Genomic DNA, 72,089 nt, shown 5'->3' on the forward strand with positions numbered 1-72,089 from the left:
TAGGGTTTACCTGATTCACCTGATTCACACCTGTTTCTTCACAAAATTGATGACCTCAGTGATTGAATGCCACACTGCTATTTTTTTGAACACACCCCTTTCAACTAATTCAACTAATTGCCCAATTGCACAGCCTTAAGAGCGTGCATATCATGAATGCTGGGTCTCATTTGTTTTCTGAGAATCTACTGAACCTACTGGTAACTTGTTTGCCACGTAGCAATAAAAAAATATACGAAAAACCTTGATTATTCTGGTTAGTCACATTGTACTGCTATTATTTTGAACAATACTGTATATATATATATATATATATATATATATATATATATATATATATATATATGTACTCCAGCCTACAGTAACTGGGTCAAAAGTAATCCATTTAAAACTCACAGAAAAGTGATTCACTCTTTCTTTGTCACGTAACATTTCCTTATTTTGACTCGCTATGATATGCGAACCCAGCAAAATTTCACTTATTTTGTCTCCTTTACAATAAATCCTTTTTCACAGAAGGACAGGGTGAGTATGAGACAGAGAGACAGATTGTTCAGAACGATACGGCCCTCAGACTGCAGCTGAGAAATGGTGCGTTTATGTTTATGGAGTGTGCGTGAATATATTCCAGACTTTATTAAATTGTGAACTCAGTGGGAAGGAGAGAGGACCGAATAGCACTTTGGAACAAAAGGCCTCAAGTTTCATGTTATGTCTTGGTTACAAATGACACAGCTTAACCCGGGATAGGAGACAAAGGCATAAATTGAATCTGGCCCCAAACCACAGACTCCTTAAGTGAAGGAAGGACATATCTGCAACACTTCTCTGACACCGTGAAGTGATACTCTTTTATATTGTTATGGTTAGACTGACGCCCCGAGCCAAGAAATGGCAGAAAATGGATTTCCACCCTTCGACTTTTCCAGCTTTATCCAAAAGATTTCTCAACCATGAGGAGATCATTCCTGAGTCATCCGAGCTTCAGTGATTCTGCAACAGGCGCGTGAATGTTTTGGAATGTGCATCATAATGAAAAGGCATCAATATCCCGAGTTCGTGGTTGCAGTTTAACGTTGTTTTCCGTGCCAAGAAAAGAGCCATCAAGCACAGATGACTCCTTCTGCTTCTTTTGTTATTCAACTCATTAATAATTCTGTTATACCTCTGATCTCCTATTGATATTAAATATATTCCCAGATGTTTTTCTTGTCAGTTCTACCACTCCTGTCTTGAACATCTTTGCTATTGTTTAACTTATGAGCAGGAAAACCTGCAGCCTTTAATAGGCTAAAGAAAACACAGGTTTGACATCAATCACTGCAGTGCGGCTACACGACAAAGCAACACCTACAAATTGGCTTTGAATTGCTAAATAGTGAAATCAGTGTTTCAGGGCAGGGCGGCATTTTTTTATTTTATTTTTTTTCTGCTGGAATGAATCACTTGAATATGACATTCATCTTTTTGATGAGTTTTGCTTTGATTAATGAGTGTCTGAGAGTGGAAAGTCCCTATCAAGCATCGGGAAGAGGGCAGGCATTTAGTAAGCAGCGCTCATCAGAAATCAAAAGTCTTCCCGAGAACAGCTTGCATGATTTTTTTTTTTCTTCCCTTTATGCAGAAGTTGTCAGCATGCCACCCAAAAGCTCTTTCTCATTCTTGACTGACAAGATGTCACATTTTGGTTTGTCTACTTTTTTTTTTTTGTAAATGGCAACAACAAAGTAAAATTATTGTAAAAATGATAAATTATTGCAACTTTTTATGTTCACATTTATATAAATGTGTATTATAATTATTATTACTATTATGATTACATATAAGAAATGTGAAGCAAAATTTAGGACAAAAAAAAAATGTTAAAAAAAAAAAAAAAATTTGTCATACTGTCAATGAAAGAAAACATCCATTTGTGCTTCCTAAAATCTATTTCTGAATTATATGTTGGATTTTTTTAGTTTACAATGGATGTGCAGTTACTAATTTTTTTTTTTTTTTTTTTTTTACATTTTCAGCTTGGTCTTAGAACTGTATTCAGTCCCCAGATGAGGGACTTCCTAAATACCATCAGAGATTTCACTTCACGACTAAGATGTAAGATGCCTCGATAATCCTGACAGGCGTTGTGAAACGCTGCAGTATGAATGATAAAGATCGGAATTTCATTGTTTGTTATTGTTTTAGCTGATTCATCCTGAAATTGACTGTTCCCCGTCCAGGGCCAAGCGCTGTCATGCAAACCTCTGCTCTAATAATTTCAGAACATGTGGTAGGATGAAATTTGCTCAGCAACACCTGTAGGTACTTCCCCAGACTATAAAACACAAGAATGCTACTCTACCTTCACGTCGAGTGTTTGAGTGATGGCACACAATGTGAGTTTTTTACAGGACAGAGATTAGTGTATATCTGCTCAAGGCTGCTTTATCGGCGCTCGGGTGAAGCTTCTTTGAGCTTGAAGTTCCCTGATGGACAGATAAAGCCCTCAGCAGCACAAAGAGCCTGAATGATATCTGTCTCCACGGGATCTGCTGAAGTCCTGCTCAATTTGACATTCAATTCAATCCTTTTGTGCTGAGGCTACATGGATCATTTTTGTTGCTCATGCCTTTGCAAATGATGCATTTAACAGTAAATCTGTATCTGTTTTGCTATTGTGAATTTCATAAAGTTCACATTGATGAAATATAACACAGATAACATTAAATAGATATTTTTCGTCATGTTAGAAAGTATTTTCAACTTAAAGCCCAGGGCGTCTCTACTTAACCGTCGGTCTCATAGGATTTTGGCTAGAAGAGATACATCTACAGCTGAAAGTGATGCAAAATCTCAGCCTATATTGTTGCAAAGTCCTTTGATCCAAAATCTCTTAAAATCTTGCCGGATGGACAGGAAAAAAGGAAACGTAAGACCAGAAGTGTACTAGATTTTGCAAGACTTGAGTCAATTCCAGCTGTCGTTTAATGCCTTCTAGCCACAACTAAGATAAAAGTAAGATATTTTTGATGAAATCTGAGAGCTTTCTGACTCTGACATGTGACAAGGTCCAGAAATTTAGTAAGGACATTGTTAAAATAGTCCATGTGACATCAGTGGTTCAACCATGTTATGAAGCTATGATAATACTTTTGTGTGCAAAGAAAACAAAACTTTATTTAACAATTTCTTCTCTCCCGTGACATTCTTTGCCATGCATCTCATAGCTTCATAAAATTACAGTTAAGCCACTGATGTCTTTACTACCTTTCTGAACCGTGAACGTGTCAGTTGCTTTGCTGTCTATGGACGGTCAGAAAGCTCTCGGATTTTATCTAAATATCTTAATCTGTGTTTCGGAGTAAAATGAAGATCTTACAGGTTTGGAATGACGTTAGGGTGAGTAATTAATTACAGGATTTTCATTTTGGGGTGAGGCACAAAGAAACACAAGCTAAATACAAAATGTTCACACTAACTTAAATTTTAATTTGAAATATTAGATATTTTGTCCCGTCTGTTTACCATCCTCTGTGTTTACATGAATTTTGCATCATAGCATTCTGAAATATTTTGACAAAGCTGCGTCCCTATAGCATGCATTTCAAAAGATGTGTTTAGAAAATTACTACTACTTTTTTATATGCTACTTACTTCTTTTATCGACTTTCCCCCTCACCTCTAAATAACTGTGCTTTTGATGTGTCCCTGTCTTTTTTTTTTTTTTTTTTTTTTGCTTGCCCATGTCAGAAATTGCGCACAATGAAGTTTTTACATATTTAGTTTGACATAGACAAACACTTCAAATTCTATTTAAGTTCATTTTGTTTAACACTATTATTTGTTTCAATAGACCTGCTTAAATTGATTGTTTGGAAAAGTTCACTGAACAAACTATTTTTGAAACTTTTTTGGAATGTTAAAAGTTAAAGATTAATAAATTATATTTTACAAGAAAATACTATTTCAGTCTTCTACACCAAATTTCATAGTTAGTTCATTGTGTGACTTGCTGTTTCTTTGTAATTCTTTGTGAAATTTACTAGCAATTTCTGAGTGAAAATAGTTTCAAATGAAATCTTACACTATTTTTTTTTTTCGTGCACAGACCACAACCACTGTAAGGGTGGTCTGTCATGTTTCTGTCTGTCTGCTAAAATTTAGAGTCTGTTTTCTCTCTCAAACTGTCTCTCTCTCAACCACCCCGCTCACACACTCAGTCAACTCTATAACCTGTTCAGTCTTCTCTGTAACCCAATCCAGCATTTAAAACAAAAAGGTAGACACTCTTCAACAAGGAAAGGTCCTTTATCGCCTTCCCAAGAGGTTTTGAATATCAGCCCGTTCAGATAGCATCTCTCCCTGGCTATTCGAGTGTGTCATGGCCTCTTTCATTTGATCTTTATTTACATCTGCCATTGTGTGGCCTAAGCCATTAAACGAGAAGCCGTTCTGAATGGATGAGAAGTTCAGGATAATGCCTCCGCACTCCATTCAGTTTCCTTCATTAGCAAGCTGTCCGTCCGTAGTGACGGATGAGAGAAAAAGTAAAAAGACGAAGGGGGGTAAAAAGACAAATGGAGACCCAAAAGAGATTCACTGTAATGCAAGCGAATGCTTCACCTCATAGGATTCCATTCAAATCAAGACTTGAAAGCAAAGTCAAGCTCGGTTTCTTACAGACACAAAGAGACAAAGAGAGATAGCAAGTCTCCATATGGTGATGCATGATGGGGCCAGTTCACTAAATGATTACTAACCACCTTAGTCATTCACTAACCACCTTAATCCAGAAGAAAATCCAGGTTCAGGATTTACTTTGAAACAGTTTTCGCTCAGAAATGACATAATAAATTATTACAAAGAAACTGCAAGAAACACACTGAAATAAACTTGACATTTTATAGTACAAAGTACAACATGTTTTGTCTTTTCTTATAAAATGTACTCCAATAACATTTATTTACTAGTTTTTATTTACTGCATTGCAATATATGCATTCTTATATTATACTCTTATAGCTATTCAGAATCATTCTTATTTCAGAACAAATGTGATGCCTTGCCATTCAAATTAGGTTTATTTACAAAAGTGGTCATTAAATGTGATTAAGCAATCTTGCCTTTCTGTCCAAGAGAGATCTTATGTGTATTTTTCAGTTTATTATGAGTAATTCATTATGTGATGATGCATATGTGAAATAACAATGTCAAATGTATTTAAATGGCATCATCAAAAATAACATAGACTATAAATACCAGTTTTTGTGTTTTTAAAAGATGTCTCTCATGCTCAACAAGGCTACATTTATTTGATCAGAAATACGGTACAGTGAAAAATACTGTGGGATTCTATTACGGTTTAAAATATTGTATAAAACCTATTTTAAAATGTAATTTAATAATGCAATACAAAGCTGCATTTTAAACACCATAACTTTAATCTTCAGTCTCACATGACCCTTCATAAATCATTCTAAAATGCTGATTTGCAGCTCAAGAAACATTTGTTGCTATTATTATTATTTTCAATGTTTTCGCTTTTTAATTTTTTTGTGGAAATTGTGATTTTTTTTCAGAGTTCTGTGATGAATAGACACTTCACTGAACAATTGTTATCTGAAATAGAAATGTAATATTACAAATGTCAGCATATTAGAATGATATCTGAAGGATCAAAAGACTGAAGTAATGATGCTAAGAATTCAGCTTTGCATCACAGAAATAACTTACATTGTAAAACATACTGAACTAGAAAAAAGTTATTTAAAAATGCAATGATATTTGACAATGTTGTACTGTTGTACTGTATTTTTGATCAAATAAATGCAACCTGAGAGCATTTTTATTTTATATATACTTTTAACCGGTAGTGTAAGTGTTCCAAAGTGCATTATAACAATAATACAAAACCTAAAATAATCAAAGCAAGTGTGCAATATAGCCTCATTTGAATAATTCCTTTACTGAATTGAGTTCTAAAGCAATGCAAATACTCCATGCAAATAAATACTATCAGCAGGCACAATTCATTCTCAGTGAATTCCCCTCTGTGTGTGTGTTAGCTTGTCTGTTTTAATGCGTTCATGTGTGTGTATGTGTGTGTGTGTGTGAGCACACGCTCATGCTGGCCTTTCTACAAATTGCGCATGGTGTGGGAGTTTCCCTCCTGTAGTGATGTGTCAATCATAGTGTGTGTTTGTGTGCCTCTATTTGTGTGTGTGTGTGTGTGTGTGTGTGTGTGTGTGTGTGTGTGTTTTCTCTCAGTGCAGTTCCTCTGTCAGCCTCCTGATGTTGGTTGTTGTGTTAGTGATCATTCATGGCTAATCCTGCTTCTTTCCCTCCCAGGTTGCTGTGTGATGTTGGTTAAAGGTAAAGCAGGCTAGTGGGGAGACGCATGAGAGATTTTAGGCCTCCAGGGCAAAGACAAACAAGAGTTCACAAGTTTAGATGTTCATATAATCTAAAGGATGAGGGTAGACAGGAGTGTCTGCAAAGAACTCAATCCTGAGACTCAATTCAAAGTTTCCCCCTCTCGGTGTCATTTTGGAAACAAAGTGAAAACTTTGAGTGAAGGAAGAACTGTTGAAAGAAGAGATATACAACTGTTTGTATATTATGGTTTGCATGCTTTTGTGAGGTCAACTCAAACTAAGTTTGATCTGTATGGCTACTGGGTTTAGGAGAATATAGTAGTTTGTTGTGTGTGTATTACTGTTGTTGAGCTTAAAGGTCCAAAAAGTATTGCATAACCATTATTGCATTTTCTTCATAACATAGAAGAAAACATAGCGGGTGCATAAACCATTACTGTACAGATTCAGTGCATTGGAACATGTAAGGTTCATTCAGGTGAGTTTCTGCATCGCTGAAGGGACTGGTGGTGTTTTGTGTGTGGAGTTAGCTGTGAGCGAGGGGTGGGGATGTCAAGCCCCCTAGTTTCATTGCAGACGGCACATTCCAGGCTCAGCTTTGATAAGACACAGGGCAGTAGAAGACAAGGAGTCAGTCAGCAGTGGGGTCCACAGCAGGCCAATGATTAATCCGGCCCCAATCAGTAGCAGACTCCAAACTCTCATAAGAGAGACCAGAACCAGCCCTGACTCACAGACACATGCATTACAGAATCTAGGGTATGTGGGAAAGCGTTTTCACCTGCTAAAAACATCCAAATCATCATGCTTACTCATGCAAATCTTCAAAACTGCCAATTTATGATACATTTATGTGCAAAAACTCAAACTGGACATGATTTTTAACCCTATAAAGCCTTATTTCTAAAGCCTACTTAAGAAAAATACACAGTATGTTAAAAATGCAAACTTTCATTTTTAACAGCACTAATTATAAGACATATTTTTTGGTACTGAAAATGCCTTTTTTGTAACTAGTTTGCTTTCATACAGATCTCATTGATTTACATTAAACACTTTAATAATTTCTTCTTGCTTTTCACACATATAAATATCGACATCTTAACTAAATTGCATATTTTTGTTCAATTTGGGCATCTGGATAGAACTGAGATAGAGTCTGAGCTTCATATTCTCCTATACCATAATATGGGCCTGATGAATCAAATATGATACTCAACACATGCAAACTTAAAATAATAATAATAATTGTCTTAAGGTTAAAAAAATAAATAGTATGTTAAATGTTAAAATGTCAGGCTTTAGAGGAACACTTTTGTTAAGATAATGCATCATACTGTCCTCAATATGGACCCAGGTTTGGAGATAGAAGGCAGCTGCAAGATCACATACATCTCAAGTTGTGTTTCTCCGGTCCCTTTGGTCCCCTTGATCCCGCCTGCCCTGGTTCCTCCACTGCTGAGTTTTGATTAGTTATTCATCAGTTTCATTAAAAGGAAACCTAACCTGCGCATTCGTTCTTACAGTGATGGATTCCGTAAAACAAGTCTGTGAAGCCCTGAGACTCCACATGAGTTCCTGGTACCATTTAGCATTTTGCAAACACAGGAAGGAGTGTTGTAGGGGTCACTGTGTGTGTGCTATTCAGTACGAACCTGCACTTCAATCCAATTCTATAAATCTTTCTGTTTTTTTTTCTTTTGAGGTAGAGTTGTTAAGGGTCACTGGTTGGTTTGAACTTCTAAGGGGTTTTTATTTGGTTTGGGCTCTTTCTCACCTTGACCTCTTCACCCTGTTCAAATGCTCTCGACCGCCAATACCACACCATCCAAGCCGTCAAGTGTTGAAAGAAAGGCAGGTAAGCAAGTAGGCAATCAAAGTCCAGTAGTCTGCTGTCCACAGCCAGCCTAAAGCTTCCCAGCATTCTTGACTGTGTCAACACATTAGTAATGTGGTAACACGCTAACACAAGCTTTGTGATGTCCCTGTTGTTCAAGCATTCCCATGAAGAAATAAAAAAAGAAAAGTCCTACAACACAATCACATCATTCCTTCTGCTGTGAAGATTTGAGAATATTTAATTGTTTTAGTTGAAAGAACTGCTTTATCAGGTATCTGGAGTGTGATTGGTGTAGTTGTACTAGAATATTAATCAGTTGTTTCATGCAGTGTAGATGTTGTACTGCAAAGATCCACATGACTTTATTAACAGAAATCAGGACTTAAACTGGTCTGTATGCAGTTATGTAATAGCAATATGGTCATTTTATAAAAGCAATGCCCCCCAACCCATATGTCTATATCTTATATATCCTATGTATGTATGTGTATATCTTCTTTCTTTGCTAATGTCTCCTCTGCTAAAATGACATACTACCATAACAAAATTAACAATTCAACTCTTGCATGCTTTCTAAAACATTTTCCTCACTTCTTTGTCCTCATCCTCCCCGTCTTGCTTCATCTCTAATAGCTGACGACTTTGCAACGTTTTTCATTAATACAATTAAACACATTAGTTCACAATTTTCCACACCACAATCAGTCAAGCTCATATCACCAGCAAACTTACACTCATTTACATCCTTCTCTTCACTCTCTGAGGCAGAAGTCTCAAAACTCATCCTTTCTAATCACCCTACTACTTGCCTGATTGATCCTATTCCATCTCATCTCCTTCAAGCCATTTCTCCTGCAGTTGTACCTGCACTCACTCACATCATCAACACTTCCCTCCACACTGGTGTTTTTCCCTCATCAATTAGACAGGCATGTATAACTCCACTACTTAAGAAACCCAACCATAAGCCCATCTCTTTTAGAGAACTACAGACTAGTTTTCCTTCTTCCTTTCATTGCAAAAACATTTGAACGAGCTGTGTTCAAACAAGTCTACATTTCTCACACACAACAATCTCCTTGACAGCAAACAATCTGGCTTCAGAAGTGGACATTCAACTGAGATGGCCTTCCTCTCAGTTGTTGAAGCTCTAAGACTGGCAAGATCAGAATCCAAATCTTCAGTAGTTATCCTGCTTGATCTGTCCGCTGCTTTTGACATGGTTAACCAACAGATCCTCCTATCAACCCTACTGGCAAATGGCATCTCAGGAACCACACTTCAATGGTTTGAGTCTTACCTATCAGATAGGTCCTTCAAAGTATCTTGAAGAGGTGAGGTCTCCAAGTCTCAACATCTAACTACTGGGGTGCCTCAGGGCTCAGTTCTTGGATCACTTCTCTTCTCTGTCTACATGGCATCATTAGGTTCTGTCATTTAGAAACATGGTTTTTCATACCACTGCTATGCTGATGACACTCAACTCTACCTCTCATTCAATCCTGATGATCCAATGGTAGCTATTCACATCTCAGCTTGTCTAACACACATTTCTTCCTGGATGATGGACCATCACCTTCAACTGAACCTTGCCAAGACAGGCCAAGACCCATCGTTTCATCACAATTTCACCATCAAGTTAGGCACATCAATCATAGCTCCTTCAAAAACAGCTAGAAGACTTGGAGTCATGATTGATGATCAGCTGACTTTCTCAGACCACATTGCGAAAACTGTCAGATCCTGCAGATTTGCTTTATTCAACATCAAGAAGATCAAGCCCTTTCTTTTGGAACATGCTGCACAACTCCTTGTTCAAGCTCTTGTTCTGTCCAGGCTGGACTATTGCAATGCCCTCTTGGCAGGTCTTCCAGCCAATTCTATCAAACCTTTACAATTAATTCAGAACGCAGCAGCAAGATACATTTTTAATGAGCCAAAAAGAATACACCTCACACGTCAATTTGCTCGCATAAAATTCAAGGCATTGATGTTTGCCTACAAAACTACCACTGGCTCTGCACCCATTTACCTAAATTTGTTACTTCCGACTTATGTGTCCTCTCGAAGCATTCTGCAAGTGAACGTAGCTTGATTGTGCCATCCCAAAGAAGCACAAAGTCACTTTTACGGACTTTTAAATTAAATGTTCCCTCCTAGTGGAATGACCTCCCCAACTCAATCCGGACAGCTGAGTCCTTAGCCATCTTCAAGAATCGGCTTAAAACACATCTCTTCTTTATTTGACCCTCTAACTTTAACACTCACTATTCTAATTCTATTCTTAAAAAAATCTAACTACCTTTCTAATCTTTTTGTATTCTATTTTCTTTTCATTTATTATGCAATTGTATATGTGTATGTGTGTGTATGTGTAAAGACCTCTAACTAGCTTGCTCTATTCTTTTTTAATTTTTTTTAATCTGTTTTCTTTTTATTTATTATATTATTTAAAATCCCATGCTACGTGTACTGTGTTAACCTAACTGAGACTCGTTATAGCACTTATATATCATTGCTCTTTTTGTTGTTTTTTAATGCTTCAACTGTCTTCATCTGTAAGTCGCTTTGGATAAAAGCGTCTGCTAAATGAATAAATGTAAATAAAATGTAATATATATATAGTGGTGGCCAAAATTATTAGAACACTCGTATTTTTAACAGCTAAAAAAGGGTTTAGAGTCGGTTATTGCTTTTGCTGTAGTGTGTCATTAGGAAATGTCAGTTTACATTTTCAAACATTCTTTTTAAAATTAATTGTAATAATCCAATGATATTTTCGACCAAACAATATTTTCTATCCCCTAAACCTACCCCTTACAGAAAACCTGTTTGCATTGTTAAAATTTCAGATAAACATAATTTACTATTTTTTATAATTTTTGCCCCCCCCTCGTTGGTCCCCACAATGTAAAGAAATTAAGGTTTTACTATCCTTGTGGGGACATTTGGACACACACACAAAATATATAGAGAGAGAGAGAGAGAGAGAGAGTTATTAGGATCGGACAATATTTGGCCAAGATACAACTTTTTGAATATCTGGTGCAAAAAAATCTAAATACTGACAAAATCGCCTTTGAATTTGTCCAAATGAATTTTTAGCAATGCAGATTACTAATCAAAAATTTAATCTGTATATATTTACTGTAGGAAATTTACCAAATATCTTCATGGAACATTTCTTAATATCCTAATGATTTTTGGCATAAAATGTTTTGCCATACAATGTTTGTTTGGCTATTTCTAGAAATAGACTTAAGACTAAGGTTTCATGGTCCAGGGTCACATATATAGAGCAACAAAAATAGCATTGATCAAAATCAGTGAAGTTATTCAATGTTCACTTTGATGTTTGCTTATTCTTAATGCTGTGACAGAACTAATATGATTTCTGTTAACAACTGTGAGTTATACACTGTAAAATTGGTTTTGGATTTACTTTAGAAAAAAATGTTACTCAGAAATTGCTGGTGAAATACACAAATAACCACACAGAAATGTATATAAAAAATAAAATAATATCATATAAAATATACATTTGATACTGTATATTTCATAAAATACATTAAGAAGGACATGTAAATATGCTGAATAGTAGACTACAAAAACAATTGCAAAGAAGCAGCAAGTAAATTTGGATGAAAAACTGAAATAGTGTTTTATTTTATTATTATAAAACATACTCAAATAATCTTTATATAGAATTTAGAACAATTTTCTTTGTAATAGGAATGACATCGTAGTAAAAAGATCATGATGGTTGTATTAGTCAAGCACTGTACTGTCTACATGCATTTTAAACATTTGTTTTCAGTCAGTCAGTCAAAAAAAAAAAAAAAAAAAAAAAAAAACAGACCAACATAACATGATTGTAGCACGGCTTCATCCAGCACGAGTTGCTCAGTCTTAAAGTGATGGATGCATTACGTATATTTTAAACCTTCAAATATTCACTTTTCACTGTGTCATCCTCAGACAGACAGATGAAGAGCGTAGCTGGATTGTGTTCGGTGTGGGCCGCGGTGGTACTCCCTGCTGTTGGGTGCAGCATGTAGAACAGTGGGGGGCTGTGCTGTGTTTGTTTAAAACTCACAGGAGCCCCATTAAGCCCTGATTCCACTCATTTAGGGCTTCCACAGGAACAGGGAGCCGAGCCCCTGGGAAGCGGCACGTTGCAAGGGACACCAATTATGCGGCGGAGGACACAGGCCCGCCTGTTCCTGCTCAGGCCAGCTGTCACGTCGCAGGATGACCCTCTCTGTCAAACCCATTCAGCGGAGAGCATGGAAAGCCAGCCTAATTGGTGTTGGGCAAACAGATTTTGTCACAAAGTTGCAAAGGAAGCTAAGTAGCTGAACGTTCACATTGTCCAACCCCTGACCTGCAGATCGGGGCCGTTCCATTATGTTCCTTTCCGTTGATTAATCATCTATGAGCCCTGACTCGTCCTTGTGAGCTTGAGAAATCCAGGGCAGCAATTAAAATCAATATTCTAGCAATAAGCGGCAGCATAAATAAGAAGCGAGCTCTTTTCTCCCTGTGGAGTGATATGATATATAGAGAGAGCTGGTAGGGGTCTTTGGGGGCTCGTTCGATTTGTCTCCTGGTTTGTTTCAGGGGGGTCTGTCATTATCCATGTTAAAACGAGGATTTTTTGAGAGATTCACTTGACGTCATTAGCTCTGGAGAAGAGCCACAATGGCTGATTGCTTGTCTTGGCTTATGAAAACACATGTTGGATCAACGTTTAGGTGAAAAGTCCGGCTGGTTTGGTGCTTGTTTAACATTAGTTTAGTTTAACTCCCTATTTCCACCTTCAGGCTTTCTTCTTTACCATCGAATCACCCGAAGTATCCTTAATCATTATTCTATTGTAGTACAGTACTGTAAACATTTCAGATAATATTTTACTCTTTTATTTTATTTTATTTGTTGTAGTTTTTCAGAAACAACTATCTGGTCTTTGTTCGTAATTTTTAGCATGAACAATTTTTACAAAACCAGGCCATCCGCAGAGCTTTGACTTCAAAAGGGGACTTTAAACGTTTAATAAAACAAACAACGCACTGTGTGTTTAAAAAGCAGGATTAGGATGATGAATGGAGAAAGAGCGCAGTGATTGGGAACCCTGTAATAAAAGCTCATTGTGAAAAGCGAAAAACCTCATGTTGGGGTGGTTTTGTCATTCAAGATGATATTGCTACCTGATACGAGCAGCTCGTTTTTCTGATTAATTACACGTTAGCCGGGAGGTGACGTCAATAATTCGTAGTGGGGTAAAAAAATAATCTGGGCCCGGCCACCCGCAGAACTAGAGCAGAAATAACACTGGCTGCAAATGTGTACATATCTGCAAATTAATGACCTTTATTTTGCTCTGTCTTTTCAGGCCATTGATGACAGATGAACACACTCAATGTTAATTAATTCAATTCTAAGAGAAAGATAGAGAAATAGAAAGATATAGAAATTCATTTGGATAGACAAAATGTTAATTTGACTTTACTGTATTGTGTGTGTGTGTGTGTGTGTGTGTGTGTGTGTGTGTGTGTGTGTATATATATATATATATATATATATATATATAATATGTTGTAATATATAAGCTGTTTTTAAGTTTAAAAGAAAAATTATAAAATAAGTGAAAAAATAAATTTAACATTTTTTTAATATAAATAAATGTGAATTTATAGATTATTATTAACAATAATACAAAGAAAAGTAATATGTACATATACTAAAATATAAACATAAAATATAAAATATTTAATATTTATTACCTACATAAAAAAAGAGCATTAATGTATTCCAAGCAACGCACACATATAAATAGATAAATGTTTGATGTGATATCATACAGCTGGGTCCTCCGCCATCAACAGAGTCCAGACTCAAGTTCTGTGATGACCCCGGAATATGTTTTTGACAAAACAAACAAAGGAATTCTCCCCCAAAGCATCTCTGCGCTGTTTGGAGAGGCGGAGGGGGGTCAAGAGGCTTTTGCCATCAGTGGGAAAGTACTGATTAATTTTGAAGAATTTCTGTGAGAAAAAACGCCCCGCGCACAGTTCACTAATTACAGCCCTGCACAACGCACAACAAAGAGCCGTCTCATATCGCAAGACAATGAGGAGCCCCGAGAGAGCGAGGGAGAGTGAGAAAGAGAGAAACTAATGAGATGAATCACCTGTCAGTAGAAGAGGATTCGGGCCCCTGGTGGCCCCCGGGAGGAAGGACATGCATGAGGGCCCAAACGCTGCTCCTCACCAGACGATCTCCACCCCCCGTCTCATGACAGACAGAAAAACGCCCGGCTCTCAAATGATCGCGCTGACGACAGTCTCACTGGGATTTATTTCATGTGCTCAGTGAGTACACAAGGTCAGCGAGTAGTGACCTGATTGTGTTCGAGTGAAGAGAAACAAACTGTCTGAATATTTCAGATGAAACATATCCACCGTATTTTTGCAGTGTGGAAGTAAGCTATTTACACTCAATGCGTGAGACTTCTGATAAGAATACCAAGTGAATTAAACAGATACAAACCAGTGTGTTTATGATTGTGATAATAAATTCAAATAATATGATAACAACTAGCAGTTTGTAATATCAATCAAAATAAATAGCCAGAAGGGAATGACACCAGAAGTTTCACACGTGTAAGTTACAAATTACTGCACCACTTTTATCTTGCAAATAAAATGCAAGACAATATGACATCAATTGACCTTATTTGTTTCATATTACATATTCCCGGTCTTATTAAAGATATTAGATATACAAATATTGCACAATATATTCTACAGTAAATAAAATAAAATAAAGTATTTTTTAATATGTAGCATATATATATATATATATATATATATATATATATATATATATATATATATATATATATATATATATATATATATATATATATATTAGCATATATTTATTTATTTTTTTTATTTTTTTTCCGGATGAGGCCACCTATCATGTGTATGTGGATTTGAATGCTAATGGGGAAAATAAAACAATAGCCAAAATGCAAAAGGCATTTTTCAAATAAAATTTTGCCAATAGTAAATGAAGTAATTTAATCCTGGTTAATGTGATAATTGATGTGAAAAACAAGCATTACCATTGTGATTCATTGAGAGCAATCCTGACCTTTATCTTCATGTCCCAGTCAATACTAAACCCACTGGAAACTCAAAAGTTACAAAGCTCTCACTTCTTTCTGATTAGAAAAAAAAAAAAAAAAACTCTTTTCATGTTCCAGCAGACTGCTGATGGATAAACTCAACCTGCATCTTTACTCTGAAAAATGTCGTCAAAATCGAACTCATTTACTATTTATTTTAAAAACAAAAACTACCACTAAAAGGTTTGGGGGAAACGATTTTTATGTATGTATTTGTCTTTTCTTTTCTTTTCAAAAATGCTTTCACTTAAAATTGACAGTGAAGACACTATTACAGAAGATTAATGCTGTTCTTTTGAACATTCTATTTATCAACAATGTTCCACAGTTTCAGAAAAATATTAATCAGCACAACAGTTTTCAGCATTGATAATAAAAACACTTCTCAGTAATTCAGCATTTCTGTATGATTTCTGAAGGATTGTGTGGTGCTGAAGACTGGAGTAATGATGCTGAAAATTCTGCTTTGACTTCATAAATATATATTCAATTATAAGAATATTGTAATAATATTTCACAATATTACCATTTTGTACTGTATTTTTGATCAAACAAATGCAGCCTTGGTAGACAAGAGACACTTAGCAGCCCCAAACCTTTGAACAGTAGTTGAATTCTGGTCATCTTTGGAGATGTTTCTCTTTCCATTAACGGATCTTGAATACTTGACTTTCATGAAGCACATCTCAGATGTTTCTCAGAATAGCTGTCCACAGGCTCATATGTAATCCTATAAAAACAGTTCTCCACTACACGCATGTGAACGGTCGTAAAGACAGTGAGGGGATCACAAAACGCTCTCTGTGTGTTTGACAGATTGAGCAGGGAGGCCAATTGTGGTCAGATGTACTGAGAAGGGAGACGAAAGTTTGCGGTGTCTGCGCGGTTTCGCGAAAAAAAGGGCAAATGACACTCAAAGAGCTGTGACAGTTAGGATTATATTAGAGGTCAACCTTTATTTTGGTTTCGCATGTTTGTTCCTCCACAAAAGCCTGAGGCGAAGTGAAATAATATTTAAGGAGACAAAGGTTGTTCTGTGTCGAGAATAGAGGGCCACCAAATTTCTGTTGACATGGCCCTTTATTAAGTGTGTGGTTGCTGAGGAGAGCAATCTGAGGAACGTTTGGCCTCTCACAAAATCTATCCCGACCGTTGAGAAACGTTCTGCGCAACAGTGACCGCCATGCTGCGGCACGCACCTTATTTTCTGCTTGTCACTTGTGAAAGAAAACAAGTGCTGACTGGCAGCCTCCAGGCGTGGAAAACATGACCCTTAGTTACGGCTTTTACCGAAAGCTGACCCAAGAGTGCAATATTTTTAAAAGGCTAGAGACTGGTCAACTAAAAGCGAGCAGAAGTGGCGTCCTAGACAGTCATGCACTGCTGGAGTCTCCAGTGATGGAGTCAGCACTTCTTTTGCCTAAGAATAGCTGTCGGCTGCTGCGGTGAGTTCACAGAGCCTGGAAGAAGCGGCTACAGACAGATTGTATGATTCATTTCAACATGCTGGGTCAGTTCCAGGGTCATCCTGCACTGATCAAAGGTTACGGCAAAAGAGGAAAGCAGGTTAAACACTTGTTGATCTTTAATGTTCCAATGTCAGATTATTATTTAAAATTTGTGGACGGTAAAAAAAAAAAGAAAGTCTTTTTTCAAGTCAGATGTGCTAAAACACTAGTCACATTTAAATCTGGTTAGCTGTGCATTTATTGGATGAGCACTGTGCAATGTCTGAACTGATTGCACTATATTTTCACTTTTTTGAAACTTGAACTTGAAATTAGCTGTTTTCTATTTAAATATACTTTAAAATTTCTGAGATGCAAAGCTGAATTTTTTGCATCATTACTGCAGTCTTCAGTGTCACATGATCCCTCAGAAATCATTATTATATTCTGATTTACTGCTCAAGAAATTTGTGCTGCTTAATATTTTTGTGAAACCATGATACATTATTTTCAGCACTTGTAAATAATAATAATAATTATTATTATTATTATTATTATTGAATCCTATTTTTGAATAATATTAAAAATATTTTTATATTAATGATGATTCCTTATGAATTTGTATCCTGTTTATGCATTACCTGACCAGTTAAATTAAAAGTTGTCTTTATATGCATTTGTGTTCTGTTGTTCTGTAATAGGCAATTTCATTTTAATTATCTTTCTTTTTCTTTTCTTCATTGCCGTTGTTCTGTGAAAAAGCAAAAACACACAAAAAAATTATATATAAAAAATTATGATGATGATGATTATATAAAATATATATATCCTATCTTTTCTTTTTTTTCTGGGAGAAAAAATAATGTTAGTTTCTATGCTATAGAAAGAAAATATGTTAGACTTGTTAGCAAGTATTTTTCAGAGCTGTTTTTCTTTCATTTAGAGAGTAAGAAACAGAAAAACACAGATTTCGTGTGGTGCTGTGAAGTCATTTTAATGTGTACATATTTTCAGCAACTTTAAAACATTTGTATGCCTTATCACCTCTTGAATCAGCCCTCCTACTCACCCTATCACCAAAAATGTGTGCAAAAAAAAAGGGTTTTGAGTAACAGTAAGACCCAAAACAGCAGCGCTGCATTAAACATCATCGGACAGACTCCTGTGTGTGAACGCTCCGTCTGGCCCGAGTAATTCAAGCTTGGAGAGGACACCCATCTACAAAAATATGGCCTGCTATTATTCAGCCTTAAGGAAGGAATAATAAAAAGGGGAAAAGAAAGACAATCCGTCAGCCATCTAAATCAGCTGACATCCCCAGGTCTCCCCGCGCTGCAGTGCTGCTTCTGATAACATCAGTGAGAAGTTAAACAAAAGGCATTTTTCCCTCAAACTGGCCATCTTTCAGCTTGACTACTGCTGTAAACATCATTCCAGAACACAACATTATGAGACATCTTACCCTACATTCCTGATCCTCCTTTTTAAAGGGAGAGCGAAGACTCAGAGCTTTGCCAAAAGAAGACTCCTAAGAGCTTGGAGACGCACGGAGGGGGAGAGTTACAGCGTTGAAAAAAAATGTACCACCGTCCCGACAGCGAGTTTTGCTCAAGAGCTCTCGCTTTCACCTTCGAGTCTGTTATTGACACATCGAGAATTAGAATAAATTCTCTCTAGTGGCTCATGCAGACTGTCTAATGAGCTCGCCGTCATCCGCAGAAGTAATTTCTCCCAGAACAAGGTTTCATACCAGAAGTTTTGGAAATCCATTTGGAAAAGGAATAGTTCCATTGACCTTAATACCTTTCCGAACATTCTCTTTGAGCATTCCTTCACTCCCTTCGGTTCTAATTGATTTCATAAAAGCGGTAATATGTAAAAGCGAGGAGGGGCTCTGTTGATATAACCTTGAATCTAAATGATCCTTGAATCCCCATGTTGTCTGAGAAACTCTTCACTGTCTTTAAACGCCTCATAACTTCCCCATGACACATTTTCTGGACCGCGTCTTCAACTTCCACAGTGCAATTTCCTCTTTGTCTCGTGTCCTATGGCAAATTATCAACTGTAACCTCTGCGTCAAAAGCCAACTCCTTGGTGCTGCATTTAGCACGCGTCGGACACCTAGTAGTTCAGGACCGTCTATGCACACACGCATGGGCCTGTTTAATGTGTTTCAAGACCCATATTCTTCTCTAAAAGCTCTTTTCTTTATTATTCAATCAGTCAGAGTCAATGTGAAGATTGACTTGCATCAAATTGAGCAAGGCTCCAAATATGGATCTTTAACTCTTCAGTGCTTACTAATAAACGATACACAAGTCTAGGTTTCCATAAATTAATTAATTATTTAGAATTAATTAATGAGATATTATGATTTGCATATAATTAAATCCTAATACACAGTCTTATACTTAAGTCTCATGTCTGCTTGGGATGCAATAATGATTCATTTTATTGCACTATTCTGCTGATTAATTGGGTCTGGTTGAAAAAAATAAAGAAATAAAGAAATGACAACAGTTCTTGAATATTTTTAACAAGAATAATTATCTGACATTTTCCTTTTTAAAATATGGGAATAAATCACAGCTGGGAACACTATTTATCATGGCACTGAATGTGAGTGTTTAGCATCCCAGTTGCTACATTCTCTCTCTCTCTCTCTCTCACTGTCTGTCTCGGTGTCTATAGATTTCAGTGTTATGTATCTGGAGATTATGCCAATGAAGAGTTTATGCTTGTAAAGATGCAACAGTTGTCTGGAAATATACTTTTTAAAGACCTACAAAAATTTGAATATTTAAATTACAGTGTTGTTGTTTTTTTCATGTATCTGTGAAATTGCTCCATAGTTTTCCATTGTTTTCAATACAAAACACACAGCAAAGAATGAATGAATGAATGAATTCTCTAACTGAGTGGTTTTCTCTTTGTTTTCCACTACAAATACCTCAACATTCTTAAATTAAGATATATTAACTTAAGTGCAATGACTTATTTAGTCCTGTTTTCTGAAAAATGCATCAATAAGAAGTGAGTTTATTCGGAAAAACAGAAAATATACCTGTCAAAATTGAGGAAGTAAGTCTTTTTTTTTTTTTTTGATGCATTACGGCTTGACAGTTAAGTTGTTTTCATTGACACATTACACTGAAAGGAGTCTTTTGACCCACACATTTGAAATCACCTTGCAACTGTCTACAGCAGCAGGTACTGTGGGTTGCATATAATGCAACATTGAATTTCTAGCACTGCAATATTGTCCATAATACATCCAAACATACAAAAACAACAATAACATATATTCATTTTCCATATATAGTCCTCTTTTTTTATTATTATTAACAGAGGTCAAATAAATTCATCAAGACATATTTACAGAGAAAGGCAATAAATATTTTATAATAGTAATAAAATTATTATTTTTTGCATACATTTATTTAATCGTACGAGTGGCATGATTGTTAGTAACGTCTGACAGACGATGAGTGTATAGACGAGTGTATACTACAGCTACACCCATATGGAGAGTCGACCTCACCAACAGTCTGCAGAAGTGATTCCCTCCTTCTCAAACCTTCTAGAACTGAGAGAAAGCGTTCTAGTACACAAAGAACATGACTGATTGTCAGGCGGACCGATTTCATTGGCTGAGTGACCTGGAAGTAGTCAAAACCCATCACTTGTCGAGTGTCCGGGACTTTAAGAGCAATGCATCATACCTGGTTTTGCATTAAGTATAGCTTACATTTAGGGAGCCCGCATGATCTGCATGTACGCATGATCCAAATGTAGAGCATTGGAGCGATTCCCCAAACCTTTTTCCAGTCCCTTCATATCCAGGCTCGCGTCTGTTAGTTCTCACACACACTATCACCACAGCTAAAGCTGATATCTGGCTAGTCAAAGCACGTCGATCTAAGCTGAATCAAAGAATATCGAAGCATTCTGCGCATTGGGCCCGAGAGAAGGCCTGCTGTCCATCCCACAGAGAGGCTCTTCAAAATATTGCACTCAAAGCTTCACGTTTACTAATGGAGGCCTGCAAAGGTCACATGAGTCTGTTATCGCTCTGTCGTTATGTCTCCATGACAGCCCATTCCAGTGGAAAATATTGGATCCTTGTTGTTGGGGGGCAACACAAATGAAAATAAAAGGTTTCCCAGGTGGTGCAGTATGCTCTTATCGCTATTCCAGAGTTTAAACGTGTCAAACCAGGAGACGCTAGTTCCTTACAGGTCATCCTTAGTTATCCAGTATAAATAAAATAACAGACACCAATTACGTTTAAAAAAGACCCACGCTGAACAGCTGGGAGAAACTTGACGCTTCTGAAATATAAAAATAAAACATCTTTGAACTTAAGTTTCTTGTCTCTTTTCTGTCGCCATTGTTTATTTGTGTCCTCTTCCTTCTCCTGTTTCGGATTAGATTAAAGGTGTTTGTCAGGTAAGAAGCACGGGGAGCGACTCAGTCCGTTTTGGGGTTGGGTTTTAAACGCCGCGCCCTACGTGTCCGTTTCGTTACCGTCGTGAAACGGAACTCCTCCAGAGGGTCCACTTTTCCTTTGGGGTGGCGCTTCATGAAATGCACTTCCTGTTGTGTTTGCGTGGTCTTGGAGCCTTTTTTGGGTCGACCCTTTCGGTTGAAACCCAAATACCAGCCTTTGTACTTGGCCGACACCAGCGCCGTGTAGTTGTTCTCCAAATATTCCTCCACAAAGACGCACTCTTGGTTATTCCCATTGGGCTGAGGAGAAAAGAAAGGATGACGTGTCAGAAAAATGGTCCACTTGTTGAACAACCCCTCAGCTGATGGTCTAATGGTCTGATCTGATTTTATTTACAACCTGTCAGTCAATATTTGTAAAACATAAACCCTAAAACATAGTTTTCTCAAAGTTCATGACTGCTCACAGATTTAAAAATAACAATACTATGTATTATATACAACATATTTCAGAATCTGTTAGCAACACAGCCAAGTTGTATTTTCCCTTAAAAAATAAATAAATAATCTCAATGATAGAAAATATAGAAAAGGCCCTCTTTTTTAATATACCATTTATTATAATTTCACACTTTAGTTTTAAAGTTTTATTAAAAACTGATCTGCAGTTTACACATCTATACTATAAAACTATTGTATGACAAGACGCCTACTCGTCTTGCAAAGCATAATGTTTTTAAAAGAATGACCAGTTTTTGCCAACAAGACACAATAATTGGGCCCTTCAGCTTAGGGTCAGTTCAAAATAAGCCAGTGAAGCACGTAATGTCCTATTCATGGCAAATGTAGGGGGTGTTGGTCTTTCCACTAAGATTTGTTTGTGGTATGGCAGTTACAAGGACTTGGAAAAACGGACAATTTTAACTTCAAACAGCCAGCCTGAATATTTCATTTTTGTTTGAATAGATGGTATTAAAAGATGTGTTGACTGGCTCCATTATATAACCATCATGTAGGTTACAGTAGCAGTGGTTTGGGTCCCAACTACAAACTCATGTATTAAGTTGACATTCACTAAACATGCAATACATGAGTTAATCATATTCAGAACTGCAATTATAAACAAGCTCATGTGTAAATCAAAAGCATACACACAGGAGCCAAAAACTATTTTGTTACATACATATCGTAGTTTAATGGGCCTAAACCTGTTTTTTATGCCTGTTTGTAAGACAAACAGATATTTTTAGTTCCGATGTGTGATAGTAAACATACCTTTCCAATAATTTTGCCGTTCTTGTTCATGCAGATGTAGTATCCACTCTCTTTCCCTTTTATTCGAATGTGACTGCCGAATGTTTCCGTCTCCACAACAAGTAAAGCTGAGGGTAAAAATAAACACAGTTTACTTTTGAGTTCATGAAGGCAATATGATTCTCATAGAATTCAATACATTTTGTTAGAAATAAACTCCAGAAACATACGTTTCCGTGTGAATTTGTTAAGAACACACCTGATTCATAGTTAGAAAATTGTTCATTTAATTAAATAAATAAAAGCATTGCCTTATGTAAAATATATATTTTATTTTAAGACCATTTAGATTTTTATTTAATTGTATTTCACAAATTCTCTTTAATTTTTTAAAGTCAAAAACATATATATTAAAACATGTTAATTTATTTATTATTAGTTTGTTTTTGTTTTTTTAATAATTGCAGTGCAAATATTAGTCACTTTTTTTTACTAGTTACTATTTTATTAGTTACTAGTTATTTAATGCAGCGGTATGACCAAAAAAAAAAAAAAAAAAAAAAAAAAACTACTTACATGTATAAATGTATATAGTATACTATACTTTTTTGATTCAAAACTACATTTGGCATGTGAACTATTTAAAAAAAACAACTGTGAGAGAAACGTAATGATTCGTCATACACTACAGCTCCCTCACAACTCCTAAAAAACTCTCTCAACTCTCTCTCTCTTTCTCTCTGTAACCACCTTTGTTAAGGGTCCCTCTCTTGGGGGGGAAGCAATCTGCCAAACTCCTTGAAGCAGTTCAGATCCCCAGGGATTGGGTTTCCACTTGCCTTTAGTTCGTGCTCACTCAATCAAAAAGTTAGGATGATCCATTTGTTGAACACACTGGGCTATTCAAAGGTGCTCAAAGCAGAGAGGCTTAGAGAGCAACACCAAAACTGTCCCCTTCCAAAACAGCCCCGGGCAACATGAGAGGAACGACTAATCCAGGCAGGGCACTTGAGATCAAATGAGGGTGGGAAAGATCCCACTCCTCAGTGGCACAGACCGCTTTAACAAGTGCATGACTTTTTGAAAGATATGCCTGAAAAATACAGCAACTATTCCTGTATTTAAATGAACTCTGTACCTAAAAACCGAATGCTTAAAGCAGTCAGCTCACCATCTGTGCATCTCTCACGCCATCTGATTTCTTACTGGTGCATCTTATTAATATTAAAGCACAGATGTCAACCGGACACATTGACCTTCAGTAATGTGAATGTTTTATTATCCCAAACGGGTGAAACTGAAGACATTTTTGAGATGTTTCTGGGAAGGCGAGTGTTTGCTGATAAATGAGCCATACGAGTGCAAGACCTGATCCAGCAGTGTGTTCAGGGTCGTTTTCATGTTGCTTTTGCTTTACTCAAGGAAACTAGCTGTGTTTAAGTCGATGTGAAAGACTGTTCGCCACCCATTTATTTCTGAAACATGACGCATTACAAAGTGAAACTGGATATTCAGTTTTTATTCCTGCTGGATAAAATCCCGTCTGTCCAACACTCTCTACAGATCAGGTTGCAGACGGCAATTCACATTGACTTTAAACATACTTCGAACATACACTACTCATCAACAGTCTGGTGTCAGCAAGATTTTACTCTTATGCAAAACAAGACTTTATTTGATGAAAAATATAGTAAAGATAGTAATATTGTAAAACATTATTACAATTTAAAATAACTGTTCTCTATTTAAATGTTTCACGATAGATAGATAGATAGATAGATAGATAGATAGATAGATAGATAGATAGATAGATAGATAGATAGATAGATAGATAGATAGATAGATAGATAGATAGATAGATAGATAGATAGATAGATAGATAGATAGATAGATAGATAGATTTTTAGATAGATTTTTTCTTGGTTCAAACCCCCATGATCCTGCAAAGCATAAGCGATATGGAAAATGGATGGATGGATGTTTTAATGAATTATCATCCTTTATTCAAAACCAGGTATGACACAAGCACATTTTGCATTCTCAGCATTGCCACAAGGGATGCTATAGCGAACACAAGCATAAAATGTCTGCTTCTATGGTAACGACTGTCATTTTCCGACATCATGCAGTTTAATGGCACAGATATTTAAAGATGATAAGATTTATGACAATTCTGAACCCAACCCTGATCACCAAAACACCACAAAACATGAATATAAGCACAAACTGCTGACCAAATGTACAGTGAATCAAAGTAATAGTTCACCCAAAAATGAAATCTATGATTTATGATCAATCACTCACCCTAATGTTGCTTAAAACCTCTAAGATTCATTCACAAATCAGACAAAAATAGTTCTCTTAATAACTCTGAATGAATGTGCAAGGTCAATATCAGGACGCGGAGGAGATAAATAGTTAAAAGGTCTTTTTTTTTTCTTTGCAAACAAAAAGTATTCTCATAGCTTTGTAAAATTACGGTTGAACCACTGATGTCAAATGGACTATTTTACCGATGTCCTTGCTACATTTCTGAACCTGTCTATGGGAGGGTCAGAGAGCTCTCGGAATTCATCAAAAATATTTTAATTTGTGTTTTGAAGATGAACAAAGGTCTCACATTTTTGGAACAACATGAGCGTGATAAATTAATGACAGAATTTTCATTTTAGGGTGAACTATCCCTTTAAGCACAAACATAAGACTAAAACTCCACACAAACAGAAACGGAGCACTAGGAATCCAAAGGATAATACGACTACATAAGAAACAGGATTATGTAGGTATAGGAATCCCGCACTAGAGCTTTATGGAGTCGTGTCTGTTGTGGAATCTTTATGCTGAACGGCTCTGACTGACACAAACGAGCACAAGCCTGAAATATAAACATGCTTGTATCAGTCGGCAAAGTTAAGTGCAGCATTCAGTGTGTTTATCTTCACTCTGAGTCTCTGTTCTTACACTCGTACCGCTGGGGCACGCTGCCCATCAGTTCTGTGCTTTTTATTTTGTTTATACTTTAATACATTTTGATTAATAACAGCTCAGGTTGGATGTTAAAGAGAAGAAGTTCATCTTAGATATGATATTAGCAGACCTAGATGGAATTCGCTGAGGAAATGAGGTATTTAAACATGGCAACATGAGTTCAACTGAGCTAATGGAGAGTACTAAACACTTTATGTTGGTGGAATGCATTCATTTAATTAGCCTAATTATTTAGTCAATTAAAAAGCAAGAGGCAGCTTGAATGATGCTATATATACATAATTATCAGAAAACTGATTAAAGCATGCTCTCAATCAGAGATTGCAACAAATAAAGCCATTTAGGAAGAATTTAAAATATGCAACGGCAGAATATTTTTGAGTTAAAGCAATAGTTCTTCCAAAAATAAACAGTCTTTAATCATTTATCCACCCTCATGTCATTCCGAACCTGTATGACTTTATTTCCTCATGTTGAATTTCTGATGAACATCCTGCAACTCTTTTTAATATAATGAAAGTGAATTCAAGCACTGAAATGACAAAAAAGAACCATACAAATATTATAAAAGTTTTATAAAAGTGGTCCAGTTTACTTGACAGTGTGAAAAAGACACTGACTGAGACTGTTTTTACTGAATATCTGTTCTTGAGAGTTCACTGAGTGAATTAGAAAAAAATATCCCACCCCATATATATTGATGTAAACATCATAAACATAAACACTGTAAACATGTTTATGCATATACAGTAAATATTGTTTTCAGAATATGGCTGCAATCTGAATATTGACCTTAAACATAATTTGATGTGCATGAAAAAGTCAATGATGTTGCAACAGCAGTTAACTTTATTGTCATTGAATAATGGCTTATTGTGCTTAGTTGTATACCCAACAATTTGTTTTGTTTTTTTGCATCTTTATTAAGAGTTATTGCAAGTGCATGGAAAAGAGTAACCAGTGCAGTCCTTATAACGCCTCCATTTGTGTTTAATAAAAGAAACAAAGTCATACAGGTTTGGAATGACATGAGGGTGAGCAAATGATCCCAGAAATGTAATTTTTGGTTGAACTATCTCTGTAAATCATTGTGCCTTATGTGTTCAAAAGCAGACTACAAACAGGTAACAGGTTCTTCTGCGTGGTTTATTCAGAGCACAGGAACACTCCCGTACCGTACTTGCCCCCATCGTCTCCATTGGCGTTGATCTTCTTGCCCAGGATCTGCACATGTTTCCCAGTGGTTCTGCTGTAGAGCTGATATATCCGCACCTGCTTCCGACTCACATCATCTCTGGTGTGGTTCTCGATGTAGAACCGGAAGTCGGCAGAACTCTGTTGAGATTCCTAGAACCAGTAAGAACAAAATGTGTGTTGATCTGTGTCTTGATTCAGTTTTAAAACTGCATGCCTCTTCTGCTGTGGGTACAATCCTGTTCCCGGTCAAAAATGACCCGCCTTATAAAAACTGCTTTTACATCTTTCTTTCTGCTATATTATCAACCGGTACTGGGGCTTAATCTTTTTTTTTTTTTTTTTACTCATCTTCTTTCAATTTGCACAAGTTTTGTATTTCTTTTTGGAACTGATTGGTTGTAGGCCTCATTCATCTGAGATGCATTTCCTAAAAGCGTCGTAAGCTTAAGTTGATGGTAGAACCATAATCACCAATGGAGCTATGGCCAACTTAGGAAAAGGAGCCCTGGTCTTATGCATTTCAGATTCTGAATGAAACAAAAAAGCATTATTTGTGGATAATTTGGGAAATGCTAATAGCTCAATCAGTTACAAAAAGAAAAACAAAACCTGTGCTAATTGAAAGAAAACAGGTTAATAAAATGTTTAAATCCAATTGCATAATAAATTGTAGTAAATTATTTTGTAGACCGGTCATTTTTGATTGGGAACACTACAAGTGTTTAACAAAGGGAAAAAAAATAACAAAAATGATCACATCTTTTGGGAAGTTACAATACACTTATGTGAGCGTAAATTTGTAAAAATGTACATTTATCAGTAAATTTTAGTCCAATGCTACAACATAAACTAGCATTTTCGGCGAAAAGAAAATCCTCTGTGCGTCAAACAACATTAGTAACTGAGTTTACTTTCATCGTGTGAAACAAGAGGTTGGGATTTCATAAATTGAGAATTGACTGGAAAGTGTCTATTACATGCCAGAACAGTGGTAGTCGTTTCAGAGGAAAAACTTTTTTTCATGCTGATGAAAAATTATGACAACACTTTTTTTTTAAGGAAAAACATGCTGCCATGAAACAGTCACAATAAGAGCCAGGAATGTGTACTGTGTATAACGTAAACAGGGTCAAATTTTGATATCATGTTGAATCAACACTTTACAGCAGAAATTGAATTTGATTTATATTTTAAAAAGGTTTGCATAGTTGATTTTCTTATTAACTCCAGCGAAACCGCTTTGAAACAACCCGTATTGTACAAAGTCCTATATAAATAAATGTGACTTGACTCAATTCCAAGCAATAAAAGAATTCAATGAAAGTTCAGATCACAGTGATTCCTGCATGTTTTGGTGCCCGTCTCTCTCTCTCTCTCTCTCACACTAAATAAAACATCTGAATACACTGAGCCTGGAGCTACACAGAGAAGTCAAGTTTTCAATTTCCACAAGCAAGTCTCCAGCAATTATCCACCTGAAAGATCTAACTCTGTCATCAAACAAATATCTGCCTAAGGTAAGAATCACACTCATAAATCAAACATACACACCTGTAAGTATGGGAAGTACTTGTACACAACTGAAGACTGCTGCACTGGTACACACACACAAACACACAAAGCACTAACATCATAAAATACAATATAGCTTGCCATGGCATCTCCTGTCGCTCACATTCACAATCACCCGAGGCTTTATATGAAAATCACCAATCCACTTCTCATCCAATATCCTCATATCTTTCCTCCTCCTCCTCTTCTGATTTCAATTCTTATGTGAGGAAAACATATACCTCTAAAAACCCTGGAATCTCTGTCCCAGCCAAGACTGCTCTCACGGGCTGAAACGAGGGGTAATTATCCTGTAATGAGCTTTTATGTGGCTTCTCTCAGGTGGTTAATTACGCTCACATTACATGCTTCCACTCCATGTTATTTTAACCTCGGCTAATTAATGACATTTAGGGAGCATGAGGGGAAAAGCGCAGCTTACGGTACAAAAAAAAAAAAAAAAAAACCGGGGTTGAGAAAGAAACTTCCATAGAGATTTATGCTGAATGCAAGACTGCTAAGAAATACATCAGCATGACACAACTGGCTAAATTAACCCATTAATGCTGGAACTATTCAATCACAAATGAAAATCACTTCGAAACAATGTAATTATTCCATTTTCCCCAAGAAAAGAAAAAGCAAAATAAGATACTGAATATATTGATAAAAACACTACCATTCAACAAATTGAGTTCGTAAGATTTATTTCTAAAATGTTTTTAAAATAAGTTTCTCATGCACACCAAGGCTGCATTTATTTGATGAAAAATACTTTATTTTGTTTTCAATTTAAATACATTTTCAAATGTGATTTAATCCTGTACTGCAAAGTAGAAATTACACCAGTGACATATTTTTTTTTTTTTTGTTAGGGGTCCACATTTATTTATTTATTTATTTTATTTTTTGGCAATGTGGAAAAGAGTTGTGCTACTTAATTTTTTGTGTGGGTTGAAAATGTCATAACATAATAAAGTTCAAAAGAACAGCATTTATTTGAAACAAATATTTTAACATTATAAATGTCTTTACTGCTACTTTTAAACAATTTAATGCATCTTTGCTGAGTATAAAAATAATAAAATAAACACTTACTGACCCCAAACCTTCGAACGGTAGCATATATTTCTTGATAAATATACTGGAGAAGAACTATTGAATGTAAGCTATAATAAACAAAATCACAATGGCATTTAGGGCGGTCATGTAGAATAATGCCAAAAGGTCAAAGGTGATCATTCATAGCGGTTTGAATGTAAAATTACATCCTGAATCCTCAAAGTTCAATCTAATTTTTAAAGATTTGACCACTGCAGCAGACAACATCTAGTGTTCAACAAACCAAAAGACATTTCACAAAACTGCCTAAATATGAAACAACTATAAACATATTAGTTCCAGATAGATACCCTAAAATCTTCTAGAAAAATAAACTGTATTCATTTCAGTCATTGTTATACATTTTATTTTCCTAGATAAATACATAGCTTAGATTCAAACAGGAGTCATCATACGTTACGTCAAAAACAACTCAGTTTAACACAGAATCAAGTTTACTTCTAAGCTCTTGGCCAAAGAAGCACACACACACAGACACAACTCCCGCGCACACACAGCCTCTCCTCGGAAGGGTTTACTCTCAAATCTGGCCATCTAGTCAGACACAGAGGTGTGTTTTGTAGACAGTTGCGTACGGACGGGAGCGGGAAGGCAGAGGGCATGCCTATGCAGGGAGCGAGCCACGGCCAAACATTTTTATCACGCCGCCCGACTCCCTTCAAAACCAACCTAGTCACACGAATCTCACACTGACTTCAAAAGCCCGGCCCTGTCCCGAGCACTCTTGCATGTCAGATAGGCCCTATCTGCAGACACCACTCTCTGTGCAGGATGCATCTCAGGAAACAACGCTTCAGTGCACCGTCACTTAAACTGTGCTTATCACGCCATCTTTCACTGCATTTCCTTAATAACAACTTTGTTTGTTTTCTCAGAGAACCAATAAACAACAAAGGCCAATGTTAGCAGAAGAAGCAAGTGATACTTGTACTCTGTCTATCAATGACCTAATGAAGAACTACTGTCATAACTGCCACACTAAAACCTTGTTTGTGCCAACTGCTTTAGAACAAAACTGAATGCAAACAGAATTATATAACCAACATGGGTCTCGTTTTCTTCCAAGCAGTGGCTTTTGTTCCTGGTCTGAGCGGTGATCGCCCCCTTCTATTACGACATTCTGATGCAAGTTTTATAATCACAATGCCTTGACCCATTTGCCAGGAGAAAAAAAAAAAAGGCTCTCAATAAGCCCTCCCCGCCTCGTGAGGAATGTACATCTGTCAGTAAAGACGGATTTAAGGAACTGCAGATATCTAATTACTTATGCGTTAGGTATATCTTGTTGGTTGAATTCAAAAGATTAGTCACCTTCCTCAAAGTCTTGGGAGAGTCTGAGATTGCAGCTAGTCTGACCTTAAAAGCTTTTAAAAGGAAATAAGAAATTGACCACTTTTTAGCCTCTTTAGATTTATTAATTTGGACGCAGATAGTCGATGTACACTGTATATGCATATACTTGTATACACTTAAAATATTATTAATTAAATTTAATCATATATATATATATATATATATATATATATATATATATATATATATATATATATATATATATATATATATATATATATATATATATATACTGCTGTAGCAAATACATATTTTATTCATTTTTATTAAATCTAATCTTAATTGTATTTAATATGCAATTAATTTAATTTTATTTAATTTAATTTAAATGTTCAATGTTCCTCCTCCAAGAAATAAATATTACACACACAAATGCATTTCACCTCCACTAAAAGGTCACAGAGTTCACAAATAAAAACGCTCAAAACTTAAATTTAAATGCACATATTGCTTATTTTAGTATTCAGCGTGAAATCAGTCAAAACATGAGTTTACTCACTATTCTGAACGAAATAATTATGCCTACTTATGACTAGATTCATGGTCAAACACACGAAAAAATAAGCACAAAAGTAAAAAGCCAGACTTTTAGAGAAAAATAATTTCAATTCTTATGGCAAGACCACCAGCAAATCCAATTATTATTTTTTTTGCAGCCTCTGGGTTGTAGATTTCCCATGCATGCCTCTGTTCTCAAAACCCTCAAGACAACAAATGAAACAAGCGTTGTGTTTGCGCTCCGTCGGCACATCCTCATAATCCCTGCCTTAATCCAGACTCATGACACGGCCAGACTTACCTGCAACTGGAAGTAGAGGACCAGAAAATGTAAACACCTGGAAAGAGAAAGAGAGAGAGAATGAGAGGGAGAGACAGAAGGGAAGTAAGGAGGGGTGAATCACAAGCAATTACACCAGATAAAAATGTAGCAGTTCATCTTAAACCTGGCTTTGAGCGACTTCTATTGGCAAGAATGTACGAACTCAACGTGAATCAAATAAAGTATTAAGAATATTCCTTACACGTAGATGAACCTTGACGGCAGACCAGACATCTTGGTCAAATACACCTGTTTCCAGCGTTTCCCGCTCCAGTAAGTGCCGCGCGGAGCCCCGCCACCGTCTCACACACAAAATCCCGGAGGAGAGGTGCAATCCCAAGGAAAAGAGAGATGAAGGAAGTGTAAATGTGCCGCTGGAAGCAGCATGGGGCTGTTTCTTGTTTAAAAGAGAGCTGAATGAACGCAAATCAGTGTCTTCCCCGTGGTGTCCCCGCTTCCCCGCGGTCCGCGCGCGCTGCGCTCTCTCGCCAAAGCGCGCAAAGATTGAATTAGTTAAAAAAGACTGAAGTGGGGTGTCTCCTCCTCGGTGAACAATCCGCGACCTTTAGTGCTTACTCTTGATCCAGTATGCGAGATGAAAAGATAAATTCCGTTCGTACCTGCCGAAGTCACCTGAAAGCGCACACCTTACGTGGATCATTCCAAGCTTCCCGTGTCCATTGTTTGGAGAGGGAAAACTTTCCCAGCAAGTCAGGATAGATGAGTTACGGTTAGAAGTCTCTTCTTTAGATGTTGCTTCACTGTTATCCGAGTCGTTTGTACATAAAAGGCGCGCAGAACCGTGGCGAATCCTGGAAGAGCGCTGGGTGATGTACGAGACCGTCTGTATGTGTGCCGAGGAGGGCTGGAGCGCACTGAGGGGTTTTGGGTTGGTGGTGGGTGGTGGGTGGAAACCTGTCAGTGGTTTTGCACCTGATAGGGTGATCCGAGAGAGTCCATCGGTGAGCGGAACGCGCCTTTCCTCTGTTTGAGCACAGTTTACTTTGCGCTTCTCGAGGTTTCTTAAACTCTGTCGTCGATTCGATGGGAATCTGTGAGAATTCCTTGCGGATTTCACATAAGAACTCGTAAACAGGTGCATTTCAGTTGAGCAAAACCAGACACGCGGTGTCGAGATAAAAAAAAAAATTTGAATTGCATTCTACTGCTGCTGATAATGTAATATGAGCCAAGGTCATTACGTTTGAATAAATTATTAAATAAAATATTATTATAATTATTTTAATAGTAAAATCTTAATAATCATAAATTAATACTTGAGTCAAAGACAAATAAGGATGTCAGAGATGATAAAAGGAAGAAATGGTTTTAAAAAACAGGTATTAAACATGCTGTTGTTGTTGTTTTTTTACAATTATTTAAATTTAGTGAATCTGAAAGTTCTATAAAGTTATATATACTATACTTTATATATTTATCGTGTTTATTCATTCTTAATTACATTTTCTCACTGTCTTTGTTTTACGATTTTCATATCACATGATAACCAAATGGCTTTCCCATATATATATATATATATATATATATATATATATATATATATATATATATATATATATATATATATATATATATATATATATATAGTTATAAGTTATAAATAAATCTGTATTTATTTGTTTGAAGTAGAAGTGTGAATTAAATCCCTTAGATAGTTAATGATGCAACAAAATGTAAGTATTATTTTTATAAGTATTTAGGTATTTCTTGCCAATCACTGATTACCCTCATTCGGCTCGTTTGTCAGCTTCCCAAACCTGAAAGTGTTTTATTGGTGGAGTTTGTTGATTCCTCTCAGACAGCATTGAAATGCAAGTGCTTGTCGAACTCGAATTTTCAATATTGTGCTATAAGTCATCAGGCATTGAAATGCATCAGAGGTGTGAATGTGTTTACAAGGTCTTCTGAACATGCCCCCTGCCAGCTGCAAGTTTATTCCCTCAACAGCCCCTTTCTCAGCTGTGATCAGAGAAAAAAAGAAACATTTACTCATTTACATTACTGCTTTTACGTTTTACCGTAATCTGTCATTTGCAAAGAATTAACTTCCAAAGCATAGCTAAGATTTATAAGAGGTTAAAAACGAACAAACTTACAAAGCATGTGGTGTATGTGAATTTCTTTAAAGTCTGGCCTACAACAGCACATGCCATAAGAAGGTAATAAAAAAAATAAATTAAAAAAAATAAACCTTCATTAACACCAAATTAAATCCTAGTGTTCTTTTTTTCTTTCCTTTAAGCATGTGCTCTTTCTTTTTTTTTTTGCATGCAATCTCCTTCTATAGTCCAAAATAAAACCCTAACCTATAAATAAGGCTGATGTCGAGTGAAGCAAATTTCCTTTGAAGTGGATCACCTGGACCATGCTGTAAGCTCACAATTATCCATTTGGGAACAACCAAAACAAAAGCGTTTCAATGAAGAAGCGAACACAAAGATTAGTCCGTCATCATCCAAAAAAGATCAAGGGAGGCTTTGGCAATATGACAACCTACAGAACATTTCCTGCAACAAGGCCGAGATTGGGACGCGCGGATCTAACGAATAGGAAGTTACACTCTGGCATTCTCTTGAATTCGGAAGTGGCTAGATCTTCCTGAATATTCAAAGCGTTGGATACCGCGTCTGTCTTACAGAGTATTAATTATTCACGTGGCGGATTCCAAGTGCAACTTATGCTACAGTGAGGGCCAAATTCATCCGTCTCGTGTGAAGCATAGACATAGTTGTGTTTAAATTGTCTTTGTTATTTATTAGAATTGCACTACTTGGAAGAATAAAGACGAAACGAATGAGCGATAGATTCCAGCAGTTATTCCTGGGAGAGCTGGAGAGGTCTACATCACACTTTAAACTTGTGAAAAACTGCTAAACCTTAAAGTGGGTCACACTTTGTATGTGCAGCGGTTAAGTGGACTGAGGAGTGATTTAACTAAACAACAAAGGATCATTAGTCAAAGCGGCTTAATGACAGGATAGAATGCATTAAAAAAAGATAAATATGTCAGATCAAGGCATTCTGCACAAAACCGAGGCCTAAAAAAATAATAAAAACAGTGTGTCCTCGGTGCATCGGAGTAATGAAAGTTAGCAACACTGTGCAACTTCTGTGTCCCTGAAGCTTAATAAAGCAGGCAAAAAAGGTCACGCACAGTTGTTCAAAGGCTTTACAAGACCTTTTAAAGCTTGACAGAGTAACTTCACAGTTCTGGAAGTAAAGCCCAGTATACCACATTAGTGTCAGAACACCTCCGACACACCCAGCTTCCTCCCTGCTTCCGCTTTCATCTCTGACACAAACATATAGATGGAGGGAGTCACAGCATCTGTGTCCTATTGAATTTGAAGGTGATGGAGAGACCTAATTGGCTGATTGATATCTGATGGGCTTTTTTTGTGAAGAGAAATAACTTTATCAGTGTCTCAAACAATGCATTAAAAGGTTTATCTGTAAAGAAAAGTAAAGCAAAAACAACTTACCTGTTTTTACTATGCATAACTCAAATGTAAACAATTTTGTAACATTTTTGTATTTTATTGTTTGTTTTTACTGCATTTTTCCCCTATTCATTCACATAATAATAATTTCCACCATCATTTTAAATGATTTTTTAAAATAGTTTCTTATATTTATACTCTTATATTTTGTAATACTTTTTTATAAACATTTACAAATGTAAGCTTTTAAGATCCAAATATTTTAAAATGCATCTTTATTTATTTAGTGGCATTAATAAATGTGATATCAATATATAATGTAGTATCTTGAGTTTTTAATTATTCCATCTCCATTCAAAATTGCTGTTTTTAAATCACTTATTAGCAAGGTAATTGGAAACTGACAACTAAATGCTACAAATACATAGAATTACCACATGCATGTGAAAAAAAAAATTGTATATACCTGTTTATGACCAGAAGAACATCTTGCATTCTTAGAAGTATCGGGGCATTTTGGCAGAAAATGTTATACCTTCAGTGTACAGACTGAAGCTTGTTAATCACTGGACTCTTGCACCAGGTCAATGATCGCAAGTATGCATCCAAATCTACCAAAACCGAGTTTAGAGACTGGTCCTAGAATGATCTTAAGTGGCCTTTTCAGTCTCCAGTTTCAAATCTCACTGAAAAGCTTTTGTGGGATTTGAAGAAAGCAGTGGCAACAGGGAAACCAAAGATTATCAGTGGTCTAGAAGCATTTTGTATGTGAGGAATGGGCTCAGATTCCAGTAAAGAGGTAACAGAAGCTTCTAAGAACCTAGAGGAAACATTTGGATGTTAGAAAGAGTAAAGGATTCTCTACAAAACATGACTTTTGTGGGTTACATATTTGTGTACACTCTCAGACAAAAAGGTACAAAAGCTGTCACTGGGGCAATACCTTTTCAAAGGTAATAATATGAACCATTAGGTACTAATAAGTACACTTTAGGTAGAAATAATCTATCTATCTATCTATCTATCTATCTATCTATCTATCTATCTATCTATCTATCTATCTATCTATCTATCTATCTATCTATCTATCTATCTATCTATCTATCTATCTATCAGCACAGCAATGGTCAGTTGCAGGTTTCAAACCCCTGGTAGGTCGCTGTAGGGTCATGTCGTGTCGGACTCTGAAGGTGACAGAGAGGGTGTGTGGGGGAATCAAAGCCTTGATGTTGCTTTGAGGGTGTGTACGCATTCCTAATTTGTCCCCCGTCACACGTCGACTGCATGGATCCGTTTAGAAGCCAACTGAAGTGCAGGACGCGGCGTGTGTGATGTTGGATAGGTGTGTGGGTGGGAACAGGAGTGTGTGTGGGGGGTGAGGAGCATTTGAAGGTTGGGGGGGGGTTATGTCGTGGTCAATGGGTCTGAGAAGGTGATACTGCCTTGGCAACCGAAGTTGATAATTGCTCTGTCAGTGCGGTGCAAATCCTGGCCCGCGCATATAAGGCATTAGCGCGGCCCGCGACCAGGCTGCACAGCGTGGCGCTAATGATGATATTTCCCCTCTTGTTCTACATTTCCCCGTCCAACGTCATAAACACTCGCTACGGCTCCCTTGCCACTAGCTGCTAACATATGTTTTTATTTTCATGACTGCATCAATTTCCATGGCTCGGTGAACTCGGCGCTCCTTAATTATTCCACAGTCGTTTTTGCAGAGTGGAGTTTAATAGATTTTAAAGAGCCGGGCTGTCAGAGCTTGTCACAATAGAGTAGATGTTTCAAACCAGAGAGAGTAATTGGTTTGGGAACAGCAGGTTTCCTTGGCACTTCGGCGGAGGCCGGACGGTGGTGGCGAATCACATCTTGGGTTGCAATTGAAAGACTTTGGCTTAAATGCGAAATGTACTAAATTGGACGCCGTAAGTGATTCGATTGCTGTAATTACACCGTGACTCCTTCAATCTTCGCAATGAGGCAATAAAGAGTCAAAACGTCTGAAGTGTTGACGGACGAAATTTGCGTTGTCAGTCAGAGAATTACTTTGCTCTAGATGTGGGCCAGATAACCTTGTTTACATCATCTATTTAATAAAATACAATGAAGTAGTGTGATCTACTGGTCCCGAACAGAAGCCTTGTCCTCACAATGCTCAATTATATAAAAACAGTATCTCAGATTACAGTAAACACTACCTTTGCTTCCAGCGTAGGTCATCTAAGGGCACTTTACTGTTTTAAAACAGAGAAGCTTTGTTCGGGAAAGCAGACAACATTGAAACGAGCCATATTCTTTGGTATGAATTCACGAAGTCTCAGGTGTATTCTCTTACACCATCTCACCCTTGTGTATAAACACACACACACACATACACACTCAGATTAGAAGACTCTTCTGAGAAGTGTGCTGGAGGTGTACTGTGTGTGTCCTTCCAACTAGCTGAAACCAGCTTGAACTCAATGGACTAGTCTAGTCCCCCCTCCCGGGCACTTTATGGGCTGGTCTGATCCATTCCCCTGTCTAACACCTCTTTAGAGCCTGCGTTTCCTTTGTTCTGCCAATACACAAACAACCATTCACATATGGCCACTCTGTAATCAGTGAAATACTAGCCTCTGGGCTTTCAGCAACAGAGAGAGAGAGAGAGAGAGAGAGAGTTAGAAAGAGAGAGAAAACCATCCATGACCAATCAACTCTTAAAATACCTGTCTGGCTTTCGGTTGCAGATGTTTTCTGAGGAGGTCACAGATGAAAAGATCACTTTCCTGAGAGATTCACAAATTTTAAGGGAATAGCTAATGTCATCATTTACTTGTTCTGCACAGCTTTCTTTCTTATGTGAAACAGAAAAGGAAAAGTTAGTAATCCACATAAATGAATTTCCACTATAAACTTTTTAACATGATGGAGATGGCCAAATTTGTCTTATTTTGTTGAAATATAATTTTTTTCCATTTATTTCTGCCCTTCGTAAGCAACAGAAGATACTTGTATGTTTCCCGGTAAATTAAGTACAATTTACCTTGAACTTCAAATTCCAAAAGTTTTCACCCCCCAGCTCTTAATGCATCTTGTTTCCTTCTGGAGCATCAGTGAATGTTTGAATCTTTTTAAATAGTTGTGTTTGAGTGCCTCAAATGTCCTCAGTCCGAAAAGATGCATCTCAAAATCATAAAGTCACTGCTGGAAAGGGTTCAAATATGCAAAGATGCTGGTAAACTGAAGAATCTACAGGACCTTAAAGATTTTTCTGAAGAACGCTGCTCAGTTTGACTGTTCAGAACAAACAAGGGACTCATGCACAACCATCACAAAACAGAAAGACAGTCGAGGATCATCAGGTAACAGAACACAGTATTAAGAACCAAGGGTTCCCAAACTTTTGAGTGGGGTTATTTTAATAATTTCAGCTATTTTTTTGTCTTGTGGACTAAATGTTAATATCTTTTATGTACAATATCTTACTCAGGACAGTACTAAATAAAATATAACATGCATTTAGTATGATCTCTCTTATTTTTTGAAAATTACTCTCATTTTCACAGATTCTGCAAGGGGTGCCCAAACTTTCGAGCCCCACTGTATATGAGAGATATACATATACATATATACATACATATATATATATATATATATATATATATATATATATATATATATATATATATATATATATATATATATATATATATATATATATATGAGAGAGAGAGAGAGAGAGCAAGTATGGAGACTTAATCAATTACATGATTCACAATGTTTCATGAAAGTGGATAGGCACTAAAGATATATTTTGGTGGGATTTGCTTGTCACAATATACAATTCTCTGACTGGTTTATATATTTTTTTCAGAATCAGCGGTGGGATCACATTAGGGACATTTTAGTCAATTATGCCCCTTTCACACTACCAGTGATTAACCTAAATATATTCGTGCTTTCAAACACAACATGTAAAGGTCCCGTAAAGACACGTGGCATCAGGATGTTTCATGTAATGTACGAGTCGAAAACGCTAGGCACATTAACTTTTCCCTTAAGCTGGCGAACGATCTCAGCGTGGAAAGTGAGGAACTAAATCAATCCCGGGATGTGTTTGCGTATACACAGAAGGCAACCCGGCAATATTCTGGGTCCGACGTGCAGTGTGAAAGGCGCTATATTGACCATTGGTCTATTATCTTTTGTTAGTGGCATAAAGAAGTCACTTTCAAACCAAGAATCTTTCTGTCAGTCAGCGTGGAAAATACGCATGAGCAGTTTGAACATGAAGGACATCTGAGTGGAGACCTTTTTGTGCATTCACGCAAAACTCCAAAAGTGTTGGTAAATGTGACCACCATTTCATTCTTTTCACCAGAAATGTTGTTTAACACTTATTAAAAGATAAATTTAAGTAATGTGGGCTGATGGCAACAGCTCAGAGTAGGTCTGCTTTTAACACGACTGTTGGGCTTTATGTTAAGCCAAAAGTCAGGCTGCGTGAGACTAGATGAAGCCTCTGATGCTACAGAAATGCTGCTGAGATTAGATTTAAGCTTCTACTTTAACTGAAGTTCATTTTAATAGTCTATATAATGGTTTTTGGGTTGAAAAGTGTGCTAAAGGGGAAGGCCTTGACGGTAAGTACACTATTACAAACAACCACCCTTCTCTCTCCAAAGCAGCGAGACTTAATGTGATAATTAGGGATCACAGTCTGTCTCCTCTGGATTCATTTCACAGCAACATTATTTTAGCAATACATTCACAGATTCGACTTTGTTACACTTTTGTTTTGCTTTCTAGTAAAAAGTACTGCATTTATTTATTTGCTTTTTTATTAAGAGGTACCGTGGAAACCTAATAGAGAAGACAGGGTGAGCGGGGTCGTGAAATGACATGTCAGAACGTGCGCTAATCGCTAAGCTCCAACAAGAGTTTTGCATTTAGCAAATACTGTAGTAAATTAAGCTCAAATTCGCTTCCTCAACAAAAGGTGATCCATACCAGGTGTTTATGTATGACCTCATTCCCGCTTCAAGCCTAAAATGATTATTTTGTCTGATTCGTATTTCTGGGCTCTTCTCGTTTCACTGCTTATATGGTTAATCTCAGGTTGTCGGGATCAACCTGGTCAAGTTGTAACGACAGATAGAGGCCATCGCATCGCAACAAAAAGCCTGTAATTCACATGGTGTGTCACGCACCATTTAGCAGCAAATGGGTTCAATTCATCTCGATAAGAGTCTCCAGAACTCATTCAAGATGGAAAAAACCCAAACCTCATCCCATCATTCTCAGAGAGCTGCAGGTGCCCCATGTGACCTGGGGCTGAGCGTGTTTGAAGTGCAGAACCGCAAAAACCACTGGGACCGCAATCTGCACAAATATCGCCCACTTTATTTCACTCAGGAGAGTGACGAATGGCCCTTTTTAGCTTCCCCGTTTCTAAAGCTAGCTAATGTATCTGGAAAATGCTAAAGCAAAATAGTTTGCAGTAATGTAGGGTACACGTCAAAAGCTAAAGAGGTCTTTGTAGGTAAATATATAGCCTTTTTGTCCTGCGCGTTTTAGAAGTGAATGAATCAAACCAACTCTCCAAAACACAGATTGACAATTAGCATTCCAATATTTTAGTACTTCCACACAGAAACGTCTGGATAACATTACTAAGAAAGTGATCTTGTTTAACATGTAGGTTTAGTTCCTTTACATGAATCTAAATTTATCAAGGGAAACACTTTCTTTCTTCCTTTCTTCCTTTCTTTCTTTCTTTCTTTCTTTTGTCTGATTGGGCCAGTTCTTCCAAAATTGTCACTAGTGTAACAATATATTTTGTTTGTTACAAAACAATTGAGCATTGAATATAAATTTGTTTTCATGAATGTATAAACAACAAAATAAATAAATATAATAATTATAGTACAAACATTATTAATATTATACCAAACAAACAATTCGATAAATTAACTACGTTTTTAAAACATCCTATAATGTAGTTAATGAATTTATAAACTTTAACAGAAAAAAAATGGAATAAACAGTTAAATATTACTGATTTGTTTGATGCTTCCACACTAAAAAAAAAAAATATGTACGATTTACTTTAGAAAGAAGCAGCAACGAATTGCATGAAACGTGGACTTTTGAAGTAGAAAGTCTTATATAGAATTTTATTTAAAAATTACTAAAAAAATAAAATAAAATACTCCAACTTTGAAAATTATTTTTTTACACTGCAAGACTGTAACAAATCATTCAAAATGTGTTAGCTAGCTGACAGGTGATGTATAAAATCAACCGAGTATCATGCTTTTTGCAAAAAAAAAAAAAAGCATTGCAAAGCATAAAAAAGAAACTTAAGATGTAGTTAAGAATCAGTATAGACCAAATGTTCTTTTTGGTTCCATAAAGACCATTTAACATCCAGGGAATCTTTTCATTCCAAAAAAAGTCCTTTCTAAATGATTTATTATCTGATTATTTCATACTGTGTTACTGAAACTGGTAACTGAAAGCATCACTGCAAAACCCCCTTCATTTTTAATAGTGTAGAGTGATGGACCTAAAATACTTTCACACCCACCCTGGGCCATCAAGCCACCCTTATAGTTGAGCCTATGCTTGAATTGGCCATCAGTAGATCAAGATTGAGGAACAGTCCCTTGGTTGTTAACAAAAACCCATGATTCATAAAGTTTTACAGGAGTAACCACCGAGAAACCACAAACTAACCACAAAGCAGCTTCTAAGAAACCACTGACAAGCTATTAAAACCTGAAATGAAATCCCTTCCAAACTGGCCCTTGCCTCTAATGCCTCTCAGTGCTCAGAGCTGAGGGTTTCTGTGGGCAGAGGAATGCAACTCACATCTCTGCCATAGCCAGCCGAGAAGGTAATGCACTCACATGTTGGCACATGTTAAGGGAAGCGCACCTTGTCTCTTATTAATAAAGCTTGGCCTCCTCTCTCAAAACTGGCAGCTCGGTCTTTACCACTTCATGAATTACGCGGCGCACATCGCAACCATCCTATAACAGACACCTTTAAGACTTGACGATATGATATAAAAGAGGAACTAAAAAATAAAAAACGTAACTCTAAAAGCAAGATTATTTTACGCAAATGTTCACAATAAACACAACATCGAGCAAACGCAATGGTTTAGATGTCTTTCTGACAGATTAGAACAGGATAGAATGCCAATGCCCCGCGCAGTATAAAAAACTGAAATCTGACAATGACAATGATGGCTTCCTCTCTGTCTAATCTAAACATACCAGCATGATCACTTATTTTCCCCTCGGGCTATCGTATTGTTCCACTTCCATTCTGAAAGCTCTCCACAAATAGTTGAAATGCTTCTTTGCTTTTTTTGGGCTGTATTTAGACAGTGTGTTAACATGTCGTTTTTGATGTACCTGACCTCTTACAGCGAAATGCACACAGAGCAGCACTGAAAGAAAAGAGTACACTAAAATATACATTAAAATGAGCAATAACATAAGGCTGCGGTGAGCATAAGTGACTTCTTTCAGGAACATATATATATAGTGCATACAATACAAATATTCCTAAAGTGAGCGCTTACCCCCTGAGTGACGCACTGAAGCCAACCTTGTTCATTTGCTGGGAAATCGAGGCCACGTTCGCGCCGACCTTGCTTCAGTGCAGATTCCAGTGTGATATTGCAGAATAATTAGTCCCTCCATCTCATACTTCAGGCATTCTTTTTTTCCATCGATGGGGAAAGGATTATGCAATGTGTTCCTCCAGAGGCCCATGCTACCTGAGAGAAAGTTCACACCAGCACAGGCGTAGCCGGAGACTGTGGGAAAGTGAGCAGTTCCACAAGCTCGCAATGTTAATGAATCAGTTAAGAGCTTAGTTTGCTACTAATGAACCAATGGAACAGATGGAATATATGTTGCGGAGATGATAAATTATGCTAGACATTTGTGGTCAGCAGAAAAGAATGAACTGTAAAATGTTGTATGGTATTGTTGTACTGCGTTTGTCCCCAAAAACCTTGTAAAAAATGAAGAGCTGCCAATAATCAAGAAATCAAAAGAGTCTCAAAAGAGAGTGAGAGAGAGAAATACCAGTTAAAAAAAAAAGTTTCAAAAGTTCACCTCGCTTCTTCTCACATGAGGTGATGTGGTTTTCCGGTATGATGCAAATTCTATTCTAGTTTGATTACGGAAAAGCAATGGTTAAATCCTATTAGTTCTTATTAATATGCAAAAGAAACCTTTGTTGGTTACATTAAAGGTCCAGTTCAATTAAATTATATGGTTTTATTGCAAATTCACCTGCATCTTGGTTGAATCTTTTCAATTGACAGCTTCCAGCATGGTATGATATTCCCTCATCCTCAAAAATCAGAACAAAACTACCCTAGATAAAAGGAAATCCAACCCATTTGATATGGTTTCATGAATACATCAGTGTTTACATTGACAGTTTTTCACTTATTGACTTAAAATCTTGCCTTATGCTGTATCTCAACATGCATGCATTTGGCAGGTACTTTTATCCAAATCAACTTACATTGCACTGAAAGTATTCATTTTATCAGTTCATGCCTTTCTTTAGAATAAAACCCATGACTTTTGGTATGAGTTGCCAATTTTAGTGCCATGCTCTACTCTTTGAGCTACAGGAATGGTGCAGGAATAGCTTATTTACACTGCCATTTTTAAACTTGCACCAACACAATAAGTCACAATGGCGTTCGGCATCATTGATGTCAAACTTGGCATGACCTGTAAGCGGACGAGTACCAATGAATAACAACTTAATTTTTGGTCTGTACTTCACACAATGTGAAGGCAGATAAATGGGCATATAGACTAACGCTTGACCCATGTTCCCATGAATACTGGTGTCCAGGTCTAACTCAATCACTCATTATCACAGCTCTGAGGACCCAAATGAGACTGCCAAGCTCCTGACAGCTGAAACTGAAGCTACGTCAAACATTTAATCAGCCTTGATCCAACCAGTTTTTGCCCGGAGGGTTCCCGATAAACATGCCAAGTTGCCATTCCTTCACTCTCTCACAGTCAGTGTTTACAAATCTGTCTCCTCTGCACTTCAACAGTCTGTTTTTATCACCGTGAGCATGAGCTCTTTGTTTTACCTGGCCCAGGTATATCAGAGAGGTTCAGCGTTGCATCTTTCCATTTAGAGTACTAACTGGAGCAACTTACTGTGAGATTTAAGCTATCTACTGCCTACATGGACAGCTACCTTTTAAGGGAGCATGATAACTGAACTGGAAACGCACTGTGCAGGCAACAACTTGCATTATAAAATTAGCCCTCCTGATGCAAAATGAATTACCTTTATAGAGGTTTATTTTTAATTTTGCTAAGCTAAAATCAGTGTCCTAATAAGCGTAAAATGACATTCTATACAATTATACAATATATAATAAAAAAATTGTTGTTGTTGTTGATGGGTAATATAGTCAATTTCTAATTAGCCTTAATTATTTTTAGTTACATTTTCAATTTAATTAAATTGACATTACAATTAAATTGGCTGCTATCCTGGGCTTGGCACAATACAGTTTCCATTTACATGTAATTTGGTCAAAAGAAAGTAATTTAGAAGGTAGGATATTCGTATTGCATGACCTTTGCACCTAAGCACACTGGAATTTAAATTAAAAAAATAGATTCATGTGTTTGTATTGCACATCAAACATATCTGGATTGCAGAGTTTTAACATAAACAATTAAACTTATTGCAATGCACATTCGCCAGTGAAACTCTATAAAATCTCCATAAAAACATGGTTTATTTGCACTGACAAAAATCATGGTTTATATATTTAAGTTTATTTTAAATAATCATATTTCCAAAATGCATACATTTTTTTAAAATCATTACATTTATTCAGGTAAAATTGTAAGAAAATGCAAATATATACCAGCAATATTCAATTAGTTAAATTATATGGGATTGAAACAAATTTGATTCATAGGTGATGCATATACTGTAAACCTGGTTATTGTGCATTACAGTTGCCACGATCATATCTGTTCTTCAGTCATACACACATCATATTTGTGACTAAAAGTGCATCATATTAGGTTTATTAGGTTATGTTAATGTGTAATCCAAATGGATGGAACATTTATATGCAATTCGGCGTTCGGCATCATTGATGTCAAACTTGGCATGACCTGTAAGCGGACGAGTACCAATGAATAACAACTTAATTTTTGGTCTGTACTTCACACAATGTGAAGGCAGATAAATATAGACTAACACTTGACCCATGTTCCCATGTATACTGGTGTCCAGGTCTAACTCAATCACTTACATTACATTTAATTGGAACATTTATATGCAATTCACATACACAAATCTTAAATTTAGGCCCTTTTTGTGTATGCATGTCATGTATGATGCCTACAAAAGCAGCTTGCTAGGTTTTGGAAGAGATGGTCGCCCATTGAGAAAGAGATTAAACTGATTCCAATGCACCTGTAGCCATAAAAGAAACTAGTATTGGAAAGTATACTGTATGCAACCATAAACATTTCAAACAGCAGCACACTACATTGATTTCACATGACTCATTATGTTGCATGCTTAATTTATTTACCATCTCAGAAGTCAATACTGATATTTTGCGATTTTTAATCCAAAAATGTGTTTATTTTTGGCAGCCTGATCAAATAATGAGTCAAGAAGGAGACGTTAAAGATGACGGATGACATCGCTTCCAGTTCATTCATCACAATGGATGGAAGGTCAAGTTGAGTGGATTTCATTGTTACACAGACTTCCCATGCAGCTCTGGTTGTATATTGCACATCAGAGTATTACATACATACAAAAATCTGCTTGATGTTCAGAGTTCCCATACCGCTTTCTTCAAAACACTCAGTATGTCAAGAAAATCTCAATTTTACACCTGTTTTTCATACCTGTATGCAGGAGCATCATGCACTAATTTTATTTCAAGGCGGCATCAGCGGAAGTCAATGCCTAAATAAAAAAAGACAGAACCAAAGAACAAAAACACTTTATAATTGTTTTCATAAGATTGAACTAAAAAAATTGTGTACAAAGGGACAAGAGTTAAAATCCCAATCTATAATACATAATTATCATGCATATGCAATCATGCAGATTGTTTTAAAATTAAGAAATCATAGGAGTTTCAGATGACAAGAGGGATTTGGGTGATTTCCTAAAACCCACCCATAAACATGCATAAAATAATTATAAGGAAATTAGCATTTAAATTCCACTGATATGATATCAGGGGTCATTGAAATTTTGGATTGGCCTATACTGAAAAAGTAGAGTAGGATTTACTTGGGAAAAATAAACTAGGAAAAAATTACACTTACACTTAAAAATAAAGGTGCTTCATGATGCCATAGAAGAAACTTTTTGTCTAAATGGTTCCATAAAGCCCCTTAACATCTTCAGTTTATAAAAAGGTAAGAAAGAGATTCTTTGTGGAACCAAAAATGTTTTTTCTATTGCAGCGCTGTGACGAACCTTTTAAGCAACTTTATTTTTATAGAAACTTCTAGTAAGTTTTACTAATATTTACAAAGAAACAGTATATGTTTCATAAACTGCACAAAACCAGAATAGTCTAAGATCATGGGTCATGGAAAAGGGTCTGGTTAATCCTTCTAATACATCTTCTAGTGAACACAGCGATGTTAAAGTGCTGATGTTTGCACAGGTAAACACTAACGTGCAACAAACAGGACAGCTGCATCTGTCCCATTATTAAATGGGATCAAAATGATTTCTGTTCCTAACATGATCTTGCTGACACTGTTGTTTGTGCAGTCATGACTGGACACTTCAGTCAGACAGCTGAATCAGAAAAAAAAAAGATTTCTTCATTTCTACCAACCTCTGATTGGAATAGCTTCAGGTGGAATTTCTGTGTGTTCACCTTCATCCCTGACTCTGCCTGGAGTGTGCGCTGATCTGGAATTCCTCACACTTGGGAAACGGGGAATTCCACACAGTAATACTTCAAGTCTTGCACACCCTGTCTGCTGAGCTCACTTCCTGCTGTAGACTCTTGACAACAGGAAGTAGGTAAGTGTCAGCAGGCATAATGAAGAGGTGTCATCCAGGTGAGAGGCTGATTAATTGTCCCTTACAGTATAGTGGGAAGGGAAGTTCCATAAATCAAAATACAATGTCATAACAAGCCATTATCGCCACCATGTGGTGATTGCATGAAGAATACTTTTCAAAACAAATCTAGTAGAAGCAGCGCAAAGTGCAAAAAGAAAATGCAACACCATGTTTCAGCTGACACTTTTATTCTTTCTGTTTCAGACAGTGATTGAACAGAAAACAAGCCAATCAGGTGAACACCTCAGGTGGACGAACAGGTCGGAGACTTTTAGGAGCAGGAGAAATGATTGCTGAGGTCAAACAAAACTGTAAAGTTGGGCTCTGTATGGTCTTTGCTTTGCTGGCGAGCGTTACATTAATTTAGAGCATCATTAAACATTTACTTCATCAGAGCTGCTTTTGATTCAACATTCAGAGGTTATGTAGGTGTAACAATCAATTAAAGCATTAAATCAATCAATTCACCCCCGTTATTTGTAAAAGAAATTATTATAGCTGGACACAAAAATAAAAAGATACTGAATGGCGCAACTGTGTGATGCAACCTACATATGCATGAAGCATTACACGAACAATTTCAGATTAGAAAGGTGCACGATATACTTCTTGTGTTAGTCTAAACTTCTCGCCTCCAGCCTTCGATGTTAGCAGTCACAACAACACCATATCAGTGCACTTGGTTACCTTCATCCAAAGGTGGAGCTTAGGCAACTTCACAAGGTTATAATTCACATTTATTTCAGAGGTTAACTAAAGCTGGATTACTTCCATTTCCATCCGAGAGGAAACCAATCTAACATTGCAAGCGAGCAGAATGATGCAACAAAATCAAATTGCTCCTAATAAAATTGACATAAAAAAAAAACAAGCAGCACTGTGCAAATGCATTATAAACCATTTTGTTGATCATAATAGAACAATACAGTTTAGTTGAAATGCACTGCTTCTTTGCAGCATATACTGTACTTCGTGGAGGGAAAGAAAAATCACCAATGTCACAGAACAAAACTAATTAAAACAGCTCAAGGACTGATTCTTCTGCTTTCAAAAAACACCTACATACATTTAAGGGTTTATCTATTAGCACTAACAAATTAAAATAGCTTAGTGAAAATAAAATTAAAACAACCGATATGACAAAAACATAAAATTGCGAAAACATGGTTTTAAATTGTCAAATCAACTAAACTACAAACTTTTTTCATATTTTATGACCTAAACCATGAACTAACATTCGTCTTTTTTAACAAGGTATAATATTCTAGCCGTGCTTCTCAAGAGGATTTTTATGGGAGAGTCTATAGCACTTAAGATAATTGTAAAGTTTAAACGTTGAAGGTCTTTTGGAATTGCTGCAAGGCAGAATCCTGAGGGCTGCACAGAATACTGGGAACTAGACGGAATCTTCAATCAGACGGAACACTCAGAATCTGACTGAATCTTTAACATTATTACACTTCAGCTGCCATCTTCATATGAAGAAATTAAGGGGGCGCTTTACAGTGATTATGGTTTCAAATATACACAAGAAGCAAATTGGTCTTGGGCTGGTAGTGAAAAAGTGTTGTTTTTCTCTTTCTTTTTTTAATGGCCTCAAAACAAAAAAAAACAAAAAAAAAAAAAAAAAAAAAATATATATATATATATATATATATATATATATATATATATATATATATATATATATATATATATATATATATATATATATATATATATATATAATTAACCAGCACCATTGGTTTTCTTTCTTAAGAGTGATGCTCACAAAAACACCCAGGATAAAATTTTACCAAAAGAAAATAAAGGAAATTATATTTTGAATTAAAAAAAACAAAGCCTATTTTAATGACCATTAACATTATTGCATTAATATCACTTTTTCCCCACATTATTATTAATGATTATTAATACAATTAAACTTATTTCATACTGTATATTTTTTTTAATTACCATGATTACCATGTTTTAATCACCATAAATTATAATCTTTAACACAAGTCAATCCATGATGTGGAAATACTTCAAATTTTTCGCCCATTTTTTTTTTTTTTTTTTTTTTGTGCATTATGATAACTGGGGGAAATGGGTTTAAGTCAAATTAAAAACATTTGTTTAGTCCAAAACAGGCTTAATTTATTTAATGCAAAATATAATTCCTTTTGAATTTTGAGATGAAATATGACCTGCACAAGTTCTTGCTAAGATTTAGAGAGATTCACCCTTAGTTTGCTTTTAAAATTATAACTGCCTTAACTGTTCTTCTAAGAAACCACTGTGGACTTGACAAAAAAATCCATAATTAAAAAAAAAACATAAAACATGAAGCATGATATCTGTGCCATTGCTGGGGTTCGTTCTGCTCTATCCATCTTTAAAGTGAAAGAAGAGCAGGCGGATTGCTTTAAGACGGGAAGAGGCCAGATCGCACAGCTGAAGTGCCGTTACTGGCTCAGCCCAGACTTCTGCTGCACCGGGACGGGACGGGAAGGGAAGGGGAGCGCAGAGCAGCCATTACTTTTTTAGTGATTGTAAAAAGTTCCAAAGGTCTTTGATCACCTGCAAGAAAACAAATGAGGGGGGAGAGAGAGAGAGAGAGAGAGAGAGAGAGAGAGAAGGGGGAGAAGGATGAGTTGGTGAAGCTGGAACGGAGTTTCTCTGATGTAGCGACTCATTTGGATGCTTAATAATTAGAGCCGTGTGAGTCAGTTTGGATGAAAAGCTCCACATTAGCGGTGCGTCTGGGGTATAACTACAGCGCCGAGTCCAGAGGAAGGGGGTGCAGTCGTTGTACATACCAGAGGGTATGACTAGTGCCTCTCTCTGACAAAGACATGTCTCACACCTCTTTGCCTGCTGTGCTCCAAAAGCCGTTTTGCTTGAAAACTCAGTCACACACATACACACATGCTCCACCCGTTGTACATCTGAGAGGACACCTGCGCTGCAAAGTCTGACACGCTCCAGCCTTGTATCTAGAACAGACTCACAGGGCGCAATGCATCAAATAGCTCATAACTCATTACCGACCAAAACACAAAAACATCCAAACTCTCTTCCAAGTCCTTGTGAGCTGCCTTGCAGCATACTTTCGAAGGCAGCATCCCAACTGAAATGGGACCTCAGAAGTGATCTGGAACCATCTTCATAGGCAGGGACACATATAAATAGTGCTCCTCGAGTGAAGTGCACAGGAGACTTGACTCAATATGATGAGTTTAAAAAATAAGAAACAAAAATAGGATACAAATATAAGTTTTAGGTATTAAATGAAATGTAAGTATAGTGGGCAGCCATTTATTCTGCGACGCCCGGGGAGCAGTTAGGGGTTCGGTGCCTTGCTCAAGGGCACCTCAGTCGTGGTATTGAGAGTGGAGAGAACGCTGTAAATTCACTCCCCCCACTTACAATTCCTGCCGGCCCGAGACTCAAACTCACAACATATAGATAACGAGTCCGAATCTCAATAGTTTCTGTGCTCCTGACACACATCAGCCAAGCAGAAAAGCAAATGCTGATCATTCCAAATAAGGGGAAACATTGGGCGATAAGGTTTTCTGTTTATAGGACAATAATAAGTGTCGGAAGAGGGACTTCTATTTTGACAGTGCTGAGAACAGTCCTGTCTAATAATGGCTCATTTCCACCGAGCAGTACAGTTCAGTATAGTACAGTACGCAATTATGTCTGTTTCCACTGTCAGAAGTTGTGAATGGTACCAAAATAGCGAACCGTACTGTACCCTTCCATTGGGGTACCTAGCACAGCAAAGGGTACCAAAAGGGTGGAGCTAAACTCACTGCAGAACATTGATTGGTTGACTTAGAATCGTCACTTTTGTGTGATACAAGGGGATAAAGCTTCTCCTTCACTCGTTCTGCTTTGCTCTTCATGAGTGTTATACAGTCCATGGTTTTGGTCTTTATATCAGAGTTCGGAAACACGAAAATATAACCTTGTATTTTATAATTTTATATTTTCACACAGACCGTTTCTCTGTCTCTCAATATTTCTTGTCCGTTCTTGCGGACTTGTGAAACGTCACCCAAAAACCTGCATAATTTTCTAAATATTACTGTTATTTGAGCTTCTTGGTTTTTTGGAAAATACTAGCGTATAATAGATTAATTACAGATTCAAGAAGTTGCTATGTAAAGCATAAATCAGTCTATTTTACAGATGCATTCTTGATTACATTTTCAAACTAGTTTCTAATTACATTTGTTTCCTAATTACAGTAAATATAGAAACTGTTATGCATCTTGAAATGAAATGTGTGTGAAGTGTGATTTCCAACAGACGTGTATCCGCTATGATACTGATATTTGACAACTATCTACAGTACTTTTTTAAATGCTGTCTAGATATGCAGCACACTAGGTTTTGAAACAGCAAATACAGGGACCATAAATCAAGAGAACGTAAATGCTAAAGAAAACAAGTTTTCACTGCTTTAATGCCATAAAACAAATAATGGCAGGATATAGTACTTGTATAACATACAAACTGATTTTTAGGGCTAATGAAAAAAGGGTCATGTGTTTTAATGTGTGTTCCTGCAGCTCAAAAAACAGACACCGAAGTCATGTGTTTGATTCCCAGGAAACTGAGAAATATATAAACCGCTTTGGATAAAAGTGTCTGCCAAATAAATGAATTTGAATTAAAATTATGCTTAAATGCATAAAAATAAGATAACAAATAAAAAATATTAGGGTACAATGAGACCTGGATGTGTTTTTGTAAGATCCACCCCGTTGGTACCACTAACACACACACAGACATTTGGACTCTCTCGTGTGTAATTCATCCTGACAAAGGAGGAGATTCAGCAGACATGATAGTGCGCTTTAGCTAAGAGAGATTTTTCTCTTTTGAGCCAAACGTGGCCATTTGTGAGGGCTGCTTTAGACTACTGCAATATTTCAGGTCAACACCCAGCCTGACACAAACGAATGCAAAAAAAAAAAAAAACCTCTAGACTAAAAAAGAGACCGAGAGAGAGGAATGAGTGAAGGAGGGAATTAAATCACAGCTAAAGATGTCAGGCATGAGAGCGGCAGGAAGATCTCAGTATGCCACCCCCAACAGACCCACGAAGACAGAAGATGCTAACGCCTAAAATATACTCCAGTTGAATGTAGATGTGATTATTTCACTTTTTAAACAAGTGACCTGAATAATAACACCAATATTGGCACAAATATTTCAAAGTAACCCTATCACCTTCTTATTGTAGGGTTATTATAAGGAACTCTATATTCATTATTATTGATTATAAGTAACAAATTGTGTTTGCTGTTTTGAAATGTTTCACATACAAGGCCCGTTCACGCGGCTCCACCAAACTGACTAAAAATGATGTATTATACATGCCAGGCCAGTAGTTGGCGATGTATAGGTATGCTTGTGCAGAAACACATAATATGCATGAACATTATGTCACCATTTTCACAAATTCGCAGTTGTAATTTACATGAGACAATAACAGTATCGTTTTTTAAAAACCTGCACTTTGAAAGCCATTAGCAGTTAGCATTTTCAGGCCTACAAAACACTGTTGTTGTCGTAATAAGTGGTCAAAATGATAAAAAAAAACAAAAAAACAAAAAAAAACATGGTTTTCCATTTTTAGTTTGCATAAGTGGCCACTAAATCTAAATCATAAAAACAAAAACTAAGAATTCCTTACTTTAAATAACAAAGAAAAATAAAATGAAATTAAAAAACAATAATAAACTAAACTCTTTGACAAATATTAATAAAAAATAATAACATATATTGAACATTTAAATATATAAAAATGATAAGGAGACAACTAAACTAATAAAACTTTTATTAGTTTTTAGCTAATTACCAAGTTAACATTTCCTATTTTCATTTTGTTTATCCTGAAGTACTCAAATAAATAACACTGAGAAAAAAAAAACTAAAATATATAAAATAAAGCTATATCAGTATCTCAATGATACTAAAACAACACTGCCTTGAAGTTGTTACTTTCCAGCAATGCAAGACCGCATATAACTATGTTGACCTGGACATAGTAAAGTTTCCCTTCGCATAACAGAGTACATTTCAAGCCTTATGCTTTTGTCTCTCTTCACCGGCTGAGGAATGTCTCATCTTCCGATCTGAAGGGTCTTAATCTTTTAAGTGGACATTTCTTACATAAAAGACCTCTTAGAAGTGAAATTTTGTCAGGGCCATACATGCTTTTCACACAACGTGCGGACACTAGAAATACTCCAGCCTGAGGATGACAGTGCTTTATGAAAGCGGTGATACTCACTTGTTTATCAGAGATCTTGAAAGAGCTTCTAGCGTAGTTCTCAAACTTCTGTTCCGTCTTTGGAAGCGGCTTCCCCTGTTTCAGGGAAACATATTTTAGTAGAAATGAAATGGCCCTTTTTCATCACTTGTGTCTCTCTGCTAAGTGTTGAGATCATCCTGACTGGAAGCCAGAGCGCTGCTGCCGTGATGAACAGGGTGAGTCGTTGGGTGTTGGACGCACTTCAGTGAACTCACATTTTTTTGTGGCCTTTACAGTAATTCCAGTTCCCCTTATCTACAGCAGACCGAATGAAATCACACGGACACAAATCATCATATCTGCTCTACACAATCCATCCGCTTTATCCTTCCAGTTTTAAACTAGATATTACAGCACAACATACTATTCATCTCGCTCTTCTGTTTCTGCTGTTTTTAAGAAGTGTGTAGCTAGCATAGAGATGTCTATAAGGAATGTTTTTTCAGCCTGCTGTTGATTGTCACAGACAATAGTCAATAGTCCCTAAGTATGTGCACTACAATTCAAAAGCATTAAGAATTTATTTTAGAGTCGTTGTTTTTTTAAACAAATTAATACTTCCATTCAGCAAGGAAACATTAAATTGACCTAAAGTAACAGTAGGACATTTATAATCTTACCAAGATATCTACACTGACAAAATGTTGGGATCAGATTGGATTTAATGTTTTTCAATGGATTCTCTTATGCTCATCAAGTCTGTTTATTTGATCAAAAATACAGAAAAACTAAAACGGCAAGATTTAGTGAAACATTTATTGCAATTTCTAATCTTTTTTTCCTCTTTTAATATACTTTAAAAGATCATTTATTTCTGTGAATCAAAGCTGTATATTCAGCATCATTACTCCAGTCTTCAGTGTCATGTGATCCTTCAGAAATCATTTTAATATGCAGATTTATTATCAGTGTTGAAACTGTTTGTGCTGCTTAATATGTTTTTGTAATCTGTGCTAATTTTTTGATTTATTGATAAATAAAAAGTTAAAAAGAACAGCATTTATTCAAAATAACGATCATCAAAATAACTATTAGAATAAACAACATTTAATTAGAAAACTATCAATTTACTATAACTTTTATCACACATACTCGCTGAATAAAAATATTAATAAAAAAAAAAATCTACTTTGAATAAACAAAGTTATTTTTAACCTTTTATTTATCAAAGAAGAGTATCAAAGATCCCAGATAAAAACCAGCAGCACAACTTTCCAAATATATATATATATATTTTTTCTACATTTGAATAATTTCACAACCTTACTTTTTTTACTGTATTTTAATCAAATGAATTCAGCCTTGGTGAGCATAGGACTTCTTTAAACACAAGGTTTCTTTCAAAAGCATGAAAAATGTATTTTACCAACCCCCAAATTTTGAACAATAATTTAGGTGGTGCTGATGAAACAAGAGAGTTGTGCATATATTTATTATAGACTCATAGTTTTTACCTTGTGTAGTTAGTTTTGAAAAAACTGAACAGTGAATGACAGCAGATCACACATGCAGTAAATCACATCATGGAAAAAGCATCTCACTGCATGGTGTGTTTGCATGCAGTCATTTAACATTTAAAGGATCAGTGCTGGTTTCAAAAACATGGCAATGTAATGAGAGACTCCTCACAAAGATCAGGAGGCTCTTATGGATCAGAGGATGAAGAGGGTTAGTGGTCAGGGGTGCATTTGGGAACTGATTGAGGAAGTGAGCAGGTGGACTCTGAAAGACTGGATAATCCTGCATATGATGATGTCATATGTCCCCCTCCGGCCTTTAACTCAGACACCTCATTAACATTTGACCTCCTCATCATCTGCTAAATCGGCGTACTTATTGCTGTTAACACACAGCATGTGTGTTTGTTTGTATGTATGTATGTCAGGTCTAAAGCATGTGTGCGATTACAGAAAAGAAATGCATTCACATGTAGCAGAGAGACAAATATCAATGTGAAAGGGAATATGTACCTCTTTAGCTGCTGATGAAAGTTTGCTTTTGACCTCGCTGAGGCTGGGAGTGCTGGGAGACTTCCCAGAAGGCCCTGCTGCAGACTTGTCTTTTGCTTTCTGTGGTGTCTGAAATAAGAAAAATGCTAATTATTGGAATCTAGAAAAGTTCACATTGACCTTTATTTATATAGTGCTTTATCTAATGCAAGATGTTTAACAGAAGTTCACATAAGTTAAGAGGAAACTTCATCAAATATGACACAAACCCTAATTCTGCTGTTCAATGTTGATTCAGTTTAGTTCAATAACATTGCTGATCCAATTCAGTAAAAAGCACCTCTACAGCTGTCTACATTCAGCCCAAGTTCTGTTTTCATCTAATAGCATCAGATTTCACACATCATGCTAGATATTGACAACAAAAGGCCAATTACAATCAAAAATGTTTATTCTTATTCTTAACATACACCATCAGGCTCCTTGACCCATTTAGCCTTAATAACCAGCGACCTAGTCTGGCCCACAGACCTCTGCACTAATGACAACACCCTTTGACAAATTTGGAAGGGGTACAAATGATCCTTTTATTGCTTCCATGCAGGAGAAGACAAGCCCGAAGCTCTTGGATGTGGCGGGGGGGACGCTCTGCCAAGTGGAAGAATAAATGACTTGGTTTTCAGTGACAAGACTATCATTTCCCAACACACTCATGTTCTGTAGAGATCAATAACTTGATGTATCAGCACCATCAAAATGATTACACACTGTGGCCACAAAAACACTTTTAAACTATATTAATATCCACACCCTGCAGGTTTTTAGTCATACTTTCACTTTTCACAGTCATGTTTGCATTTTACAAATCCAAGTGAGCTTTAGAGAAAAGTGAATATTAACTGGCTACAGTGCTTATTTCTCAGTGAAAATTGAATCATAATAAAACAAAGAAAGGAAATGTGGCCAATGCCATTTTTATCCTTCCATCACCCAAAAAATCCAAAAATATTGGATGCATTCTTCTACCTTACAATGCACTCAGAAATGTTTACGAACATTTGTACGAGTTGCATATAAAATTTTCATCCACTTGGATTACAGTTTTAACAAACATTGTGGTGCTTATATGTAATCATACATTAATTAAACTGTTGAGAATCATGTTTTTTTTTTTAAATACACAATAACCTGGTTTATACATGTACATATATATATTGTTTTTCTTTTTAATCTCATACATTTTAACTAAATCTCGCTTTTTCCATATTTTTCCAATATATTTTAGCCATATTCAAGGATTCTAAATCTAAATGTAATTGCTTTCACGATTAAAGGGTTAGTTCACCCCAAAATGAAAATTCTGTCATTAATTACTCACCCTCATGTCGTTCAGAACGGAGGTCGCAGGTCTTACAGATTTGGAACAACACAAGGGTGAGTGATAAATGACAAAACTTTCATTTTGGGGTGAACTAGCCCTTTAACAGATGTATGCTGATTCTAAGCTTAAACATGCATATTAAAATAAAATCAAATATATGAAAATTAATAATATAAACAATGTCATGAATTTTGCCTGTTTCTTATCCCTTTCATTTATGACAGATTGGCTAATATTTAAACATATTAAGGTTATTCGATTGTTCATGTGAATGCATTCCAAATGGATAGAAATTTGGCATGTATCGCAATTTAAATGTATAAATCTAAATGTAGGCTGGTTATGAGTGTCCCTGTGAACGCTTTTAAAGGTTTTGGACACAGTTCGTGTTTGAAGTCAGTTCACCTCAAGTACACACAGGTGCTGTAGCAGATGCTAGAAGCGTCTCCTGTGACCGCTTGTGATCGTGTTTAGGAGGGCGGATCTCTGATTTCGTGACTACATCGGATGGTAATTTTCTTTCAAAGCCAGGAAAGTTTACCAGGTGTAAACGGTGTCTGTGTTGGTGCTTTGAAAGTAAAATGTTTACGTGCTCTCTGATACTCTGTCATAGCACAGAAGGTCTGCGAGATTGTGAGGGCAAATGTCTGTATTATTACAGCTTCACTAAAGAATCTGGTGTCCACCCTCTAAAAGAGTGGGTCTGTGTCTGTGTCTGCTTATTGGGCACAGGTGTGTGTCCAGCTTTCAGCAGAGAGATACTACCCCTCTGCAGACTGAAATAAGCTCTCTCTCTCTCTCCCTCTCAGACACAGACACACACTGGCCTGTCCGTGCATGCAGCCCAGCCAGGAATCCACACTGATTGTAGGGTTACACTGATGGACAGAGCCTTGTTTTACACAGTAAGTAAAAACAAAATGGAACTAGAAGGATGAAATGGAGATGTAAAGCATGAAGACGTCTGGCAAATGTGGATATATGAAGGCTTCAAATGACCTCAGTGCCCTTTAAAGTGAACCCTACTGAGACAATCTTGAGAGGAGGTGTGTTTATTACATATCTATTATCTATTCTTTTTAAAAAGTTAATAAAAGAAGACACTAAATATCCACTTGTATATGTTATAATTTATATATAATTTTAATACGTTTCATTGTCTCGGGAAGTGGAACACAATTTTAAAAATAGATATCATCTTCATTCATCTTCCACATAATCTGAAATAAACCTAAAATATAAATTTTGGAGTTTGGTTTTTGCAAAAAAGTAAAAAAATAAATAAAAAAAAAACACCACAAAACCAAAGCATCTTTAGGTGCATCTTTGTGCACCAGTTCACCTTCAAGGCGAACAGGTAAACATCCCTCAAGAATCCTCCAGAACATTTGGTCCTGCTAGATGAAAGGAGAAACTGAACATAACACAAGAGGAACATAAAGTAACGCACAATGGCTTCTAGTCTTTCTTTGTAAGAACAAAATAAATAATCCCCTTTTCCTCTGCAGTGATTGACGAGCATGCGATAGATCAAAAGGTATCAGATTAAAGGACAAATGCACTCACAACACACACATAAACACACACACACACACACTGGCAGAAGGCCAGAGAGGCCCGGTGTGGTGCAGTCATTATATAGCAGGGCGTTTTTGTGTGTTGGGAAAGGACAGCTGTAGAGTCAAGACAGCTGACAGACAGAGAGTGCAGCGAGCTTTTTAATCTACGCCAGACACTGATTACAGATGCCAGGGGACGGCACTTAATCATTAGCACGCTAGCATTTGATGTAATCAGCTGTCCTCAATACACACAAACAAAAACGGGACTCCACTGAGCCATAATCGAGCCTGTAACTTCAAAACTTTACTGACCTTTAACAACCGGGGACATTACGAATGATCTTGTGCATTGTTTGCAGCTCTATTACACTAATGCAGTTTTTATGTATGTTAGGACAGGTAACTGCCTCAGCTGCCTATAAGGAATTGATTTTACAAGTGTCCAGACAGCTGTCTTCTCAGGCTCTTCTCGACATCTACTCTCAAATACTTGCATGCTCTGGCAGATTTCTGCCCTCAGTTAACAACCACAGTTTCTCATTCTGATTGAAATATAATGATTATATTTTATGGCATAGGGAATGAATTAACTGATAAAATGCATAACTTCAATGCAATGTTGATTAAAGCACATGTCAAATGCATAAATGTAAATACACAACCGGTGGTCAAAAGTCTGGAGTCATTTAAAAAAAAAAAATAATTTCACATCTTTTTCAAAGTAGTGTCTTTTTCTATCCAAGGCTGCATTTATTTGATGCAGTAAAATGTTTAATATTGTAAAATATGATTACAATTTTAAATAACTGCTTTCTATTTTTATATATTTTACAATGTAATTTATATCTGATGCAAAGCTGAATTTTTTAGCATCATTGCTCCAGTCTTCAGTGTCACATGATCATTCAGAAATCATCCTAATATGCTGATTTGCTGCTCAAGAAATATATATTTAATATATTTTTTATTTTATTTTTATCAATGTTAAAAATGGAACCCATGATTTGGAAACCTTTTTTAAGGATTTTTGGATTGATGAAAAAATCTCAAGAATAATTTGTGTGAAACGGAAATCTTTTGTAACATTATAAATGTTTACAGTCAGTTTTAATCAATTTAATGCATCCTTGCTTTTTTTTTTTTTTTAACAACTAACTTCAAATTTTTGAACTTTAACATATAGACTAATTTACAATGTTACAAACTTAAATCAACATATAGACCACAATTCAGTTTTTTAACAAAACCGGCAGGTGAATCTGAAATTACACAAAGCGAATAGTCCAAATGTGCATAAAACTGCCAGATATTAGCCAATCAAGAGGATGCCTTTATCATAAGATGCTCAGTGAGCAGTCTGTTTGCGTTTCAGCTGTGGCTGACTTACATGAAAATATTTGGACTTCAGGCATGATTTTTCTTGTACAGTTTATGACAGTGCACATGCCATTCACAGACGAAGGCATCTTACAGTTCCATACTATTGTACTAAACTTGTTTCTACACGCAAGTACAGTCTTACAGAGCATTCCACAACTGCTAGTGCATGTCAGTGTGAAATGCAAGTGATTTTTCTTTATGCATTCATACAGATATACAGTTCTCCGTTGGGAGAATGCAAACTGTTAAGCAATGCAACGTCTGCCATATTCTAATGACAGAGCACTCGGTTTCCGCTCGCCTCATGGCCTGCAGGGATAACTAACACCAATCCCTAATGATTTCTAATGGAAGAGGAGTGGCCACCGGAAACAAGGGTGCAGAGAAGGATGTGTAGGAGTGCCCCAACCGGATGCAGAAGTGTAAAAAGTGCCAGAGTTTGTGAAAGATGGGAGGATGTCTACTTGACTGTCTAATCTTGTCAGGTGTTTTAACAACCAAGTCTTGCACCGCAACATGGCCATTATGGAATTAGCCAAATGTGGGTGCACACACACAGCCCCCCGGGTGTTTCTATAACAGTAGGTAATTAGTGCTCCTCACGTCAGGCATCTAAGATGCTAATAACATGCTTACTGAGTCTTACATTGTTAGGTCAAGTGAACTGCCAGCATGAGCGATGGGAAACTCATTTTGACATTGTTAGGGGATTTTTCACACATTGTGTGGGTGCTTTCGTGTTAAAGGTGGTTCGGGTTTGAATGCCAAGACCAAAGGTCACCCTGTAAAGGTTTAAACCTGTCCTGCAGGGGTGTGTTCCAGGGGTCAGAGGTCAGACAAATTTTAATTTAAAGTGGTGAAAGTTCAGTCTCACCTTTGTTTGTCACCTGCAAAAAAAACTTGCCCACTTAGGTAATTGGTCAACTGGTTTGTGAAATCGCTTTGGGATGTGTATAATGCCTGTAGGACATTTTTGGGCATATTTAAATCTGGTAATTCCTAAAGCACTCAATAGAGCGCAACAGTGACCGCCCCCTTTGTAACGGTCATTGGTTTGATTTTTGACTCCATTCATTTTCTGTTTTTAGAGCTCTGTGATGAATTACAACACAAAAACATTTTATTTAATGTGAAAAAGTATTTTACAAAGTGGTGTCCTTTTATAAGGTCATGGACTTCCCTCATGAAACACTGCAAAATAATGTAATCAAATCAGAAACTGCAGAAAAATCACTTGAAAAAAAAAAAATCCCACTAAAATATTACACTGCAAAAGTATTCAGACTTTTAACATGGTCCTTACTATTATTTTAGTATATCTGGTTACATTTTACATCTGGTTACATAAATTACATTTTTGTATTTTAAATTTAAAGTTGAAATTTTCATCTTTGTTAGCTACTTTTTAAATGTCTATATACTCTATATGCATAAATAAAATACAATTTAAAATAATTTAAAACCAATTTACATTTTTCTTTATTCGTTTTAGGTATTTTAATACTGAAAATGTATGCCTTGGAAACTAGTAAAAGTAAGTTTACTTTTTAGTACTTTTACTTAAGTTAACTTTTTTTCAAGGAACAAAAATGTATTTTATAATTGTAGTTAGTTAATGATGATAATGCTGTTTTGATAATTACAGTCTTTTTGGTTCTGATGGGGCAAGCTTTGCACTCCTAGATTTGGGGATTTTCTTCTGTTTTCTTTCTCCCAGAAGGCTCAGTTAGGATGAACTACCAGCTCTAAGAAGACTCCTGCTTGTTCCTAACTTCTACCATTTAAGCAACAGCCTTACCCAAATTTGTGTCAACACAATCCTGTCTGAGCTCTGCAGACATTTCTTTTGACCTAATGGCTTGATTTTTGCTCCGATATGCATTTTCAGCTGTTAGAATTGGGTCCAATCAATTGAATTTGCTACAGATTTACTCCAATCAATGTGTAGAAACATCTCAAAGAGGCTCCAGAAAAATGGGATCCACCAAAGCAAAATTTCATTTGTCACAGTTAAGGGTGTAATAGTAATATTTCAGTTTTTTTTCTTTTAAGCCATCATAAATTTGGCTTTTGCTTTGGCATTATGGCATATGGAGTGTAGAAAAAAAATAAAACACACAAAAAAATAAGTAAAATGAATTTTTACTTCGATAACCTAATTTGTGCACTCAACTTCTCTCTCAGGTTCACACTGTTCTTGCGTTCTTGTGTGGATGACTGCTATTTTTCTGGATGTCTTTGAAGAACACTACTGTGCGTAGCGTTCCTACTCCTGTATCTTTCTGATTCAGCACCGCAATTACAGCGAAATAAAAAAAATCGACATCAAAGCAAATTCAACCCCACACAACAGCATGTGCACAATATGTGATTAGAAGAAAGTCTGGTGAATGCATTTCAGATTCCCAACATCGGTCACCCTGCCAGAAGGCCGTGGCTTTGTGAGTAGTTTGTTGTTTTAAAGCAGACCACAAATGACCCTTCAAATTGGGCGTTTTGGGATTGTTGCCACCAGCAGCTAGTTAAGAGCGCTTCACTGTTTCCTTGCATGGGAAAATGCAATGGCCCTTTTCCATGACCTAAAAGACCTTTGAATGTCAAGATGTTTTCCTCTAAAATGCTTGATTATTAAAAGTGTATTAAGTGCATTGACTCTAAAGAGAAAAAAAAAGATACAGAAATAATGGCTTCGGGATCGTCGTGTCCTCCCAAGACTGGGCGGTTTTCAGCTAATCACAGCTGGAGTTTTGAATGCCGTTACACACATTTATCTTTAGGGGTACTGCTGGTCTAATTCACATTTTGCTTTTGGCGGTGTTGACTGATCGTAAACAAAGACAGGCCGTCTCATTATCCTGTGGTTTTCTCTGTGAGGCTGCCATGTCGTCGGCGTCCTAAACTGCACCTGGACGTTTGGTAAGAATTACCTCTGGCATCCACTGGTAGACTTTGGCTTTTGGTTGGCACGGCTTGGAAATGGGAAGTGGACTGAATACCAAAATCTGAAACCCAGTAAAACTACATCTTGCCGTGACCCCAATAAACTTATCCTGAAGCAGACCTGATCAGAATGATCAGATGTACATAAAGTGATAAAAAGTAATAGAAGTGACATACTGCCAAGTATGGTGACCCATTCTCAGAATTGGTGATCTGCATTTAACCCATCCAAAGTGCAAACACACAGCAGTGAACACACACACACACACTGTGAACAAACACCCGGAGCAGTGGGCAGCCATTTATACTGCGGCGCCCGGGGAGCAGTTGGGGGTTCAGTGCCTTGCTCAAGGGCACCTCAGTCGTGGTATTGCCGGCCCGAGACTCGAACCCACAACCCTAGGGTTAGGAGTCAAACTCTCTAACTACTAGGCCACGACTTCCCAACATTAACCACCCTGGATTCAAACCCATGACCTCAGAGGTTCGGAACCAGTGCCTTAGCAGAGTGCGCCACATTAGTTGACACATTAGTTCGGGATCATCGTGTCCACCCAAGACTGGACGGTTTTCCGCTAATCACAGCTGGAGGTTTGAATGCCGTTACACACATTTATCTTTAGGAGTACTGCTGGCCTAATTCACATTTTGCTGCATGACCATAGAAAAACATTTCGATGTACATCAGAACTTGTCTGTTTTCTTTACTAAAGTGTTACATAATGTGAAGCTGTTTTACATTACTGCCACACCTAATCTTATCTTTTGGTTTGCATCCATCAAATACCAACAAAGATAAAAACGTTTTTAAATTTCACTTAATTATAGGCATGGATATTTAATATTAAAACCATTTTACCAGCCAAAAATGGCTGTATTGTAATATTACATCATTACCATGAAGTCAAATTACTCGTAACATGTCATACCATCTATTCTGAACTGTTGTTAACTTTATTTTATAAATCATAACTTACCTGTGTTTGGGGCTTCTCTGATGTCCCAGCTTTCTTGTCTGGAGAGCCGTTCTGCTTATCTGCACTCTTCTTCTTCTCTGGGGACTGGAAAAATGGACAGAGAGAAAAAAAAGAGAGAAACGTTGCAATCCCAGGTTAAAATATTGAACGCGTGTCAAAGACAGAGCCGCTCCAGTCACCCGTCGTGCTCAGTGTTAGAATCATAGCAGCGGATAATGTTTGTGAATTGAGTGATTGTGACCGCTTTGCTCTTCGGTGATGTAACACAATACACTTCTCAGATGTTTATTTCAGACAGCTGTCAGAGAGCCGTGATGAAAGAGAGCAGGCATTTGTAGAAAGCGTAGCCTGTCTAGTCACGACCTAATGGGACCACAGGACACCGTCACTGCTCTACAACTCTATATCCCAGAGAGAAAAACAGACAGCGGAAGAAAGACAAGTAAAAAAGGCTGAAATAAAGAAATATGAATGGGGACTAAGAAATACTGTGCACTTTCTACGAATCTATATACACACACACGATATTAGGCTTTATAAACAACACTGATCATGTAAATCACCATCTTATAATTACATGGTTGCTTTTTTTCTCAGGAACAAAGTTATATGACATTATAAGATCTAATGTGTCATTTGAACACTGTAGCATATATTAATAAACAGACTTCATAGAAAGTGTTTCCAGCTAAATGAACAGTGAATGTCTCAACGAGTAAAAGGCCTGTTGGTTCAAAGACAGATCTCGGGATGGCTAAAAAAAGAGAGAGTGAGAGACTGAAAAGCTGTGAGAAGAGAAGAAAGCATTCAGGATGGGGGGATGAGAGAGCATGTGGAGCGTGTGACAGAAGTGCTCGTCTGTCGTCCCTCCTGAGGGCAGGAATCAGTCCTCACAGAGCAGGTATGTACCCGCTTTGATCTCTAAACACACACACACAAACACACACTGTCACGCGCTCTCAAACATTTTAATACATGTACACACAGCAGGGTTATTAGGTTTTATTGTGGTTGTCAATTTCAGTTGATTTCCACTGAGTTTTAATGGTGCATAAATAGTTGCGTTTTTGAGTTTAACTACATTAATTTACATACATTTTAGATCAAAGGTCTTCGACCGTGCTCCTCGGGACCCACTGTCCTGCAAAGTTTAGCTCCAACCCTAATCAAACACACCTGAAGCAGCTAATTATTCTTGAAAATACACATCCATGTGTGCTGATGAATAGGCTGCCCATTAAAATTTTGGAGTCTGTACGTTTTTTTGGAAGAATCTCAAATGCTCACCAAAGCTCCATTTATTTAATCAAAAATACAGCAAAGATAGTAATGTTGCTGCAATTTAAAATAACTACTTTCTATTTAAATATATTTTAAAATGTAATTTATTCCTGTGATGCAAAGCTGAGTTTTCAGCATCATTACTCCAGTCTCCAGTGTCACATGATCAGTCAGAAATCATTCTAATATGCTGATTTAATGCTCAAAAAACATTTCTTAATATCAATGTTAAAAACAGCTGTACTGCTTAATATTTTTTGTGGAAACCGAGACACATTTTTCAAGATTCTCTGATGAAAAGAAAGTAAAAAAAATGTTTTTGTAACATTAGAAAATTTCTTTACTGTCACTTTTGATTAATTTAATACATCCTTGCTGAATAAAAGTATTAATTTCTTATTCACAATCATTTGTTGAGCCCAAACAAGCGAGTGATGGGTAGAGAGGTGAAGTCATCTAACCAGTGTTCATGTGATCATTACGAGCCAGACAGAGAGAAAGTGTCTATGAATACAGAAGGATGAAGAGAGGACACAAACAAGACATGACAAAGATGTGAAGTCACTGAGGTCACATGAGGAAGGAAGAATATGTGTTATACGAAGAGACAGACAGAATGTAATGTGCTCTTAATGTTGATGGGATAATAACAAGTGATGATGAATATGTGATGCAAAATCCTCTGACTCAAGCAGAGACTGGCACCTGCTGGTCACTTGGCTTTATTCAGGACAACAGTGCAGCAATGTAACATAAAACTGTTCAAAAGATTATGGTCAGCATGATTCTCCTGAGCAAATTAATACTTTTAGCAGGGATGCAGTATATTGATCCAAAGTGACCATAAAGGTTTTTAGAATGTTCATAAAAATACATTTAAAAAAAAAGTGTGTATATATATATATATATATATATATATATATATATATATATATATATATTTTTTTTTTTTTATGTAGCTGTGATAATATGAAATGCATCTTGAGATTTCTGAAGGATCGTGTGTCACTGAAAACTGAAGTAACGAAGCTGAAAATTCAGTTTTGCATCAGGAATAAATTACATTTGAAAATATATTAAAACTGAAAACAGTATACAATATAATAATAATAATAATAATAATAATAATTTCACAATATTACTGCTTTGCTTTGTATTTAAATAAATGCTGCTTTGGTGAGCACATGAAACTCCTTTCCAAAACATCAAAAATCTCACAAACCCCAAACTTATGAACAGCATTTCCTCTTTTCTACTTGTCTTCATGGAAAGAAACACCCATACTTACTTTTTGAGGGGTTTTGACGGGGCTCTTTCCAACAGCCTTTACCTCTTTGTCATCGTCACTAAAAAAAGAAAGAGAAAAATGCATGTCAAACAAAAAAATATATTATATATATATAAATGATCTCCTTTCAACAGAGCACAAGTTCATGCTGTTCTCTCACTCATCATCATCATCATCATCATCGTCATCGTCTTCATCACTATCCTCATCCTCGTCTTCATCGGAGTCCATTTTCAACTTTTTCTGAAATGACAGAACACAGTCATTGGAAACATTTTTTAATAAATCTGAATGGAAGTGAGAAGCAAGAGACAAGTATAATCATGCTATACTTACGAATGCATTAATTTGTCTCTTATCTCATCATTGCTGCTATTCTATAAAAGCATTAAGCCACTAAAAAGATGTATTGCAGTGATTTTATCATAAGTAAATCACAACAACACCCCTTAACCCAAGTAAAAACACTGTGACAGCTTCTCATGGCTTTCTGCTTCAAGATGAATTCTGGGATCATTTCAACACTCTGACAAAAGATTTCAAACAGACTCTGTGTATCACATCGATGGCAAGCTGTTGCTTGTCTCTGACACTTATCTAGAGGATTAAGTGTGTATTGAACAATGTGTCTCTTTATTGAGATTCCACAAAAGTCAACAGGGCAACCTCACAGTTTCTCTTTCAATGTTTCTGGACACCTAATTAAACCCTTTTCCTTTCTTGTTTACAAAAGAAACACATTGTCTGCGATAAATACTCTACAAAAAATGATCATCTTCCTTATTATCTCTTTTTTTTCTATCAGCACAAATATCAAAACATACTTAAATCAAGATACATTTACTTGAGAAGCAAAATGATTTGAGATATAAGGTCTTGTTTTCAGAAAGATTCATCAACAGTTTAGTGTGCTTAAAATAGAAAATGGTGTAGAAATAAACTTCCTTTAAAGGGAAAAACAGATTATTTTCTTATCCCAAACTGATACATTTCTTTCTTGTATTAAGCATGAACTGACTTTGATACATACTTTAAAAAACAAGACTTAATATCTGAAAATTTTTCTTTTCAAGAAACTGTATCTTGATTTAAGTATATATAGATATTGTACTGGAAAACATGACAATACTATCATGTTTGCATTAATGCATTAAGTATACATCTCTGATTATATCGAGTTTTATGTTTAATGCACCAAAAAAAAACAAAAATCTGGTGAGTGGTTTGAGGTGAGAGATTACCTGAGGCACTTTTGCAAGGGTCATGTTGGAGGGTCTCTTGACTGGTGATGTATTATTCTCCTCCTCTTCCTCATCCTCATCATCTGATTCCTTCACACCTGAGCAAACCACAGAGATCTCCAGAGATCAATAACTTGATTTGAAGTAAAACCAAAACAATGTCCATGTTTTGTGACTAAACCAATCTGACATATATAAGTGGAAGCCTAAATGCTGCACTCATTTAATATCTGGAGAATAGAGCTGACGTGTTGAAAGTGTCTGAACAGCATGCGCAAACATATGAAAGCGATTATATCAGAGAAAGTGGTGTCACATGGTGCTGGTTAATTCATTTGGAGTCCGTATGGAGAGTGAAGGGCCCTTCCGGACGGCCGGATTACTCCCATGAATGTCGCAACAGGTTGAGAGGATCATTTCATCAGAGAGAAGAGGAGAGTAAACAAGAGAGACAAAAGACACATCTGGGAAATGGTTTTCCTAAACTGGTCGTGTTCGGCCCTAACAAATGAGAAAAGACAAAAAGGTACTCACTGACGAAATGTTGACCGCTGATGTAGACCGGCCCCCCTCCGGACTGCAGGCGAAAGGACACAGGAGGGGTGACCTCGAAACCTCCCAGACTGAGCTAGAGGAAACACACAGACACACACGTCCAAACCAAGTGAGAATGATCAAACACAACAAAAATAAAACATCTCATTCATGGTCTACTTTTAGAACAGAACAAAAAAAAGAAACTGTTTAGAACACAAAACATAGCTTATTATATGAAAATCTTGACCTTGCCACATTTTTTTTCTTTTTTGAAAGAAATTTATTCTTTTATTCAGCAAGGATGAATTAAATTGATCAAAAGTGACAAGACAAAAATGTATAAAAATTTCTATTTCAAACACATGCTATTTCCAAAAAAAATTAATTAATGCGGATTCGCATAAATGTTCTTTCTAAAAACTCCTATAGGGATGTTTCCAGGTTAAAGGGGGAAGGGGGTACACTGGTGTTTCGTGTACTCAGAGTTGTTCACGGTGTCAAAGAGATGGATTCTCATGTTAAACATGGCCAAAAGTGTAAAAAATATTATTTGGAAGAATGGCAGAGAATTTTTGTGCTGAAAATTTTACTTCCGGGTTTCAAGTTTCGGCAGTTTTTTTTTCGATCGTGGATTTAATGACGTAGACAATGGTGGAACTCCTTATATGAGCATTTCTCTCTGAAAAGCGTGCCCGCACACACATCGACCGGAGGAGAGCGAGCTATTAAACATTGTTTGCTATTAAAAAAACATTCATGTAAGTACAACTGCATCAGATTTCTGTCTTTTGTTGGAAATTAGCACATAAGAATATATGTTAATGGAAAACATCACTATTATAGCTCTGCCCACGGCACGCCTACAGGAGCTCTGAGAGAATCGGAAAGCTGTATTTTTCTTTAATAAATAAGATAAAACTAAAGACTTTTTGGATTTATGAAGGATGCAGTACTACTCTATAGGTACTGAAGATTAACATGAGATTAGGTGAAACTGTGTATGTTACCCTTTAAAAAAAAATAAAGCAGCACAGCTGTTTTTCAACACTGATAATAATAATAAAAAAGTTTTTTTGAGCGGCAAATCAGCAAATAAGAATGATTTCTGAAGGATCATGTGACAGAAGACTGGAGTAATGATGCTGAAAACTCTACTTTGCATCAAAGGAATTAATTACATTTTAAAATATATAAAAATTGAAAACAGCTATTCCAAATTGTACTAATATTACCATTATTGTATTTTGGATCAATAAATGCAGCTTTGGTAGACCTGCACGATTCTAGATAAATTGAGTATCACAATTATTATTATTTTTATTTTTTTTGCCTTAAACAGAGATCACAAATCTCCCATAATTCTGAACTACACAAAATAATGTGACAACATGTTATGGCTAAAGTCTATTTAAAAGATCTGAATTAATTTGAATGCATAATTAATATTTTTCATATAGATGTATTTAAAATAATATATTTAATACACAAATTTTTAATAGTAAAACTACGAAAAAGTGGTCTGAATCGATGGTTCAAAGCCTCATTAAAAACTTCACATGATTCATTACTGGATCAATCAGCGTTTCTGAACGAATCTCGAGTTAATTTTTCAGTGTCATTTTTTAACAGTCACTGCATTCGACACAAATGTTATTTGAAGCACCAGTTACTTTCAAAACGGGGTTTGATCGCTACCACAGACATCAATGTTTATATCTAAACTATAGACTTTCATAACAGAATTTTGTGATAATATGAAACACGATAAATGTCTGCTCTCTGTGTCAGTGACAGCGCAAAAACAGATTTGGATGTCCTGGTATGAGAACTAAACAAGATTGGTTTCTCAGGAAGAATTGACGACTGGGATCCGTCCTGATCATTTCATGCCAGTACATCTGAGACAGGCCTTCAGCTAAACATCAGCACAATTGCGCAACTCGCGAAATACAAGCCACAGCCAAAAATTCTGAATGAACATTCCACTGCGCCAAGCAACGGCACTTGTATCGATGGCAACCAGATGTAAACAGCTGAGGGCCTGATGGTCTGCTTAATGCTTTAAATGACAGCTATGTAACTGTTGTAATTACGTTGAATGGCGAACAATCCCCCACATCCAAAATCATCTCAGATGATCTGTTTCAACACAAATGCTGACTGATGAGCTGATTGTCTCCTGAGCGATCGAGACCAAACCTTGTAATTAAGGTACAATTATTGCTCGAGTCAGATATCCCGGAGCGTTTTCTAATTTTGGAATTGAATAAACTGAATAAAATCCAAGATCTTATAGACAGGGTTGAAATAGCACATAAAATGGGCTTACAGAATTGGACAAAACAGCATATAAATGTCCATAAAAAAAGGTGACCTCAAGTGTCAAATGAATATGCCACGATTAAAAACTCCACCCACTGTATCAGAACACAAAAAGAGTTACGAACCCTGCGTTCTCATCGCTCTCGGCCATAAAACATAGATTCCTCCCAGAGCTCTTTGGAAATGCTCACATTTTCCACAGCTGATATAAAACAGAGGCGTATATGTGCTGATGTCATGGAGAGTTTGTGCCTGCTGTCCTGGTGATGCAACGATGGCCCAGCCCCTTCCAAAAACAATCTGTCAATCACAACTTGACCAGCCTCGGCACAGCTGGAATTTTTATTAGACACATTCTTCCAATACCATAAAACACCCTTAACAAGCATCCCTCCACAGTATAAATCAATATTCAAGATGTTATTGAGGGCATAATAACAACTGGCTGCTAGTAATCTCTTTTCACAAAACGAATTAGAGTACACCTGTAGTATCAAATTAAATATGCATTTCTTCCACACTACTTGAAAGCGTATTATATCGCAAAAAGTAATTTGAAGTGAAAGTCTCTAAATTTGGGAAACCTACAGGCAAAAACATTGTTTGTCTTCCATCCAGGTTTGCATTTTGGTCTGTTTGGCTTCTCATAACGTTTTTGTTGTTGTTGTTCAGACTAGTGGAAGGAAAACAAAGAAAATAGTGTGCTGACTTGAATACAGATTAATGTCAATTTAGGGTTAGGTTTAGGGTTAAACCTATTCTTACCACCTATTCTTAACCATAGGGCCGCGGCCCACGCTTGGGCCATGAGCGCCACCTGGAGAGCCTCAAAAAACTTAACGTTTTTCACCTGTGGGCCGCGAGGGCCACAGGACCAAACAAGTTATCAATTGAAGACACCAGAATGACCACTGTTATCCATGAGACAATTACAATACACATTCCCACCACTAGTGGCAGTAATGCCTCAGTTGTTTAACAAACACTAATAAGCAGAAGAAGACACTCAGTCAACCCAGGCGAGAAGGAAGTCGACCGGAAGTTGAAGTTGGCTGCGTGCCACCATCTTGTAGCAGAACTTCACTTGCGTTAGCATCCCGTTGACTCCCATTCATTTTGGCGTCACTTTGACAGCGAATAACTTTACATCTGAGGCGTTTAAAGACTCTGTTTGTCCATTAATTATTTCTAAAGATACACGACAATGTATAAAGGGCTCCATTACCTTCTGTTACATTATGGCCCCGTAGAAACAGTTTTTGTAAAAATAGGCTTACGATTGCGTCATAACCACTCGACTCTCTGTCGCACAGTAGAGAAATTACCGTACAGACAGGAGGAGAAGCTCGCAGGCAATTAGCTTAATATGGTGTACTGGCGTTACATTTTAAAATGCTATACAAAATAATTAATCAGAATACTTACTCCTGCTTACGCCAAAGAACTCCCCACTCAAGCTCTCCATCTGTGCAAGATTAACGATGGCAGTTTGCACGCACAGCTACAAATATTTTAACTATTTACATCTGTCAGACAGGCTGCTGACATCATCAAGCTTAGTTTGAGTCTGCGCATCAGAAACGGAAGTGCTAAAAATAGCTAAAAATGGGCTTCACTTGTCTCAATTGAGTTCCAATGGGGTCGCTATGTCCATTTCTTTTACTGTCTATGAGTCAACCGTAGCCTGAAGGAAAAGTTACGCCTGTTTCACCCCTGATTTCCACTGCACACGTCTGCGGTGCGTTACGGCTCTGACGCGGTTACTGGAGCT

At 36.6% G+C, this 72,089-nt stretch overlaps 2 protein-coding genes across 4 annotated transcripts in view; both read right to left on the reverse strand.

Annotated features, from left to right (window-relative positions):
- Positions 1-20,072: 20,072 nt before the first annotated feature.
- Positions 20,073-32,712, reverse strand: LOC127970901 (fibroblast growth factor 18). Of its 2 annotated transcripts, none has more exons than XM_052573606.1 (5): positions 31,775-32,712; positions 31,552-31,588; positions 26,714-26,876; positions 22,563-22,669; positions 20,073-21,587 (listed from the first exon to the last, which is right to left on the reverse strand). In XM_052573606.1, exons 1-5 carry the CDS (start codon positions 31,804-31,806, stop codon positions 21,309-21,311), a joined length of 618 nt encoding a protein of 205 aa, XP_052429566.1. In that variant the 5' UTR covers positions 31,807-32,712; the 3' UTR covers positions 20,073-21,308. The 2 variants fall into 2 exon arrangements, with proteins under 2 accessions (XP_052429566.1, XP_052429565.1); XM_052573605.1 differs by having other exon boundaries at positions 20,077-21,587; positions 26,705-26,876; positions 31,775-32,710.
- Positions 32,713-47,315: 14,603 nt separating this feature from the next.
- Positions 47,316-72,089, reverse strand: part of npm1b (nucleophosmin 1b) — a 27,220-nt gene continuing 2,446 nt past the window's right edge. Inside the window, exons 4-11 of one of the 2 annotated variants that reach the window (XM_052574810.1) lie at positions 67,994-68,087; positions 67,460-67,557; positions 66,379-66,461; positions 66,219-66,273; positions 63,650-63,733; positions 55,431-55,538; positions 53,440-53,514; positions 47,316-49,706 (exon numbers count right to left, since the gene is read on the reverse strand). In XM_052574810.1, coding sequence (XP_052430770.1) covers positions 49,662-49,706; positions 53,440-53,514; positions 55,431-55,538; positions 63,650-63,733; positions 66,219-66,273; positions 66,379-66,461; positions 67,460-67,557; positions 67,994-68,087 — 642 coding nt within the window. In that variant the 3' untranslated portion in view covers positions 47,316-49,661. Of the gene's footprint in view, positions 49,707-53,439; positions 53,515-55,430; positions 55,539-63,649; positions 63,734-66,218; positions 66,277-66,378; positions 66,462-67,459; positions 67,558-67,993; positions 68,088-72,089 lie in introns of both variants that reach the window. The other variant, XM_052574809.1, reaches the window with a different exon arrangement.

The sequence above is a fragment of the Carassius gibelio genome, chromosome B14 (assembly GCF_023724105.1).
Source record: "Carassius gibelio isolate Cgi1373 ecotype wild population from Czech Republic chromosome B14, carGib1.2-hapl.c, whole genome shotgun sequence".
NCBI lineage: Eukaryota > Metazoa > Chordata > Actinopteri > Cypriniformes > Cyprinidae > Carassius > Carassius gibelio.

Coding starts and splice junctions, on each gene's coding strand:
- LOC127970901 (XM_052573605.1), bottom strand. CDS start 31,806: ATGTCTGGTCTGCCGTCAAGGTTCATCTACGT. Junction 31,589..31,774: donor CCGTCAAGGTTCATCTACGT/GTAAGGAATATT, acceptor TTCTCTTTCCAG/GTGTTTACATTTTCTGGTCC. Junction 26,877..31,551: donor TCCTCTACTTCCAGTTGCAG/GTAAGTCTGGCC, acceptor TACTGGTTCTAG/GAATCTCAACAGAGTTCTGC.